Genomic DNA, 60,948 nt, shown 5'->3' with positions numbered 1-60,948 from the left:
ATTTATTCTGTTCTCTACAGACACATGTCGATGACGCTGAATATTTTTCATTCAGAAATGCTGTCTGTGAACATTGGACACCAAGCCCTTTGAATCAAAACAACGGTGTATGTCCTGTTTTTATTCAATGAAATGTGTGCTGTTGTGACAGGTTAAAAAGTCCCCCGAGTACCGGCGTGGAGAGCGCAACACCGTCGGGAGTCCAACAGGCATGTGTTTACAAACTGTCAAACAGTCTTTCGTACATCTTTCTTGCAAACTTTCACAAGTTCCACTTTTAAGAGGTTTACTGCAACATTAAAGTTCCCAGGGAAGATTGATCATTTTACTTTAACACTGAGTGAAGAGTTCAAAACAGGTGAAATGTGTGATAGGGAGTATTGTGGAAGAGGGTGGACTGGGGGGTTCTTGCTGTTTCAAACGTCACAGCTTGAATGTGTCTCATAAGGCACTTTACTTCTGGGAGTGGCAGGACTATTTGCTGAGTCTGTTTTGCGTTTACTGTTATGGCTCCTAGCTCTGGGTGGTTTCCTTTTGTCCACGCCCATGACTCACTAAAATCTTACTGACATTTTTCTCACCTTTCCTGTACGTGCATAAAGTCTGGTTTCATTTCTACTTTTTTTTTTGCTCTCACTCTGCTCTCAGTTCATGCTTGAGGACACTGACCCACAGTTTAGTCAACTTTTTTGTCTCATTCTCTTCTTTCCAAACACTTTTTCGAGATAGCAAGTGGGAGGACAGTCTCCTTCCATTGTCAGGCTTCATTTAATGCACATTCCTGCAGTACTAAGAGAGAAGCCTTAGCTGAGTTAAGGAAAGAGGAGGGGCAGGCAGAGGTCATTCATCTGTGCAGATTTTGAAGAGCTTCCACAGACCGGATACACTAGAAAAACAAGTAGACAAGACAATTGTGTCAAGGCTAGCTACGCACACAATACATATGTACTCTTCCTTTTACAGTAGTGGAGCAATAGTACTTGCACAATGTTGATATAAGGTATAGCTTTGTGTTTAAAGCATAAAGATTTACGAGCCAATGTGAAAAAAATAAACTTGAAAATCCCAAATTAGTCAGAAAAATAAATATTTCTAAGCATTGGGGAAACGACGCCTCCTTCGGGAGAATATTATAATTTGTCAAATTTGGAGGAGTTGCTGAGCTTCCCCTGCTGCAGAGCCTGCTGGGGTAGCTCAGCCTTTGGGTGGGGCGTTCAAGGTGTGTCCGAATTATTGATACACCGCCAGCAGCGAGAGAGAAGTGCAGCCGCAAAAGGTGCCATGGAGGCGTAAGAGAAGCAGCGGGATTGATTTCTTCTTCACGGCTCCCAAAATCACATATCGATCGCTTGTAACAATTTCTATTGTTTTGCGACGTGAGAAAGACTGCTTTCGGCTTAGAACAAAGTCCAAATTTGTGTTAAAAAAGATGGCGAAAGCCGTCGTTTTCAACCTGTGCTTGCTGCTGGTAAGTCCAACACGTGTTGATTTTGTATTTATTGATTGATTAAACAAAGCGGAACATTCGATCCGAATGTGATATTTGATCCTAACTTTGTGTAACTTTAGATCTTGGTCGGAGTCGAGTCTTGCTTTATCCCGAGTCTCCTCTATGTCCCAGTGCCGCAAACTATCCCGGTTGGATACGAGATAACGAGAGGTGTTTTTTTCTTTTTAAAATAGATTAATTGTTATTATTATTGTCATTATTATTCATTTGAGTTAACCGGTTCTGTATTCATTTGGTTAAAATAAACAAAAACATGTCTAACCACTCTTCTTCCGTGTGTTGTAGTTAATGTGGCGAGCTGTGCGAGTGTCACTTGCAACGACCGTGCATTCGCAGTTTGGCCCAATGGCTCGATGACGGCTACAACCGTCGTCGAGTTGTCTTCCAAAGGTAGAATTTTCTCTGTGTGGGCTGAACATAGCTCCGGGTCGCACATGCAGATGGACGTCAACCTCATTGCCAGTGCCCAAATGAGCAGACAGGTACAAAAGCACGACACTTTTCAGATTTGGAAAAGCACATGTGAAAAAACACTGAGGGATATAAGTAGAAGTACTTGTCCAACTATTATACACCAGTAAAACTATACTGATTGCAGTGCACTTAATAGCATAAAGAATAAATACATTCAATTACTGTATGTCCAATACCGGTTTTGACAGCTGCACAATGAAAGAAAATTTCTCAACACAGAATAGTTTCCCTCTTGTATTAAACTATATGATCCTCAAACAGGGAAAAAAAGAACTGGTAACATGTTGACACTCCAGCTTGCACTGGTTCAAATTTTTGCTGTCAAATGACTCACAAAAAGTGCCAAAGTAGCTCAAAATGACGAAACTTCCAATGTTGGCATAAGACTTTACCATATTATATTACAATAAGATGGTAACACAATAGTATAACACGTTATTATGGCTATTACAATTACTTAGTCTGGTAATGGTTCAGTCCCAGAATATCTGGCTTTTCTGAATCTGTTTCTGTCATCAATTCAAACTCATCCACATTCTGCCATATTGCTGGCACTTTTTTCTGTGTTTTTCAATCAATCAAAATCTTACTCATCGTTGCTTTTACTTTTTTTCTGTAAAAAGTAGCCTTTCCAAGTAAGCACTACAAACTATGGATGTCTTTTCCAGAAAAAAAAAATCATACTCAATGTACTGATTCTTAAGTGCAGTAACAATGTATTTATTCTGTATTACTTCTGACCACTGTAATTCATTAAAATATTGATTGACTGTACCCTCAATGTGTGTAGCCCAATGACGTGCTGAAACGGTACAAGAGACGCTGGAGCCCCCCACCTTTCAATATCATTGAGAATGACCCCGGCCCTTATCCAAGAGACATTGAAAGGGTAATGTATTGAAATATACATGACACATCAAATATTTTAGCCCTTATGTTATTCAATGTTTTCTTTTTTCCTATTTCAAGTCATGCTCAGTGTCACTGTCAGGAAGGTTTTATTGTGACATTGACTCCATTGGTGTTGGAACAGTAGTGCATAGCAGCAATTTTCTAATGTTTAGCCATTCTTGTGTCAAGCCAGTATTGTAACTATTGACCGATATGAGTGGTGCAAAGCAATAATTGGAAATGGCTGTCTGTATTTGACACCAATGAGAACAATAACCACATGTTTAATATATACCTCAGACATTGTTGATGAAACGCCAACATTGTTTTCCATCTGTCAAATCTGCTCTTGTTTTTTTGAAATGGAAATTGTCTCGTAAACAAAACAAGTGATTACATTTTTGTAATACAGTCCCATAAAACCATTTGTCATTTCTCATGGCCACTTGGGACAATTATTTTCACAGCAAATGACAACAACTATAAAATGAAAAAAAGATACTCCCAAGTGTCTTCAGATAAAAAAGGAAGAGCTTTCATTTATAAGCTACACACACACACACACACACACACACACACACACACACACACACACGCGCACACACACACACACACACACACACACACACACACACACACACACAACACACTCATGAATCAGAATCAGAATCATCTTTATTGCCAAGTATGTACACAAGGAATTTGTTTCCATTAGAACACGCTGCACTAGTATCATCATAAAAAATTCAAAGAGGTATTATACAGTTCTATTTGGATTACTGTTTAAAGAGTTAGGGAAGTATGTTCTACTCCATTTGTTGTAATAACAACTTGAAAACCCATGAAGGGTTTTCAAGTTAGCACCGGCCTGTCATCAATCAATTTAAACATAGAAATTCTGAAATAGAGAATTTAGCTTGATGGAAACCATATTATTGTGCTTATCTTTGGATTCTGTTGCAGCTTGTGTCCGACACTGAAGCCATGCATCGGGTATACTACACTCTGACGGGGCCCGGTTATGACAAGTACCCAGAGGGAGTGTTTAGGTTTGACAGAGATACTGGAATGTTGACTGTGCTCAAGGCAGTTGATCGCGAGGAGTTCCCGCAGTTTGCTGTGAGTTGGAACTTTTCCTTCTTCAGATTCAGTCAAATGTTATTTATTTCTATGGATTTTGGATACAGTACAGTGACAGCGTTTAAAATATGAACATTTGAGTTACATGTGCTCACGTAGAACATAATTAAAACAAAAAAGTACAATACTCTTTACCATCATGTGTGAAAAATGAAATGTATTATTATTATTATTATTATTATTATTATTATTATTATTATTATTATTATGTCCCAAACCGCTTTACATTGGGTGTATTTTTATTTCCACATAAATATATGCAGCATACGCTTGGTTGGCTGTGTTCTAACAAAGAAAATACATTTTTGTTGCTACTGGAAAAGACAAAAAAGACTTTAAATCATGGCAGTCAAACTCATTTCATATTGTAGGCCACATACGGTGTTGGTAGATGTGAAGGAGGCCGGACCATTAAAATTATCCCATACTCTGGTATAAATAACAAAAATATCAATTGTTTCTTCTGTTTTGTTATAAAAGAATCACAATAACACGAGGAAAATGTTGAAATATAATGTATATTTGACACGCGTGCTTTGAACAATCGCTAAACCTATACTGACACACTTTTGGGGAACAGCCTATATTTTTATGTTTAAATTTAAATTGTAATAATAAATTTCATGACCATCACAGAATGAACACACGATTGTATCAACTCAAACTATTAATCTATCCATTCGATGAACTAATAAATGTTTACTCAACCAAACATGTTTTTTTTTTCTTCAGTTAATAGCCAGGGTTTTCGACAGAACAACACGTCAAGAAACCGATGACCCTTTGGGTGTCTTTGTGAAAGTAGATGATCAGAATGACAATGCGCCTCAGTTCCGCGGCCAAATGCAATTTACTGTGCCAGAGAAAAGCAAAGCAGGTGAGGAACATGACACAAGACTGTGGGCTCTCTGAATACTTTGTGTTGATAACAATGCAGAAAATTCTCACCCCTTTTTCCATCGACAGGAACTATTATGGGCACAGTGAACGCCACCGATAGAGACGAGCCAGGCACCGACCACGTGAAGATCCGCTATTCCCTTCTGACCGAATTGAACAGATTTGCCATTAACCCAACGACAGGTGTCTTTACAACAGCTACCAACACATTAGACAGAGAGGTGAGAACTGGTTGAGCCCGAGTGCAATTTGACTCCACTCAGTTCTACCAGATGTGACATGAATGGAAATATTCTTTCGGCAGGCTCAAGACAAGTATAACGTGATTGTGCAAATCAAAGATATGGATGGCGCAGCCAATGGATTGTTCACCACGGGTACGGCGACCATCACTCTGAGCGATATCAACGACAACCCACCGACCTTCACCAAGAAATTGGTAAAACTTTTTCAAATTACGAATTTGAATATGATTATATCTGGGATGAAAGATAAGAAAGAGGACACCTAGACTCTTGATCCATTTTAGTTTTCCCCTAAAAGTTGTAAGTATGAATAAGTTCTTCCATACCGTTCACAAAATGGGATTGTTCAAGATGTCAGATGAATGAGTTTCCTTATTACAAGTTGTATTCCACTACATGAGTGTTCAAAAGATGTACTCTTAGTTCAGACAAAAAAAGCAAGTTTCAATATTCACGAGGCAATCATTTCGTCTTGTAGTATGAAGCCACGGCAAAGGAGAATGAAATCAACAAACTTATTCTCCGAATGCCTGTTGAAGATAAGGATTTAAAAAACACCCCCAACTGGAAATCGAAATTCATCATCACCAAGGGAAATGAAAATGGAAATTTCCGGATGGAGACCGAACCCACAACAAATGAGGGGCTTCTGTACGTCTCAAAGGTGAGTGATTTTCATATTGGAGCCCCGCCAGGAGTCGTAATCTTGAGTTGAAGAGTCCGCTCGTCTTTTCTAGCCATTAAATTTTGAGAAGTCCCAAAAACTGCGGCTGGAAGTCATGGCCCGCAATGAAGCTGAACTGACCGGCACCACGGCCCAGTGGGAAATCGTCCCTGTGGACCTGACGGTCGGCGATGTTGACGAAGGCCCCGAATTCACAGCGCCGACTATTCGCTTCACAGTCAAAGAGAACACGCCAAACGGCACATTGATTGGAACTTACAAAGCCATTGATCCGGAAACCAAGAGCAGCGATGGCATCAAGTAAGCCGCCCCTTTTGATTACACGAGTGCTAAATAAATAAATAAACGTGAGACTGACGAGGACTTGTTTTGGCCATTTTGCAGGTATTATAAGATCATGGATCCTGCAGCCTGGATCAATGTGGACAGGAACACAGGAGAACTTAGGGTGGCAAACACCATTGACAGAGAGTCCAACTTTGTCAAGAAAGGACTTTACAACATCACCATGAGAGCCGTCGACGCAAGTATGATGCTTTTGATCATAGCAAGAATTTGGATAAACCCCAAAATGCACTACTTTCAACGTTTTAAATGCACGCGAGCGACAGAACTTACAACACTTCTCGAATGAGGCATTGACTGGTAACATTCACAATTCTCTATTAATAAACCAGTACTTTACCAGGAATCTATACGTACTGCTAGACCTTTCTGTGACTGTCTGAATCGATCGCAACTTGGTGATGACGCTGTTGTGAGACTCATAGCACACACTTTCCTTTGAGAACACCCTATTCGCCACTGTTGATCGATTGTGAAGTGTGGTCTTGGTCTTGTGATTTCGAAATGTAAACAGCATGATGTAAAGGGCTTTTTTGTCCCATTAAATTTCTTCTAATTGGGTTTGGCAAATCACGAGTCACTTAGGCAAATACTTCCTGGGAAGGCATCTGCACGTTGTGTCACCACAGACGACGTTGGCCAACTCCCCCTGCCGCTTTCGGCCATGTTGTCGCCACCCAAGGTGATGAGAGCGCGTAATTCCTCAGCAGTTGCCTGTCTGAGCTGCATCCATACTGACTCTGCCCAATCTGATCGACAGTGAATCACAGAAAAGCTCGTGAGAAGTTTCCCCACAATGACGCCGATGTTATGTCATACGTTTCAGCTGCCAAGACTGGTACGGGAACGGTCATAATCCAGGTGGAAGATGTCAACGATAACGTACCCATTATTGTCCCCCCTGGCGAGAGGGTGATATGTGAGAAGGAAGGAGAACTCGGCTCAGTGCTGCTTGTGGCTGAAGATATGGACGAGTCGCCATTTAAAGGCCCCTTCACTTTTAGTCTGCCTGATAACAAAGACGGCAAATGGTCCGTGACCAGGTTCAACGGTAGGTGCTCACTCTCCTTCCTTTTCAAGTCATTCATTCAAGCTTTCATTGTGGCCTGAAAACAGATTGCGTGCTTCCCTGATAGACACGGCAGCTACGTTGCGCCAGGTTCAAGACCTTCCCTTGAAGGTGCACAGAGTTCCCGTCGAGGTTAAGGATCTGCAGGGCAATGGAAAAGTCCAGACAGTTGGGGTCAGGATCTGCCAGTGCAGGAACGGTGCCTGTCAAACCAAGCCCTGGTCGGCCTCCCTTGGCCCGATGGGCTGGCTGGCGTTACTCCTCCCACTGCTCCTCCTCCTGCTGCTACGTCAGTTTCCTCTCTTACATTTTTCACATATGTTATGCACCGGAGCAAAAAATAGCATTTTCACTGTATCATGTATTATAATCTAATTGAATAAGTCTACCAAGCCAGGAAAGAGATGAGGAGAAGACAAAAACAAAAACGAAATGCCATCTGATGCCGATCAATTTGAATGTCATGCCTCGTTATGGAGTCAGAAAATTGGAGTGCAAGAATTAAAATCTTTAAAAAATAGTGTATACACAGTATAAGAAGAATATGTGAGGCTTAGCAGCGGATGAGCTAATTCTTGACAGAATGTCCATTCATTGGAGTTTTAACAGTCTTAAAATAATTGAGCCCACCATATTATAACAGTGAAATTGTTAATTATTTATAATATAAGAATCTATTGTAGGGCGGCCCGGTAGTCGAGTGGTTAGTGGCCGAATTCACAGTGCAGAGGTTGCCAGTTCGTGTCCCGCTCCGGGCTCCATATGTGGAGTTTGCATGTTCTCCACGGGCCCGCATGGATTTTCTCCGGGTCCTCCGGTTTCCTCCCACATTCCAAAAACATGAATGGCAGGCAGATTGAACGCTCCAAATTGTCCCTCGGTGTGAATGTGAGTGCGGATGGTTGTTTGTGTCTGTGTACCCTGCGATTGGCTGGCAACCAATTCAGGGTGTCCCCCGCCTAGTGCCCGAAAACGGCCGGGATAGGATCCGCACCCTCATGAGGAATAAGCGGCACGGAAAATGGATGGGTGGATAATCTCTTGTTCTTATTTATTGCTTTTATTTCTTCACCTCAATAGAACGTTAAACAATTTTACAAGTACATTAATTCTACATTAATTAAAGCTTTTTCTTATTCATTATTTAATTACGTTCTAAGTTATGGTGCTTTTTTACGTTTTGTTTTTCCAATTGTGGAAATCAATTGTGGTCCCTGACTGAGCACGTATTTTTGACCAGCTCTGTTCTAGATTATGGAACATCATCATGATCATAAACAAGATTTGATGGTAATTGAATTCCCCTCGTTATACACTACAGATAAAGAGAAAATCACAAAGTAATTATTTTGTCGAAAGGGCACGAGCAGGCAAAAGTTGGCACCTATGGTGGCTTGTCAGAGGCAATGCCATCATGAATAAGGATTAACATCCTACTTAAGAAAGGTGAACGTTTTTTTAGCAACCCGGATTTATTGATTGCCAAGTTTGGGACGTTGATTCAGCCCCACCATTTAAAATGAGCCATGTTGCTCCTGCAGTCTTGCTGCTTGCCTGTTTCTGCACGACAAAGCCAGACTTGCAGATATTGGAGGATACAACTGACAGTGGCGGAATCCTGATTAAGTCAAACACAGAAGCCCCAGGGGAAGAAGTGGTAAGCAAGTGTTGCTTTGTCAAATACAAGCAATATATAAAAACACTACTTTTCAATCGCTGCTACGCTTTGTTTCCTAACTCATGCTTTTGGTCGACAGGACGCAAGCCTCATCAAGGTACCCATCGCCGGCTCGGAAATCAAGGGTTCGGTGGCGAATCAGGATTGGCAAGTGAAGGGCTCCACCATCGGACGCCAAGACACCACCCTCTACAAGACTGGTTTTGGAAACACTGAAACGGAATTCTTCAGCGGACATTACGACAGCCAGTATGGAGCCCAACAGATGAACTACGACGCAAACTTTCTCAACACCTGGCAAACAAATGCACGCTATTTACACCAGGTAATGTTTCATTAGTACTTTTTTGTCAGTGTTGAGAGGCAGAGCAATGGTTAGTACAGTCGCCTCTCAGCGCAGAGCTTCTTGTCTGGAGTTTGCATTTCTCCTCGTGCCTGTGTGAGTTTTCTCCGTTCACTCTGGTTTCCACCGCAATTGCAGAAACATGCATGGCAGGCTAACGGAAACACTCTACATTGTCCCTTTGTGTGATTGGAAGTGCGGATGGTTGTTCGTCAATGAGTGCCCTGCGATTGGCTGGATTCCAGTTGTCTGCCTAATGCTGGAAAAAAAAAGCTAGGATCGGTTTCAGTGCACCCGCAACACTTGACTGATGAATGGGAGAATTTCTATAGTTGTAAGAGTGAAGTAGTTCGCTTGATTTGAAATGATTTACATTGCAGGTTTTGATTTCAGTCCTTTGTTCTGTTGGAAAAACTAAACAATAATACATACCGGTAATCATTCAGAAAGATGATGTTGTATGGTCTTTAACATGCCTGTGCTGACTCTTCCTCCACTGATTTAAAATCAGACCAATTTCAACACGACACCATTGTCTGTCAGAACCTATTACCGTATTTTCCAGTGTATAACTTGCACCCAAAAGCCTTGATTTTCTTCAAAAGATGACCCTGCACCTTATATAAACAGGTGCGCCAATGTTCCCTCTAATTTTTCATGTGTCTGAGCAGACACACAAGCTCCCTGAGCACACTGAGGACCACTATGAGCAACATCAGATGTGTACGCTGTGCCCACACACCAGTATCACGGCGCGTATAGGCAGGGCACATTCGCGCCGTTCTGCTCCGATTGGCTGCGTAGCGTAGGTGAACTGTACGGCATTAGTGCCTGGACACCTGTCACTCATTGAGTTACATTGCAAAATGGTACAAAATATATAGACAGGATATAATTGGTCTAATTAACTAGATTATATCAGTTCTAAAATTAGATATTGAATAATGCGTTTCTGTTTGATTTTATTTTGTGCGCTGCACAGATGTTCTTGTGCGCTGAGTATGTGCAAGCAGTGCGCGATTGCGCACGCGCGCATCTTCGACCGAATATTGAGGTGCGCCTTATATGCGAAGTAATATTGAGCCACAAACGGTCTCACAACTACTGTCAACAGCCACCGACTCCATTTCCCCCTGTAGAGGGGTAGTGCATAACCCCAGCCTCTACTGTAGCGCCTTATATTGTGGTTTACCTTGTATTTGGAAAACTTTTATACATGATATTTGGAAAAAGTTTGAAAATACACCATTCATTGGGGTTGTACCTTAGACACAGGTGCGCCTTTTCCACCGGAAAATAAGGTTTTTGATATGTCAATGTATTTGCTGTAGTGTAGACAAACAAAAGTTTTTGTGCTTGTCATGAGTAAAATCATTAATAATACAGTATGCGTTTGTGGTTTCAATGTATGCCTTTCAGAAGCTTTCGTATTTTGAAGGTGAGGAGGATGGACGGTACGCCGATGACATCATCCACCAGTATGGCTTTGAGGGTGTGGGATCGGCGGCCGGCTCGGTTGGGTGCTGCAGCGACGATACCGTCAACAACGAAAACCTCGACTTTCTAAATGCGCTGGGACCAAAGTTCAAAAATCTTGCAGCCGTTTGCAAAAAGACATGAACAAGATGATGAAGAATCTCAGTGTTTCGCCTTTATCGGATGCAGCGCGTTTCCTTCCTACCCACGTTGACGCCGAACACGGAGAATGAAAGAAAGTCGAGTCATGTGTTTGTCTCTTTAGTTGGATTATTTTTTTTTAAACCTCTGCTGCCTTGTTTTGAGTCATAGGCACTGGTCACCTCGCTGACACTGTCATTTGTACATACTTGTACTGTAACTGTTGCGTTGCGCTTTATGCCATCTTGGTTTTGCAGGTCTTTGCAGCTGATACATTGATGAGTAGTGACTGGCTTTGGGTATTTTTGTTCTTGTTTGGGTGATCATTTAGTAACAAGTTCAGGTATTTTGGGTTGTACTAATTGTACTTGTTCATCATAAATGACGTGCAAAGTGGGGTTGGTTATTTGTTGAAATGGTTCCCCAGTTTGTTTTCTTTTTATAGAGTTTTGATATTTTTCTATAATATGAACTAATACACAGTTGCCTAAGAGACATTGAACTGTGGACTTTGAAGTAGGGTTGGGCATGAGAAGAATTTGATTTCTGATTAATGACATCTGGGAGAAGCTGGCTCACACCGGTTGGCTGTGATCACGCCCACCGTTCCCGTTTAGAAAGAAGTGTTACAAAATTACAGCCATGAGACTTTGCGCTATAGAAATATCAGTCCAAAACTGTTTTTTTCTCACGCAACCAATTCATGTTCAAAGAATCAAACAATGAATTGAATGATTGAACAAGAAAACTCACTGAAATGCTCGTCCCCACTTTAAATTCATTTTGTGACTCGTCTTGTTCGAAACTATACGAGAGCTGTGCAAACGCATTCCAGCGTCGGTTGTGATCGACAAACGCTGAGCGGGTGTGGCTGCAAGCAGCAGCAGCCGCCGCCGGCGGTTATTGCAACATTCTGCCAAACCTGTGAAAGTCTGCACAAGGGCGTCAACTCGACGACTAACGTATGACTGACACAAGACTGACAACGGCGACGCAGAAGTCGAATGGATGGGAAATGAGGCATTTCCACGTTTTGTATTCGTTCGCTACTGGTCAGGAACATTCTAATCATCTCGTGAAGAATACGCAAATGTAGATTTGGGTTTATTTATTGAACGTTTGACTTCAACAGGTCGAATGACTGTCCACTGTAACATCTGTACTATGTGCGACTAATAAAATAAAACTCTCTTGTATGAGTGTGACTGTTTTTAATGCTGATTTTGCTGGCGGCCGTTGTGAACGATTTACTGGGTGTGGCCGCCTGGGCACGAGTAATTTAAAGCATGTCGTGGGACACCTGCGGCTACAAAAGCGCCCAACCTTGACGCGTTGATGGATCGGGTTACAGTGCATACCGTACAACCCTTTACAACTATGGAAAGCCGTTTGAGCATTACAGGGTAGATTTGGAATTCAAATTCGGGCACACGTAAACCCTGTGCGCTCTATGTCTTCACCAAGAAGTTAAACCCGTACGCGACTGTAGTAGAAATGAATAACTCCACTGTAAACATTGACAGATGTGCACATTAATAGTCTTGACAACTACACGTTACTTTTGAAGCAAAACTGAACAGTACAAGTACAGTAGCTGATATTCTGTTGTCCGGAAAGTCTATCAGAGAATGTATCCGAAGTGTGAGATCCTGATTATCGTCCACATGCTACCTCACAAGTAAAATAATTTAGGGCACGATGTGTACGAACTAAAGTTCACGACTGGGGGGGGGGACCATGTAAGGCGTTTTTAGCCTGAAAAAAAACGTGTATATTCCATAAAAGTAATGTATTTTTAGCTGGAAAATGTAAAGTAAGGCATTTTTAGCTGCTAATGAGAATCTGAAATTGCAGAGAAACTGCATTATTGAAATGTGACAGAACTGTGCTGTTCATTTAATCGTCAGAAGCTTTTTTAAAAGGAGATTTTAATCCCCCCACACAATTTCAAATATTTTCCAAGGTGTCTCTATCAAAATTCCAACACACTTAATATTCACTTTATTGTCTTGTTGAAATAAACTCTTTGAGACAGACCTCGTGCTCCACAGTAAACTGCTGAACCAATGAGGGGAACTGCAATGGTTACCGTGACGACCACGGGTGGAGTCTGATCTTGAGATTTTGGTTATTTGGTCTGCCGCTTGTCATGTTGCCAGCAAGTGTATGCATGACAGCGGGTTGGATCTCACTAATGACGTGAGTTTTTCACAGCCACCAAGACAAGGCCTGTCTGAAAAAAGTCCCCCGATTTAATAGACGGCGTCGTGTTCTAACCTTATCAGCGCTACCTCTGCTAAAATGCAATTAATTTCAAAGCATCAGTGTGAAATTAATTTATTGCTTGTTAACAATATTGCAGCCCGGTGTGAAAACAATCGTTGGAAAGGATGCTTTTCCTCCTTCAACTAAAAAGGGCATGGCCTCATTTGGATTGCTGCCAACCAAATGAGTGTGTACCCCGCCTACTGCCCGATGACAGCTTGGGATAGACTCAATTCATATTTAAGATGAGACGGCACTTACTTTTCTCCATGTATTCTCCCAGATCTGCGGATCCTATCACAAAGCTGTGTTTTGCAAAAGCCGCAAGCAAGAATGATCAGAAAACCATTTACAGTACATTACTGTACATATTCTAAGACAAGACGCAATCTTGGGTATCTTGGTGCGGCATCTGTGTCGGATGTGGCAAAATGAAGCCAATTGTGAATACGCTTCCTCCTTGGAGATATATCATTGAAGAAAAAAGAAAATAAATCACTCAATCAATTAAGAATTATTACATTTGATTGAATGATATACCATAACTCTGGTTCATTTATATAACAGTGTCCACTAAACCTGAATTTCAGTAACATCGTGATTGGCTGTTGCAGATAAGTTTGAGCATCCATCCATCCATCCATCCATCCATCCATCCATCCATCCATCCATCCATCCATCCATCCATCCATCCATCCATCCATCCATCCATCCATCCATCCATCCATTTTCCAGAACTCTTCATCTTCATTAGAGACACGGGTGGTGGTGGAGCGTATCCAGGCCATCTTAGAGCACCCTGAATCGGTTGCCAGCATAGAGACAAACAACCAGTCACTGTCACACCTCGGGACAATTTGAGGTGTTCAATCTGCCTGCCATGTATGTTTTTGGAATGCGGGAGGAAACCAGAGCACAGGGAGAATGCCCACGCAGGCCCGGGGAGAACATGCAACCTCCACAAAGGGAGTTTGTGGACTCATGACCTCTGCACTATGAAGCCGCCTCCTAACCATTCGACGACCAGGCCTCCCATCAATCGAACAAGAAATGAAATTACTTATTCCTTATATTTTTAATGTCAAAGTTACAAACAACAAACAGGACCATAAATAAACAGTTACAATACGAAAACCACAAAAAACTACGTTGAGAAATCCTCGCCATCTGTCTGGTGGGTGGGTACCAAGGGACACAAATCAACCATGCTTTCCTTGATCGCAGTTCAAATGGGAGTGCATCGGAACTTTTTGTTCTTTGCCTGTGCACTAGGTGGCAGTGTTGCTACAAAAAATACTTTTTTGAAATAAAATACCTGTACAATGAGCCTATTAAGAATTTTTTTTTTTGGCTATCCTCTGGCCTTGTTTTGCCACCACATCCTTAACTCGGTTAGGGATGATTAAAAGGACCCATTTCTCTCCGTGTTGAATCTCTCCTTTGCAAAATAATGGACGGACGGACGGAGTGTTCTGTCCCAGGGACGGAATGTCTATCGCTCTCATAAAGAATACAGAAACAAATTTGCTATTTATTATGATGAGGTAATAAATATACGGAATTTAGATTCTAATTCAAATTTAGACACATGCACCAAACAAGAGACACATCTTTTATTCTGATTTTCAATCTTCATTATGTTTGCACTGTTTGAAAAGGATGTCCCGAGTGCTGTGATATTACCATCATGTATACGAGATGGAAGCGTTTCCCTCTCTTCGGAGGAGATGTCGCGCCGCCTCAGGTTTCTCAAAGGAAAACCTGTGAGGGAAGTAACCAGCTGACAGCACTTTAGTTAGGCATTAACTGTCACTTGTATGACAACATCGCAGGTTTTCTCATGGGCACACACCTGCTGGCTCATTAAAAAATGTCACAAGGGATTGTTCTGCGACACTCTGCACACAACCACACACACTTTGAAGTTACTTGGGTGAAGCTGCATTATGCAACCGAAGAAGAGAAAGTTGGAGGAAGTTTCCCACTAATACTAATACGTCTGTGTAAGCTAAGCAGTCGTACAGGAGTGGTCCATCGATGAAAAGGTTTCTTCAGCCGTCATCTGTACTTCTTTCAAGGTGTCGGACGTTTCGCTTCTTATCCAAGAAACTTCGTCAGCAAACTGACTAATACTAATACTTTGTGTGTGCATGTGTGTGTGTGTATTTGTGTGTGTGTATTCAATCAATCATTCATTCACTTTCCGGACCGCTATATACACACTAGGGCAGTGGTTCTTAATCTTGTTGGAGGCACCGAACCCCAGCAGTTTCATATTCTCATTCAACGAACCCTTCTTCCAATGACTGTGCCGACTGATTGCAGTCTAGACTGAGGGATGGACCTCTGTGGCGGAGGATCCACCGAACCCCTGAGACCGACTCACTGAACCCCTAGGATTCGATCGAACCCAGGTTCAGAACCACTGCACGAGGGTGTCCGCGGGTCACGGAGCCTATCCCAGCAGTCTTCAAGCGATAGACGGAGGCTTGACCCTGAACTGGTTGCCAGCCAATCGCAGGGCACACATAGACAAACAACCATTTGCTCTCACACTCACACCTTGGGACAATTTGGAGTGTTCAATCATTCTATCATACAATTATTTTGTAATGTGGGAGGAAACTGTAGGACCCGGAGAACATGCAAAGTCCATACAGACCTCTGCACTGTGAAGTCACTGTGCAAATCACTTTTCCACCGGGCTGCCTTGTGTGTGTACTGTCTGTCCGTTCGGATTTAAATATAAATGAACTAATTAAATTAAATTAGTAAAAGAACCCACCAAACATTTGGACATATAAATTACATACTTGATAATGAACATACCAACCACATCATGTTCCAAATTATGTCATTTTTTTCTACTCCTGCTTTTATAAATAGACTCTGCAAATGGCACCCAGCATGATCAATTGTTCGGGAATAAATATGTTTTTAAACAAACCTCAGAATGAATAACAGGGTATTTTTGTTTTTGCTTTTGTAAAACACACTTTTAATTATTTTGTAACATTTGATGACTTAATAATTATGTAGCCTGTCATTCAGTAGCAGTGCTAAACTTTTATCCTTGAGATGCAATGGGGTGCCTGCCTCAGAGGCTATGCAAAACAAGAATTTGGAAGCACAAAGTCAACAACATTAATTTTGAATCTTAACAAAATGATGCACACATGCAAAATACCTGAAACATTGGCATCACGAGTTACAGATTTTCAGACATTTTCCAATATCTATAACAGGTGTCGGAAACCTATGGCTTGCGAGCCATACAAGGCTCTTTTGATGATTGCATCTGGCTCACCGATAAAACAAAATACATATTCTAGCTTTTTCGCTGTTCATTTCCTGTTTGGGCGGCAGTTGTCGGAAAGCGCAATTTTGATTGGATGATACTAACCTATGGTCCTTGATGTTGAAACAGATAAACGCCCCCTTTAAATAAGCCTGACGAGTAAAAAAATGGAGGATTCGCCTTTGTGGACAGAAAAAGTTCTGCCGTGATTCTAATTTGCAATGAAACAATACCATGAATGAAACAGTTGAATATCAGTGGCACTTTGACAAGCCCCATGCTAACGTAAGCATCAATATACTTCTGTGAGAGACAGCAAAAAGCAAACGTGCAAGCTAATGAGCAGTGTGCAGGCTGGCGAGCAGTAACTTCATGTATGGACCCGGCAAGTTGACTTTCATTCCGATGGTTTGGCTAGATTTTTTTTTACCAATGATGAGGAACGGAAAACTATTCATATTAATGGTGAGTATTATCACAAAATTATTTTAAATAATATATTCTCACATTTTGTTGAAATCACGTGCATGCGTGTTTGCGTGTGTGTTTGCCTTTGTGTGTGTGTGTGTGTGTGTGTGTGTGCGCGCGCGCGCGTGTGTGTGCGCGCGTGTTAGTGACGTGCAGTCAGGGGACGCAGTCATCATGACATCACCTGTCATCATGGAAAGCTGTCATGGAAATATCAAATGAAAAAATAAATTAAACAGTTATATGTATTTATTGTTTTATACTTTAAAGTTCTTGTCCATATAACTTCACCGTTTTAGGATTTTTTTCAAAATCGCTGAATTTTCACATTTACCGTTCAAATACTAAGTAGAGACGAGCAGTGAGGCACCAGCCGGCTGATCCTCACCATGGATTGCGCAATCACTATGCTTACTGTGCTGGCTTGCTCTGCAGTGAGACCGCATTGCGGTCCTTCTGCATATCGCTATTAAAGTGTTCAAACACGTTTAGTATATGAACTAAATTTCTACAGTGTAGCTGGTGTATATAATGTAGAGTCATTGTACATTATAAACACTGTACTACAGTGTTTATTTTGTTTTATTTTTATCAAAACGCTGTGCGTAGGTGAGGCAAACAGTTCTCCCGCCTCATGACAGGGGGCGCTTGTGATTCCAGAGATACTTCCGACTCCACGTCTGCAGAATAATAGAATTAGAGACAGAAAGCTACAGTAAACAGTTAGCAAGTAAAGTGCAACCCTGCAGTCATTTTTTCGTGTTGCTTGGCCTCACTTTCAGAATGGAGGATTACATATCTAAATTGAAATAATTTTCTAAACTGGACTTTCAATCGAAGCAGGAGGTAATAATTAAAGGAAGACCAACACTGGAGCTAAAAGGTTTGCTTCAGACAACGGGACACAATGCTCGCTCTTTTCAGGCGGACTGGTACACACGAATAGGCTGGCTGTGTGGATGTCCAGCAAGAAACCGCCTTTTCTGCTTTTCCTGCCTTCTGTTCTCAACTTGTGACAATGTCTGGACTCAAATGGGATATTGCGACCTGAAAAATTTACAACGGAGCCTCATCAAAAAATGAGCGAAGACTCAACATCAGCATCCACAATGCTAAGGTAAAGGAGAACCGGGAGATTTTAAAAGATCTCATCAATGCCACCTGCTTCCTTGCCAAACAACAGCTGGCATTTCGTGGAAATGATGAAAGTAAAGGCTCTGCTAATCGTGGCAACTGTGTAGAACTATTACATGCTTTCGCTGAGAAAGATGACAGGCTAGCAAGTCATTTTGGGACATCCACTGTATTTTCTGTGAAACAGAATACAGAACGATTTAATTGAAGCAGTTGGTGATGTCATTAGAAATGACATTAAAAAGGAGATAGGTGCAGCCCCATTTGTTGCTCTAGAAGTAGACGAGATTGTCATTCTCAGCACTGAAAACATACAGTCGGAACAGGACTGATCAAGGACGAATTTCTTCACTGGCAGTGATCTCCGTTAAGACAGAGAGACTTTTAAAACTGAAGAAAAATAAGGAAGGCTTCTACAAAGAAGTTATCGATGCCTATCGATGCGCATGGACTTCATTTACAAGTAAAGGTAACACGATAAAAACGTTTTTTTAATTATTTTTTTCTATGCTACAGTTTGTATATATAAAGAATGCTGACATGAAATTTTAAACTGTTGCCAATCAAATGGTGAATAAACTACTCTGTAGAGTTCATATGTTTGTAAATCTGACTATGATGACGTCAGTGCCTCACCAGCCATGAACTTCACCGCACGCCACTGGCGTGTGTGTGTGTGTGTGTGTGTGTGTGGCTCTCACTGAAAAATATTTCTAAATACAGTAAAGTCTCGTTATATCGATATTCAAGGGAGTCCGAAAAATATCGATATAACCGGGACTATCGATATATCAGACCCTGTTTGCATATAATTTTCTCCGTGCGTGCATAGAAATAGTATCGATATAACTGGGACTATCGCTATATCCCATATCGATATAACGAGACTTTACTGTATTTTATTTCTATGGCTCTCTTAGTAAAAAAGGTTCACGACCCCTGATCTATAATGTAAATAATAGTGTAAATAATAATACAGTAAAGTCTCGTTATATCGATATCGGATATATCGATAGTCCCGGTTATATCGATACTATTTCTATGCACGCACTGAGAAAATTACATGCAAACAGGGTCGGATATATCGATAGTCCCGGTTATATCGATATTTTTTCGGGCTCCCTTGAATATCGATATAACGAGACTTTACTGTATTAATAATAATAATAATAATAATAATAATAATAATAATAATAATAATAATAATGCATTAAAGGACAACCGACGTCTCCGGACAAGTTGTGTCCATAATTTGTAAAATCACTTCAAATGACTTCTACTGAGCATATTTTACAAAGATTCCACCGCATATAGCTATATTTTACGTTTTAAGACTCGCACTGAATATTCCAGAAGTCTTGTTTTTGAATTGGTGACTAGTCCTCACCCTACGTCACTGAAGGAACGCCCCTCACCGAGAAAGGACATACCTTGCATCACCTCAATGCATTTTGCGGTACAGTGAGACCTCAGTTTACGAACACCTTATCTTACGAACTTTTCGTCTTACGAATGTCAAATTTATGAAAATTAAACATTGAAATACACACTACTTTTCGCGATACACACCCACCACGGCTGGCAGAGTAATCTTTGGCAGAAGAACACTAAAGCACACGACCTTCGGATCTGGCGGAGTGATCTTTGGCGGAAGCACACGACCGAACAGCGCTCCAGCCGGCGCTACTTTCCACACCCCCTCTCATTGAATGCACACGTCGATCGCCTCCTTGGAGCTTTTTGTTTATAATTTTACTATTATGGGACCGAAAAAAACCCACCACAGGCTCGTGTTCAGCCAAAGAAGACACAAAATAAAATCACAGTCGCTGAGAAGAAGGAGATAATTGAAAAACACGAACGAGGTGTGCGTTTGTGTGATTTAGTGGCCGAGCACAGCTATGCTAAGTCAACCATTGCTACCATTCTCCAGAACAGAGAAGCCATCAAAGGTGCGTCTGTTGCAAAAGATGTTTCTGTGCTCTCAAAGCCTCGGTCTCGGGCAATCGGAGAAGTTGAAAAACTTCTGAAAACTGAAAAGGAGCTATCCGGCGACAGCGTGAGTAAAGCTATATTTATGCAAGAAAGCACGGCTAATTCACGCCGATATCGCCACGTGGCAACCTGGAAGTTCGGCGCGTATTTAGGATTTTAAAGCCAGCAACGGATGGTTCGAGAACATCGGAGTGCAAGGAGGAGCAGATGGCTGCAGCATCAAGTGAGCTCATCAAGGCAATGTTGGCAAAGTGGAATGATGTGCAGGCTTTTATCGAACAGTTCCATCCAGAAAAGACTGTGCCTATGAGAATCATCAACATGATGAACGATACTGTGATGCCTCAGTTTCATAAGACCTTACAAGACAGAAAGCAACAGGTGTCAATTAAGAGATTTTTAATCAGCAAAAATGATGAGGAGTCTCCAAAGAAGCAAAGAGAAGCCACACCAGAGGTTAAGTTACCAACAGTCCTTATGGAAGGTGACTCTCCTTCCATAAGCCATCAACGACCATCACAAAGGTAAATAAAACTTTATTTTACAGCACAGTTTATTTCTTTAATTACAGTGCTCACGTAATGTGCCTCTCTTTCCAAACAGCAATTCCCTCTGACCTTCGACCTCCAACACCATTCCATCAAGCCATCAATGACCATCATAAAGGTAAATAAAACGACTTTATTTTATAGCACAGTTTATTTCTTTAATTACAGTCCTTATGGAATATGACTCTCTTTCCAAACAGCAATTCCCTTTGACCTCGGACCTCCAACGCCATTCCATCAAGCCATCAATGACCATCACAAATGTAAATAAAGTGACTTTATTATTAAGTACAGTGTATTTCTTTCATTACAATACAATAGCACCTTTATTATACATAGAATAAGGTATGTTGTGTCTAGTTTTAAGGCTTATTTAGTTGAAAAGTATATTTTATGGAAACCTGGGAACGGATTATGCCCATTTTAATGGTTTCCAATTGGATTTTTTTTGTGATACACACTTTTTGGCTTATACACTCCAATTAAGTTCGTAAGCTGAGGTCTCACTGTACTTTGTTTGGTCTGAAAACTTCGTGTTGATCCGTGTTGATGGCGAAATTAGAAGGAAAACATAAATAAAGCGATGGTGAATCGTGTGTTGCGTCAAGACTTCTACAGTGTATTTGATGTTCACCTACAAAACGTCCCAGGAGACAATTTACACGGAGATTTGTCGCCCTCTTCTGCCTTTTTTTGGGTACTGTGAGTACTAAAGAGTTTGTCACTACATTTCCCTCCAGATGCATCAAAATGACCGGAATAAATTATTTAATTGATTGCAAACAGGGCGGCCCGGTAGTCGAGTGGTTAGCACACCGGCTTCACAGTGCAGAGGTCGCCGGTTCGCGTCCCGGTGCGGCCTCCCTGTGTGGAGTTTGCATGTTCTCCCCGGACCCCGCGTGGGTTTTCTCCGGGTCCTCCGGTTTCCTCCCACACTCCAAAAACATGGCAGGCAGATTGACCACTCCAAATTGTCCCTAGGTGTGAGTGTGAGAGTGACTGTTGTATGTCTTTGTGTGCCCTGCGATTGGCTGGCAACCAATTCAGGATGTCCCCCGCCTCGTGCCCGAAGACAACTGAGATAGGCACCAGCAACCCCCGCGACCCTAATGAGGAATAAGCGGTACGGAAAATGAGATGAGAGATGAGAATTGATTGCAAACATGTTTGCTTTCCTCTTCAGAACTATTTGAATCATATTCATAACTGGATGAGTAACAAGAAAGCATTTTTTTCCGAATCTGAAGCCATTGTTTTGATTCTCCAGCAAGGCAAGATGTCTTGGGGTGACACCACGAACACGGGGGCGTGACCTTCTGAAACTGGCCACTTCCGGGTTCAATTTAAAGTAGTTTTTGGACACTTTAAGTCATTTTATTGGTGTTTTGCATTTGACTAAAATACCATACTGCGTGTTTTGGGTATTTTAGATGCTATAAAACGTTTTTCTGATGTCAGTTAGGAAACAACAAACTGATGTCGGTTGTCCTTTAAGGCATTTCTCTAAAGAAACCCGCCATATATCTTGCCCCCACCCAATTTTTCATGCACCTTATGAAAAAAGCTCAACCATTCCTGCCATTTGCTTCAAGGAGATATACAAATCTGAGAAAATTATCACTTTTGGAAATGGTTGTATTGCACTGCAAAAAACAGAACGCGTTGAATGAAGTGGTGGGCCGTGGTGCCTCTGGCTTTGGGAGAAATTTAGAAGCCTTAAACCATTTTGTCTCAATTATAAAAAACACTAAGACTAATTCGTTTATTGATTGGACATTTGAAAGTTTTGGTTTCGAGTATGTTCGGTGAGTGGACGAGCCTGTACTGCGTGCTCTTCATTTTGAGAAACAGCCACAGTCCAGATAACTTCACGTTTAATTTCATATTTTCAGTTCCAACCCGTGGCTGTGATCAAACTAATTAATCAAGAAGCAGAACACTTCGACCCAAGTTTGGCTTAACCCTTTCTTGGTTTGATATGAAAGCGCGAGATCCTTTTCATTCCTTCTATACTACTTTTGAAAATATACCAAACTCGTTCCAACCCATAAGTTATCCATTAAAAAATCACCAAAGAAAGAGGAATGGACTGCAATGTAAGAGAAAGTGAACCAAACAAAAGATATGATTTATTTTATGATATTGATCCGTTTTCTCTCTACGCATCAAATGACAAAATAAAGGCATACAACAGAACAAAAACAAAGTTTGCGATGAAAACAAAACTTTCATCGGTTTTCTCCTAATGAAGATCTAACGCGGATCAAACCACACTATCCATCAAACACGTCTCACCATGGAGTGCACACCACATTAAATGTCGCACATTCATTACGATTAGGAGTAAAGGTCTGTGGTCCTCTGGCTATTCATCTCTACGGTCACACCAAAACCTGTGGTTTTCACCGTTTATTCCGATAAACCATGATGAGCGCAATGGGGTGCACTTCCCGTTCATTACTGTACACCCTGGAGCTGGAACACTTTAGATGGCACGGCTTGGAGCAATGTTCTGAGAGACGTGATTTACGTCCAGCGCAGCATGATTGGAACCTTGGCTGTTTTAACGGGAGAAAAAATGACACGTGAGGCACCAACCGCTGAGGTGGGCGACATCCTTGGAAGCCTGCACTACACTCACCCCTTATTTCGCAGGGCTTTCTTGGAATTGCTTTTTCCTAGAGAAGAGTATGAGGGTGGTCTTTTATCTTTGTATGGTATGGAGGTGGGTTTGTCAAACAGCCATGTAACATGATTTTGATCTTAACTTGTTCTCTGCCAGACGATGTGCAAAATATGTCAACTGCAGTGTTTTGCACGAAGGTAATGGTGGAGGCATGAAGTGCTGCGGGCTGAAGCAAAATCATTCCATATTACTCAAAATTAAAACAGTAAAGTCTCGTTATATCGATATTCAAGGGAGTCCGAAAAAATATCGATATAACCCGGACTATCGATATATCCGACCCTGTTTGCATGTAATTTTCTCCGTGCGTGCATAGAAATAGTATCGATATAACCGGGACTATCGATATATCTGATATCGATATAAGGAGACTTTACTGTACATTAAAATCCCAGCCTAATTTTAACTCATTCACATCCAGACGTGCAAAAATGTGTCCACTCCACTGCCAGGTTTTTGACATTGTCACTCAAATTGCAGGACCCACAGAATATTGAGTTTAAGGACTACGTAACCATTCAGTGCAGCGTAAGAAACCTTAGACTCTCTTCTTTCATCAAAAAGAAAGTGGTAATTGCTAAATTATATGGGTCTGGTGTTATATGAGCTTGAAATAAGGGCGACTGTCCAAAATGCAATGCAATTCCAATTTATATAGAACTTCAACAACAGCTGAAGCTGTAACAAAGTGCTAACATGAAAAAAAAAAGGAAATGCTGCCCCCTCGTAAAAGAGAAAAACATTGACACATGTGTTACCAGCGTTTTATCAGCATCACCACAAGAAAAAACTGAACCCGAACAAATTTGGGAATGGCGCTCCACGTCATATTTTCAATTCCCGAATAAATTCGGGGATGGAGTGAATGGATTATGAATCAAAGTAAACCATTACATGTGCTGTCTAGTGCATTACCAACAGACGCTAACACAGTGGTTCTTCACCTGGGTTCAATTGAACCCTAGGGGTACGGTGAATCTATCCCAGAGGTTTGATGAAGTCTCTGCCTTGGGGGATAAGACACACTTGACTTCAGATGTCAATTAGTTATGACACAGCCGTTTGGCGGTACTTTTTTAAAAGTCAAATGTGTTTTTTTCCCCTTGAACTTATAAAAAAAAACACATTTCTATTTTACACTAATGAAGGCTTTTGTGAATGTGAATATGAAGTATTTGGGTTCGGTCCATCGAACAAGGGAAATAATTGAAGAACTAACAATTGTGAAGTGCAGTCTCCATCTGGTTGGAAAACTTTCTGATCAACCACAGCAGTAAGTGAGCCTTTGTGCGTCATGTGAATATACATTGTTAAACCACGTGCCCCAAAAAGTCAAGTGAGGGTCACCAAACTAAACTGAGGAACCAACCAGCAGAGAAAAACAAGATTGGTTATATTTACATCACACAATTTTGCAACAGCTTCTTGCTCGGTCGAATTTAATCTTTTGTCAGCTATCGTCCAATGAGATTGTTTGAGCGGGAAGCTATGAGCTCAAAAGGCCATAATGCTGGGGAAAACATAAATAAATCTATTAATGATCTCACCCCGTATATGCGTGAAGGCAAATATGAAACATATATTGTCGTTGAATCACCCAACTTCAACTGTTATTAAAGTTTGTTGCATTGCAATTTGTTACATTGACAAAACATTTTTGTGCAAACTGAGCACAATGTTACATGCTTTACAACAATACGTTTTAGAATACCTACAATGATGATGTATTTTAATATGGGCCTTTGAGAGATACTTTTTTGTTAGAGGTGGTACGCTGTGTCAATAGTTTGAAAAGCAGTACACTAAGGATTTCACATTACTTCAAAAAGATCACTGGAATAATTCAAAGAAACTTCAAACCAAAGAGCGCAGCTGACAAAAAGATTAGAGGCAATAACAGACATGACAGTAGGGCGGTGAGAAGACTCACCGTGTGTCTTGACAGAATCAAAAGAGCAGATACAATATTTTCCTTTCAATGAAAGGTTTGTTGTACCTGCTTGAACAAGGAAGAAGAAAACTGGTGTGTGGGCTTTTGTGCTGAATGTGGGGCGAGCTCATGTCAGGTTTTTAGTCAGCCCGACCTCAGCATGTCACCCCTGCCGTGAGGAGCTATAGACCTCCTTCTGTGTGACTTGCTGCTCTGCCTTTTCTGACATCAGTTCGAGGCTGAGAGACGACTACCTGTCGGCTTGCACAAGGCTTGCGGCCGGATAACTGCACACAGCGTGTGAGGTTTAATTGGCCGGTTGCACATTTGAATTTCAAAATTTCTCTCCACTTAGTTGGGGCTGAAATAAGGGATGATGCTACATGTATAAGCAGTGATCCAGATCTTGTCACTGACTGGCACGACAAAATATGCATACAATTGTGGACAAAACGCCCACGACTCACTAACATGACACACCAGATGGTTGATTTCAGAGTGCATGGCTGTTTTACATATATATTACACCTGGGAAATTGATGATGAAAATGGAAACAACAAAGGATAGGTGCTCAAAATAACTCTAAAGATTGATTGGGTGAACAATATCATACACCACAGGTAAACAAGACTAATAAGTAGAATAGGAAACAACATAGCCAAAAAGCCTTCTGTGATGTAAGCATGGGCGTCAACGGCGTATTGAAGGTTGGAGGGAGGCTCTCCCACGTCCATCTCAGTTTCTCAAAAAACCCGATCCACCCACTCCCACAATGCCAAAAATGCTGGAATTAGTACACCTCCATTGAGCGTTTCAATCAAACCTGCTACTGAAGTTCAATCATACATGACAGAAATAAAATTAATGCTGTTGTATATATCAGGGTGTGGGATGCTGGCAGGGAAAGCCTACATGGAGCACCAGAACCAGGTGACTGGCATAGTCAACCAACATCTGTTCTGAGTATGGACTGCAAACCTCAGGGTCAAAATGGGAAACACCTCCAAAGGTGTTCGAGAACGACCGGGCAAAGATCATGTGATACTTCCAGATACACACCGACAAGATGGTAATGGCTAACCAACTAGATATTGTCATCATAAATAAAGGGCAGAGGAAAGCCATTGTAGTGGGTGTAGCGGTACCAAGTGATGGAAACATTAGAAAGAAGGAACACGAGAAACAAGAGAAATACCAAGGGCTCAAAGAGGACTTGGAGAGAGCCTGTAAGGTAAAGGTGACAGTCGTGCCTGTGGTGGTCGGTGCACTCGGGGTAGTGACCTCCAAACAACCGAGTGCACCGACCACCAAACAAGACAAGTGGTTGCAACAGATCCCGGGAACAACATCGGATATCTCGGTCCAGAAAAGCACAATGCTGGGAGCAGTACGGATACTTCCCTATTCACGCATAGTCGTAAAAACTGAGCTTGGAGAAAACTGACCAGGGAAAATATTGAAAACGACATGTCCAATGTGTGTTGCAAATGAGACGGCCAGGTGGATGACTGGTTGGTTCGTCAAGGTGCAGGGTTCGATTCTGGCTCCGGCCTTCTGGTGTGGAGTTTGCATGCTCTGCACATACCTGTGTGGGTTTTATTTGGGTACTCCGGTTTCCTCACACCTTTCAGAAACATGTGCAGCAGGTTAATGGAACACAGGTTAATGGAATTTCCCGAGGTGTGAGTGTGAATGGTTGTTGATGTCTGCCCTGCAATAGGCTGGCAATCAAATCAGACTGATGATGTTTCATGACCCAGTCGCCACAGGCCCATTTCCATCTTTCTTGAATGACAGATAAATGATTGATGGAAAGAAGGGAAATCAATGCATGCACATTCCACAGTGTTTCCTCTCCTCTGACATTCAATCCTCACCTCAGAGAGCATTATATATATTATAGTAATATATATTGCATTCGTCTGTGTAAGCTCTCAGTCGTACAGGAGTGGTCCATCGATGAGAAGGTTTCTTCAGCCGTCATCTGTACAAAAGTGAAGGTTTCGGACGTTTCGCCTCCTATCCAAGAGGCTTCGTCAGCGAACTAAAGTGTGACTGGTCGTATCGGCCCCATATATATAACCCTAATGTCCAGACCTGGTGGCGCCGGACACAGCTATGATAGGTCCCTACTCTCAGGTTGGGGGGGGCGCGGGACCCCCCCCCCTGTGGCCCCACTGATTGTTCCTACATTCCTGACTAACGATTGGCCTATTACCCCCACTACCCCCGGTATCACCTCATCAGCATAACGACCCTCATCAGCATTGCGAAAGTTGCCTAACCTGTTTTGCCTGAGCAGGCTATTGTATGAACGATCCAAATTGAACCTCACACCACCAGACCGGTTTAATGAAGGATTTTGTTGTTTTATAAGAATCGCCTCTTTTACCCCCCTTTCAAACCATCTATGTTCTTTCGCTAAGATTTTAACCTCATTGTCGTCAAATGAGTGGTTGCTAGCTTTTAGGTGCAAATGTACTGCCGATTGAGGCCCACTAGTATTATCCCTGCGATGTTGATAAAGTCTTTTTTTGAGAATTTGTTGAGTCTCCCCAATGTACTGCTCTTTACAATTTTCATTCTTACAATGTATGGAATAAACTACATTACTTTGTTTTTCATTTGGTAGCCTATCTTTTGGATGCACTAATTTTTGCCTTAACGTGTTTATCGGTTTGAAATAAGTAGGAATTTTATGTTGCCAAAGGACTCTTTGTAATTTTTCAGAAACTCCTGCAATGTACGGTACTGCTACTCCTCTCCTTTTAGAATCTTGAGAATTATTGGTTTCGTTCGCTATTCTTTCTTTCTGACATTTGTTGAATGACCACTGAGGGTACCCACAGTTAGTGAGTGCTCTCCTGATATGTTTTGACTCCTTTTCTCTACCTTCAGTGCTAGTTGGTATTAGTTTAGCCCTATGCTGGAGGGTTCTGATAACTCCTAGTTTATGTTGTAAAGGGTGGTTAGAGTCAAAAAGTAAGTATTGGTCAGTGTGCGTAGCCTTCCTAAAGACTTCTGTTTTTAGCGCTCTGTCCTCTTTTATAATTACTTTACAATCCAAGAAGGCTAGTTGGTTCTCTTGAATGTCCTCACGAGTAAATTTAATGTTGAAGTCTACAGAGTTGAGATGATCTGTGAAGGATTGAATTTCTTGTTTCTTAATTATGACAAAAGTATCGTCCACATATCTAAACCAGTGTCTAGGTTTTGTCCCTGGGAAGGATGTGAGGGCCTGTTTCTCCATCTCTTCCATGTAAAGATTAGCCACTATGGGTGAAACTGGTGAGCCCATAGCACAACCATGGATTTGTTTATAAAATTTTTGCCGAAATTGAAAATACGTAGTATTAAGGCAGATTTCTAATAATTGGCAGATGTGATCCGGTTTCAGTTTGGTTCTTTCATGCAGAGAAACGTCCGCCAACAGCCTCGTCCTCACCACTGAGACTGCTGCTGGGGTTGGGACAGATGTAAAGAGAGAAGTCACATCGTATGATGCCAAAGTTTCCTCAGGTTCCAATATGAGGTCTTTGATCCTCTCTACAAACCCTGTGGTGTTCTCTACGTGGTATTCTGTGTTACCAACCAACGGAGCTAAAATAGTTTTTAAATATTTGGCTACATTGTATGTAGAGGAGTCAATGCTACACACAATGGGTCTGAGGGGGAACCCTTCTTTATGTATTTTTGGCAGGCCATAGATACATGGCGTGGCCTCTCCCGGGTATAATCTAAAATACATCTGTTTGTCTATATGTTTTCCTTTCTCTAACTTTTGGAGACAGTCAATCATTTCTTTCTTGTATCTATTGGAAGGGTCCCTTTTTAGTTGCTCATACGTGTTAGAATCACTGATTAACCTATTTATTTTGTCTTCATAATCCAATGTGTTGAGAAGCACTGTGCATCTGCCCTTGTCTGCTGGCAAAATAGTAATATTTTTGTCTTTTTGTAGAGTAGTTAACGCCTTTCTCTCTTCTAATGTTATGTTGGACGGAGGAAGTTTGGCACTACTGAGAAGAGCTGATATTTTAATGCGTAGATCATCTGCCTCTGCATACGAAAGTTTGTTATTTTTAATAGCCGATTCAGTAGCTGTGATATAATCTATTGTAGGTATAGTTTTAGGAGTCACTGAGAAATTTAAACCTTTGGTAAGTACCGCCTTTTCTGTCTCTGAGAGATCTCTGTCTGACAAATTTTTGATCCAATTCTCCCTTGCAAACAGTTCATTCCTAATTTTTCGCGTGTTTACCAGTAAACAACAAAATCCTTCATTAAACCGGTCTGGTGGTGTGAGGTTCAATTTGGATCGTTCATACAATAGCCTGCTCAGGCAAAACAGGTTAGGCAACTTTCGCAATGCTGATGAGGGTCGTTATGCTGATGAGGTGATACCGGGGGGAGTGGGGGTAATAGGCCAATCGTTAGTCAGGAATGTAGGAACAATCAGTGGGGCCACAGGGGGGGGTCCCGCGCCCCCCCCAACCTGAGAGTAGGGACCTATCATAGCTGTGTCCGGCGCCACCAGGTCTGGACATTAGGGTTATATATATGGGGCCGATACGACCAGTCAGACTTTAGTTCGCTGACGAAGCCTCTTGGATAGGAGGCGAAACGTCCGAAACCTTCACTTTTGTACAGATGACGGCTGAAGAAACCTTCTCATCGATATATATTGCATTATATTTTGGGCAGCCACCCTCATTTCAAGGTCATATAACTCCAGACCCATATCATTTAGATTAACTCTTTTTTCTGATGACAGAAGAGAGTCTACAGTTTCTTACGCTGCATTGAATGTTTATGAAGTCCTAAAACTCAATATTATGTGGGTCCTGGAATTTCACTGACAATGACCAAAACCCTGGCACTACAGTGGAAACATTTTTGCACCTCTGGATGTGAATGAGTTAAAATTGGGCTGGGAGTTTAATGTATTAATTTTGAGTAATATGGAATGATTTTGCTTCAGCCCGCTGCACTTCATGCCTCCACTATTACCTTCGTGCAAAACACTGCAGCGAACACTAACAGCAAGTGAGTTGATCTCCGTAAGTGCCTGACTGGGGAGACAAATAGGGTTGGTCAATGGGTTATTATCACTTATGTATAATAAACTGCCTTTGAAAAGTAATCAGACAGCTCTCGACCGGACAGCGAGCTGCTAGGGATCAACACTGGCAACAGGCTAGATCAGGGGTGGGCAAAGTTTTTGACTAGCGGGCCGCATTGGGTCTAAAATTTGACAGAGGGGTCGGGCCAGGAGCATTTGGAGGGACTATTTGGGTCAGAAATACTAAACCTAAAGCATTTCTACATTGCAACATTTCTACACGGCTGTCATCGAATCCATCCTGTGTTCTTCCATCACCGTTTGGTTCGGGGCCGCCACAAAAATGGACAAAATCCGACTTCAACGGACAGTTAGGACGGCGGAAAAAATCATTGGCACCGCTCTACCCACTCTCGAGGACTTGCACACTGCAAGAATCCGAACAAGGGCGCGGAAAATCCTACTGGACTCTCCGCACCCTGCCCACCACCTTTTCCAGCTACTCCCCTCAGGCAGGCGCTACCGATCCATGCGCACCAAATCCAGCAGACATTTAAACAGCTTCTTCCCCCAAGCCATTAACTCTTTGAACTCTTCAACAGTAGCCAAAATGGAGCTGCCACTTAGCAGTTTTTTTGACGACGATACTAGTGCAGCGTGTTCTACCGGAAACAAATTCCTTGTGTGTTCTACATACTTGGCAATAAAGATGATTCTGATTCTGATTCTGATTAAAGGACAACCGACGCCTCCGGACAAGTTATGTCCATAATTTATATAATCACTTCAAATGACTTTGACTGAGTGTATTTTACAAAGATTCCACAGCATATAGCTATAGTTTACGTTCTAAGACTTGCGCTGAATATTCACGAAGTCTTGTTTTTGAGTTGATGACGATCCCCATGTGACATCACGTTTGGACCGCCCAATCGCAAAATCATAGATGGTTTGTCCTGACCGCCCGCTCAACAAACTCCTCACTGACGCCCTCGCCCTCACGCGCAAACAATACACGTGCCGAGCACACAGACAGAGGCTACCTGCAGTGAAATTTGCATACTCGGCACGGCAGCCAATCAGAAGCCTGCTGCTTTCTTCCGGACTTTCGTCGTGCAATTGCATATCATTTTCCAAAATAGATGCACAGGACCTCAGCCCAGAAGAAAGATTCAAAAGAAGCTAACAACATATGTGACGCTACAAAAAAATTTACATTAAACCGTGACTGTAAAGTGTACGTGAGACTTATGAAAGGGGCTTCGTGGCTCGTAGGAAGCAATGCAAACGTTGCATTGTGCACCACAATGACAATCGACTACTGCAGCAAAATCTAGCCATGCACACTTTATACTTTGTGACAATGTTTTTTAATGTGGTTAGTTTTCTCATTGTACTTCAAGTTGTGAAAAACGGGGCAGGCAACTTTTCAGTTATCTGCCCTTTTGTCCGCTAACTTTTTGGCATGAGTTTCAGACACTGTTTTTACTATAATTTGGGCAGGTTTGGCGGGCCGGATTAAAAAGCCTGCCTAACGTATGTGGCCCGCGGGGGCCGTAGTTTGCCCATACCTGGGCTAGATGGAATACAGTGCGAGTATAATTAAAATTTCTTTGGGTGTCCTGATGTGCTGTTAACGTCAGTAGAAAGTAGTCAGTAGAAAGTATCGATGGCAGTGGGCACACACAAGAAGCTGGAAAACCAGTCAAGTCGGCGGCTGCAATGTGACCACTGGAAACAACTTCAAAATAAATGCTTCCCTAGTAATACATGGACATCAACATGTATTACTTGGTTGGCTAAGGTGTATTTTGGCGGTGTGAAGCATAACACGACATTTATAGTTGCAGTGCCTAAGTATGGCCTTGAACAAGGGTGTCAAAATCATTTTTTTTGCCACGAACCACATTGTATTTACGGTTTCCTAGAGAGGGCCGTTCTGAATTTAGGGAAGCCATTGTAATGTTTCATTCCCTTCACATATTACACACGGAGCACACAACAAATTGATGAATGACTTATTTTCAAATCAGAAATCAAGAATACTGACTCTTATTGTGGTTTTTATACGGCAATTTGAAATTTTGGTTGGGACTTTAGCCAGCATCATGGAAGTTTATATGCGTGATTTGCTTTCACGGGCCAAATAAAATGATGTGGTGGGCCAGATCTGGCCCCCAGGCCTTGATTTTGACACCTGTGCTCGAGGCACTGGAAACATCTAAACCAGGTGATCATTTTTTGTGCAACATTAACACCTCTCCTTTTTTTTGGGGGGGGGGGGGGGGAGCAAACTGCCTTTTTTCATTGAATGAAAAACAGGTTGTCAAGCCCAATGTTTTTATTTGAATAAATGTTATAATTAAACAACAGCTCGAATGGCTTTTAATGAAGTCCCATCACTATTTTAACGATTGTGGCAGAAATTGGTCGAATATATGCATAGTGATGAACTGATATTGACATCCTACAAACTCAGGTCCCCAAAAGTTAAATCCGCTTTAGGAATTTGACCTTTGGAGGCTCTAAGGCAGGGGTCGGGAACCTTTTTGACTAAGAGAGCCATAAAAGTAAAATATATAGAAATGTTTTTCAGTGAGAGCCACACACACGCGAGCGCGCGCGCACACACACACACACACACACACACACACACACACACACACACACACACACACACACACACACACACACACACACACACACACACACACACACACACACACACACACACACACACACACACACACACACACACACACACACACACACACACACACACACACACACACACATACACACCCGCGCGCACGCAAACACGCACGCACGCGCGGCCACTTTTCAACAAAATGTCAGAATGTATTATTTAAAATAACTTTGTGATAGTACTCACCGTTAACATGAATGGTTTTCCGTTCCTCGTGATTGGTAAAAATCCAGGCAAACGATCGGAATGAAAGTCAACTTGCCGGGTCCATAGGCAAAGTTACTGCTAGCTCGCCTGCACACGGCTCATTAGCTTCCACACTTGCTATCTGCAATATACTTTTCGCAGAAGTATATTGATGCTAAACATTAACACGGGGCTTGTTATAATATCACTGACATTCGACTGTTTCATCGATGGTATTGTTTCATTGCAAATTAGAATCGCAAATCCTCCGATGCATTCAAGCTGGAGCGTACTCGTCTTTTTTTTTTTTTTTTTTTACAGTCGGGCGGATTTAAAGGGGCGTTTACCTGTTTCAACTGACGGCCAGTATCATCCAATCAAACCTGCGCTTTCCGCCAACCTAAGTCAGTGTCATCCAATCAAAAATGCGCTTTCCGCCAACTGCAGCCCCAACAGGAAATGAATGGCAAAAAAGCGAGAATATGTTTTTAGTTTTATCAGCGAGCCATATGCAATCATCAAAAGAGCCATATATGGCTCGCGAGCCATAGGTTCCCGACCCCTGCTCTAAGGTGATGAATCCCTTTTAGGTGGAATGAATGTATAAATCTCTGCTGGTGATTAATTGCGAACAGCAAATGGCTGCCATTGGTGACAGCTTGTCTGATAACATTTCTTATCAGTGACCTCCATCGGCAGACCTTGCCATAACTCATACATTCCAGATTTAGAGCCACAGTTAATTCATGATTGATTCATTGATTCAAGAAAAATAAGAAATTAATAAAGACGGCGATTTCACCTTCACATTACTTACATCTTTAATTGCTGCCAATATGACAGATCATGACCATGTCAAGCATAGGTCACAAACAGAATTTAGTAAAGCCACAGTGCCGGTATAGAGATTTTCTATATATGTCGTATTTGTGCAAACTCTTCTCATTTGTAAACAACATTATTAATTTTGAATAACACAGCCATGAGTAGGTCCAGGCAGGAGTTGTGGAAGAAAAACAAACAAACAAACAAACAAACAAACAAACAAACAAATAAATAAATAAATACAGTAAAGTCTCGTTATATCAATATTGTCGGGAGGCCGAAACATATCGATATAACAGGGACTATCGATATATCCGACCCTGCGCGCATGTAATTTTCTCCTTGCGTTCATAGAAATAGTATCGTAATAAGCGGTACTATCGATATAACCGATATCGATATAACGAGACTTTACTGTAAATACAAAACCGGAAATGAACTAATACAAGTGGAAAGAAAAAAATGGTTAGCAGGATTCCTCAGTGCCCAGGACCCTTGTGAGGAATTTAGAAAGACCAAAGATAGAAAGCACATTTCAAAATCATTGTGGAAGATACACAATGATTTAAAAAAATTGAGGCAGGGCTTAAAAGAAATGTTTGGACTCAATAAGAATATTTCAGTCATAAAAGCATTCTTGCAAATAATCTGAATACTAAAGAGGAAGGTTATTGGTAAGTGTAAGTAAAACCCTGAGCAGACAATCTGCTTTCAGATTCTGAAGAACATAGAGTGCTTTAAAATGGTTGTTTGCACCTCAATCGCAATCTTCAGATTCACCGAGAGCATGTAGCGGGTATGTAGAAAGAGCCAGTGAATAGAAGATTTCACTTGAAATTGTTGCTCATCTAAAATACACAAGGAAACGTTCATGATTCATGCGAATAATTATTTTATAACGTTCCATTATCAAACTAAGTCACAAGGGCCCTAATGGGACCCACATACACATAAACGCTGGAAAATACACTTTCGGCTTACAAATACTGTATGTTTATTAATATTAATGATGTTTATTTCCCGGTCGCATTCAGTGTCTTTCACCATCAGCAGCAATTTGCCTTCACAATAAAGAACAGGGCAGATGAAAGTTGCATGTAATTACATTTGCCCACTGGCTTCATTAGATCACCTTCAAGGCATTGTTGTGTGACAGGATGTGCACATGAACATATAGTATGCCATTCAGGGGGGAGGGGGCATTTTTATCTATATCACTGCCATGCCTGAATTTATTAAGGAATTGTAAAGCATGATGTGGAGCGCTATTTCCGAATTTGTTCTGTTTTTTTTTCTTGCAGTGGGTGTGCATTTGAAGCTTCGGTCAGACCTGTGGCAATGTTTTTCCCTCCCACGAGGGGGCAGCATTTACCTTTTGTATAGCCGCCCCACTTTCAATGCAGATAACTCTACATCCAAGTAAGCTTGAAATTAGGGTTTTTGTTCCGATGAAAGAAGAGAGTCTAAGGTTTCCTACGCTGCATTGAATGTTTATGTAGTCCTAAAAGTCAATATTCAGAGGGTTCTGCCAATTGAGTGAAATTGACAAAAATCCTGGTACTGGACTGGACACATTTTTGCACATCTAGCAATGAATTAATTAATAGAACACTTTTACAGCCGGTTTGATTTGCGTTCAGTGGATTGATTTAAGTTTTTATGACTTTGACAGGCATGCTTCAGACTCCTTAACATGCTGTTTACGCAAACTGTCTGTTTTCTCAACAGATGAGCACGGAGTCATGACAGCTGACAAAACACCTCACAGTTGTGTATTGTTGCTAATAATGGAGCCTGAGTGTATTCATCTTTCATCATGATCATCATCACAGCTTGCCTTTTTCCTGCTTAGCGCATGAGTGTGTGCTGGTGTAACAAGCAAGGCCTTCAATTTGGCAGATATTCCTCATTTGTTTTCCATAGGATAGAAAGACATTTGTCTCAATCCCAAAATTTTGAGGTTGCCAAACTGATGTGAGCCAAATTACTTCATAACCACACCCCATGGAGACCATACTGAGTTTCTCAGTATGGTCTATATATACAGTAAAGTCTCTTTATATCGATATCGGTTATGTCGATAGTACTGCGTATTACGATACTATTTCTATGATCGCAAGGAGAAAATTTACATGCCGCAGGATCGGATATATCGATAGTCCGGTTATATCGATATGTTTTCCGACTCCCGAGAATATCAATATAACGAGACTTTATTATATATATATATATATATATATATATATATATATATATATATATATATATATATATATATATATATATATATATATATATATATATATATATATATATATATCTCCCGAGAATATCGATATAACGAGACTTTACTATGTATATATATATACAGTAAAGTCTCGTTATATCGATATTCAAGGGAGTCCGAAAAAATATCGATATAACAGGGACTATCGATATATCCGATCCTGTGCCGAACTGCATTAAACAAAAGCCGCCAAAAGAGGGCAGCCAAGCGCCATATAAGAAACGGAGCTGGCCATTAGCTCCCTTTTTTTGGGTCAGAGATGTTCCCCCAATGTTGCCTCAAAATGGCACATATAATTCTTTAATGATTGTAAACATGTATGCTTTAATCTTCAGAACTACAGTGTATTTGAAACATATTCATAACTGGATGTGTAACAAGAAAGCATATTATCCGAATCTGAAGCCATTGTTTGGATTCACAAGCAATGCAAGACGTCTTGGCGTGAAGTCATTTTTATTTGCATTTGAATAAAAAGTGACATCGGCTGTCCTTTAATACACAGTATGGAATGTTAATAATTTTCAAAATCATCGCGCTTCAGCAGACAAAACAAGAAACATTGTTGCAAAAAACGATTGCATTCATATACAGTACAGTGGGCATGTACATAACACAACAGGGAAACTGCAACGCTTACATCTTACTGTATTATGTATACAATTTAAAAAAGTCATCAATCTTCTTCTGCTTCCCATTTTTACCTTTTAACACAAACACTTCAATCTCGTCTGCTACACACGAGCTAGCGTCTGAAAATGAAAATGGCTCTGCTACACGGGTGCTGGGCACGTAACCAAGTCACCTGACCAAGTCGACCAATGGCGCGACTGATGGCGTGACACGTAACCAAGACACGTGACCAAGTTGACCAATGGCGCGACCGATGGTGTGTCACGTGACAAAGTCACACGGCCAAGTCGACCAATAGCGCGACCGATGGCGGCTCATGTGACCAAGTCGACCAATGGCGCGACCGATGGCGGCTCACGTAACAAGACACGTGACCAAGTTGACCAATGGCGCGACGGATATATCGATATAAACAACAAAAATGGCCGGCGGGGGATGAAAAGGAGCACCGTAATAACCGTATTATCATAATAACCGGGTATCGTACTAAACGGTACTAATTATACATAAAAAGACTAGAAATGTGCAAGGGAAATGAAAATAGTATCGTAATAAGCGGTACTATTGATATAACCGATATCGATATAACGAGACTTTACTGTATATAGTGACGTCCGGTTAGGTTCATGGCTGGTGAGGCACTGACGTCATTACAGTCAGATTTACAAACATATGAACTCCAGAGTAGCTTATTCACCATTTGATTGGTCATGTCAGCATTCTTAATGTACTGTATACAAACTGTAGCATAGAAAAAAAAGAATTAAAAAAACATTATTATCATGTTACCTTTACTTATAAATGAAGTCCAAGTCTCTCTGTCTCAATGGAGATCACTGCCAGTGAAGAAAGTCGTCCTTGATCAGTCCTGTTCCGACTGTATGTTTTCACTCTTTTGTGAGTGTGAATGACCGCTCCACTGATGCTGTAGTAGGTGGAACAGTGAGCACGAGCTGGAGCAACTTTGTCGCTTCAGGAATAGTTTCAATGAGATCCTTCTTGGCCAAAAAGCTTTGAAGGTGTCCAGGAGATTTACATTCATCCCTCACCGTTTGTGATCTATATAGTCCGGTGTTGGTCTTCCTTTAATTATTATCTCCTGCTTCGATTGAAAGTCCAGTTTAGACAATTCTTTCCATTTAGAGATGTAATCCACCATTCTGAAAATAAGGCCAAGTAACACGAAAAAATGATTGGATGTTTGCACTTAACTTGCTAAATGTTTACTCTAGCTTGCTGTCACTAATTCTATTATTCTGCAGCCGAGGAGTCGCAAGAAGAATCTCTAATCACCAGCGCCTCCTGTAATGAACTGTGTGCCTCATCTATGCACTAAGTTTTGATAAAAATAAAATAAAATAAACACTGTAGTACAGTGTTTATAATGTACAGTGACTGTTCATTATATACACCAGCTAAACTGGAGAAATTTAGTTAATATACTAAAAGCTTTTGAACACTTTAATAGCGATATGCAGAGGGACAGCAATGCAGTCTCACTGCAGAGCAAGCCAGCACAGTAAGCATAGTCATTGCACAATCCATGGTGAGTCTCAGCCGGCTGGTGCCTCACCGCTCGTCTCTACTTAGTATTTGAATGTTAAATGTGAAAATTCATCGATTTTGAAAAAAAAAAAAAAAAAAAAATGGTGAAGCTAAATGGAAAAGAACGTTACAGTACAAATAACTAAATAAATATAACTGTTTCATTTATTTTGACATTTGATATTTCCATGATGACATGGAATGATGACCTGCCACCCCTGAGTGCACGTCACTGTATATATATATATATATATATATATATATATATTTACATGTATTTTACAGTATTTTACAGTACAGTACAAGGAGCAAAGCAAATTGTTCTGGACAATTGTATCCGTTTGAAGAGTTGAATGGAATTAAAATGAATAATGAAAGCGATTGTGAAGCATTCCCACTTATTCAGGTAGCAAATCCTAATTCTTCAAACATACATGATCAAACTATCTTGGTTTATCGGCCATCGGGCGACAGTGATATCGCTGAGGCATGTAAAGGATTAGGTAATGTTGAAAATGCGGAAAGTTGGACTGAGAATTTTGAGGAATTGTGTGCTTCTTACCAGTTGAATGGACAAGAAACACTTAAGGTTCTCAGGAGATGCTTGGGACACCATTGGAACCGGGTGAAAGGTGACTTTACTGGGAAAACATTGATGGGAACAAACATGACGTATGAGGAAGCGACAGCCCAACGGAGATTGATTTGTGAAAACATCCGAACATTATGGAAAAAAACACCAAACTTTGGCATGATTCAGAATTGTAGACAGTTACGTGGGGAAGATATTAACATTTTTCGAGGACGTTTGGAAAATGTTTTTCGAAACCATTGCTGTATTCCTGAATCTGCTGATGAGAATTCCATATATGTCAACCAATTCAAGCAAACATTTCTCCAGAATTTGACGCCAGAGATTGGAGATTTCATTCGGAAACATTATGTCCAACACCGGACTGGAAGGTTGGTTGATCTCATGGAGTGGGCTATACACGCCCAAGAAGTGGTGAGAAAAAAGTGGGGAAATGGTGCAAATTCGCCGATGGAACATGTGATGGCATCTACCATGGGTAACATAATGGAGAACGTGTTATACCAGGATCGGGTGAAGAGACGGATGCCGCACAATGATCGATGCTACAGTTGTGGCAATGTAGGGCATATTGCTCGCCACTGCAAAAAGAAACCTATACCGAAAAGGAAACATGGGAAATCTTACAGACCTCCACCATATAATACGCGATATGGTGAAGGACAAAAAACAAAACATTCAGATTGACGCGCGGAACCCCATTTCAACACTGATGACAACAAGCACAACAGTGGGAAATGGGAATCGATAAAACCAGTTGAAATCTTGGATTTGACTAATGTATTTGCCTTGACCTAACCGGAAAACGAAAAACCTTATTATTGGCTAAAAATTGGGAAAAAGGATGTCAAATTTCTTTGCGATAGTGGTGCATGCAGATCAGTGTTAAGAGACACCATTCCAGGTGTCACCCCGAGTCGACAACAAATTTCTGTGGTATCTGCAGATGGGAAAGTGACATTGTTACCGATTTCCAAACCAATAAAAATTTTAGATGAGGGACTAACTCCATACAAGGTCACTATGGTCTTGAGTGGAGATTGTCCTATAAATTTGTTGGGGAGAGACCTGTTACAACAATTACAAATAGCTTTAATACCAACAGAAGAAGGGTACAAACCCAGAAAAGTGAACTTTCTGGAGTCCTTCGTAGTTGACGCTATGGGGGACCCAGTAAAGGTCGATTCATTAGAATTATGACTAATGGCCACTTTAGGGGCGGAGGACTTTCCAGACGTCCCTGCCACCCTTTGGTCATCGGGAAAAACTGATGTGGGCTTACTTAAAACAGCAAAACCAGTTGAAGTATTGCCTAAAACGACTTATCGACCAAGACTTAAACAATATCCATTAAAACAGGATGCTATTATTGGCATCACTCCTGTAATACGGGATATGGTGAAAGCTGGTATTTTGATTAAAGACCCAACTTGTGAATGTAATACACCGATATTTCCTGTCAAAAAAGTGGAATCTGGAGTTTGAAGAAAGGTGCATGATTTACGACAGATAAATAAATCTATACAATCACGTGCTCCGTGTGTGCCAGACCAACACACATTATTGAACAGTTTAAAACCTGACAAAAAATGGTTTACAGTAATTGATTTGAGCAATGCCTTTTCCTCCATTCCGTTACACAAAAATTCACATCATTGGTTCGGATTTACATTTAATGGGGAAAAATATACATATACAAGATTGCCACAAGGGTTTACAGATAGTCCTACAATTTTTTTCACAGGAAATGTCTTAGTGTATTGCTGATTTTAAACATCCTGAATCTTCTCAGATTCTTTTGTATGTTGACGACATCTTAATTGCTTCACCGACTGAAGATGAGAACAAGACTGCATCAATAGCTTTGTTCCAATATTTGGCGAATACAGGTAACAAAGCTTCTTTGGATAAATTGCAGTTTTGCCAAGAAGTTGTTTTCTTAGGACATCTTTTGTCAAGAAAGGGAAGAGAGTTGACAACTAAAAGAAAACAGACAAATTTGCAGGTTCCTCGACCTAAGACGAAAAAACAGATGATGACATTTTTGGGACTGTGCAATTATTGCAGAACTTGGATTCCGCATTATGCACAAGTGACCCAACCATTATTGACACTTATATACCAAGACGAAATGGCACTGAAAGACTCTATTCAGTGGACTGAAGAGGGCAGTAAAGCATTTACAGAATTAAAAAAATTGATAGCAAACACTAGCGTCTTAGCCTTACCTGACTATGACAAACCTTTTGTTCAAACAGTTGACTGCAAAGACAAATACATGACTTCAGTCCTGTTACAAAAGCATGGACAAAAGCTGAGACCAGTTGCATTTTATTCTAAAAGACTGGATCCAGTAGCTGCAGCTCTTCCAGCATGTGTTAGAGCAGTGTGTGCCGCAGCGTTGGCAGTTCAGTCGTCAGCTGAACTAGTACTTTTTCATCCCACAACGCTGATGGTACCACACTCGGTTCACTTATTAATTACAGGCACGAAAATGACCTTCTTGTCACCAGCACGACATTCGTCTATCATGACAACCTTGCTGGAACAACCACATATAACTGTTGAGAGGTGCAATAGCATTAACCCAGCAACACTTATACCTCTACCTGTTGACGGAGAACCACATTCATGCGTTGACAGAATAAATGAGAACTGCAAACCACGACCAGACTTAAAAGACACACCTTTACCTGACAGCATCTACCTGTACGTTGACGGCTCTGCGTCTAGGTCAGATGCAGGGGCTAACAGGGTAGGCTATGCTGTTGTGACCGATGTTGAAATTGTTGCTGATGGCTCATTACCAAACACGTATTCAGCACAAGCAGCAGAAATTGTTGCATTGACTGAAGCGTGTAAATGGGCGGAAGGGAAAACAGTGACGATTTTTACGGACAGTCAATATGCGTTTTCCACACTTCACTGCTTTGCAGCTCAGTGGAACCGCAGAGGAATGACTACATCGAACGGATAATCTGTCGAACATGCAGATTTATTGAGAGGCTTATTGAAAGCTATCCTCCTTCCAAAAGGTGTAGCTGTATGCAAATGTGCAGAGCACACGAGTGCTAAAGACAGAAATAGCACAGGTAATGCTAGAGCAGATGCAGCCGCCAAGAACGCTGCTCAGACTACTTTCAATTTGGTAAATCAAGAAATGTGTGAATTAGTGCCTACACAAGTTTTGAAGGACATGCAAGCGTTAGCTACAAAATCCGAAAAAGATTTGTGGCTTGCCGATGGTGCTAAGCTCGTTGATGAGCTGTATAAAATAGACAACAAACCATGTTTACCGAGAAACATGTTCCCTATGGTGGCTCGATTGAGCCATGGTAGTTCACATATATCAACAGCGGGCATGGTGTTTATAGCAGGGAAAGTATTCCATTTAAGCAGAGGTTTCAACTCGTATGCAAAAAACTTTTGTCGGAGTTGTTTGATTTGCTGTAAACACAATCCACAAGGTAACATGCGACCAAAAAGAGGAACATTTCCACAAGGGTCACACCCCTTTGAAGTGGTCCACATGGATTTCATTGAACTAAGCACAAGTAATTCTTATAAATACTGTTTGGTGTTAATTGATTCATTCACCAAATGGGTGGAAATTGTGCCTTCAAAGAAATCCGATGCATTATCCGTTGCAAAAGCATTATGCAAACATATTATTCCAGAACATGGCATACCAAGAATAATTTGGAGTGATAATGGACCACATTTTGTTAAAGACGTAATCACCAAAATCTCTGAACATTTGGGTATTAAATTAAAGAACCACTGTGCATATCATCCACAGAGTGCAGGATTGGTTGAAAGAACGAATGGCACAATAAAAAATCGACTCAGAAAAACCATGGAGGCAACAGGCAAACCATGGCCTGAATGTCTGTTTTTGGTTAAATTATATATGAGAATAACACCCACTAAAAACGGCTTAACGCCTTTTGAGATCTTACATGGCAGACCTTTCATCCTCCCACTATGGGAAGGTGTGCCCTGGCAAGAAAATGAATCAGATCCAGGCGCTTTGTTGGCAAAATGGTTGTTTGAAATGTTTACAACAAAAGAGGTCCAGTCAGCCTGTGTACTGCCGCAGTCTGTCCTGTTGTCTCCACAGGAGCAGAGACTGCTTCGGCCCGGAGACCAAGTGCTGATCAAAGCGATTAAGAGGAAGTCCTGGTCGGCACCAAAGTGGGAGGGGCCATTCACCGTGCTGATAACCACGCCAACTGCCATCAAGATCGCCGAGAGATCTACCTGGGTGCATCAAAGCCACTGCAAAATCGTTCACCAACCAGATCCCGAGCAGGTGGAAGAGAGACGGAGCCAAACTACTCAATAGCCATGGGTTTGGTCCACATCATCTTGCTGTATGAATTAGTGGAGGCAATCCAGATGACGCACGTAAAGCCTCCCATTCCATCACCCTGCCAAACTCCACCCTTGCAACCAACGATGGCAGAAAAGTGCCCAAGCTTGACACATCCTGTAACCTGCTTTCCACTCGAAGCTGCAGGAATTGTGTCATTTCCTCTTAGCATCCTCGTGAATGAAGAACGACAAGATGGTAGCAATTATCCCCAAGAGTTTTGGTACGCTCGTATCAAGTCAGGGAAGGCTTGGACCACTGGTTGGGATTCCGTTGTGGTCCGTTCTAAGCCTAACACAGAATGGGTTCGAAATAGCTGTGCCCAAGAAGCAAAACGAATCGTCGTCAAGATAGCTCGAGGGAACTGGTTAGGAACAGGAACTGGAACTGGTACAATGACTGATATCCAACTTGCTATTATAACTCATGATGTTGCAGGATGCCTGGACTTGAGACTCTGTCCTGATTCTCGTGAACATCACACTGGTTTTCCCGTAACTATATGCATCTTGTCATCTTTGACAACACCAGTCGTGACATCGCCGTTCAAAAATAAACCGCACATCAGACTGACAGCCTATGTTAAAATACGTGCCAAAAAAGCCCAAAATTCAGGTGTCATGGACGCATTATATCAACCGTTTGCAGGAGAAAAACATGACTGGAATCCATTATTATCAAACACGTGGTATCGTTATGCTACACTAATTGCTAAACAAAATAGGAAAAGTAATTGCTTCGTTTGTTCTTTTATGCCACATTCTGTAACGCAACAAAGAGTACATTCAAAGGTATTTGGAGATAAAATGGCTCGAGCTGCGTATATGTTAATATCTTCGCATAAACCTGATCAACATTTTCCAGTTCTTCGCAATGCTTCGAGAGGAGAGATTGTTCCAAGTTTAGACACCATTTTGGAAACTAAAAATCAGGTTATGACCGAGAGCGGATTGAGATTACCAGTATGCGTTGCAATGTACGATACAGGTCAAAATTTAGGTTTTATAGATGAGAATAGATGTTTATATGTGCTACCGTTAAACACCAATGTCACCATTTTACCTGTATCTTCACATCTTTGGTGGTTATGTGGTTGGAAAGTATATTCTTTTATTCCTCCGAGAGCCTACGGTATGTGCGCACCTGTTACTGTTACTGACAATACTTTCATCGTTACCAGTCGTCCAGCACACCATCATGTGAAAAGAAGAGTGTCGTTTAAGCCCCATGATTCGATCTGGGGAACTGATGTTCCAGAACAATTCAAACACCATAGCACGGGAAGTAAGGTAATGTTACCTCTTTTTCCACAAATTGGAGTGGCTAAAAACATGCTACGAATTGAAACAATTGACTACAGGTTTCAAGTGTTTGTAAATACCAGTTTGGAAGTAGATGAAATGCAAAACACTGAAATTGCAGCAATTAGACAAATGGTGCTGCAAAATAGAATGGTTTTGGACCTTTTGACAGCCCCACAAGGGGGCGTCTGTGCTATGGTGGGTGACACTTGTTGTACGTACATACCCGAAGAAGCGAATTCCATAAACATGACTGATGCTTTGTCTGTTGTCAGGGATCTCAGAGATGCCATGGCCAAAGATCACCGGCCTGATCAACCGTGGATCTTTGACGGGCTCTTTGGGGGCTCTTGGTATCGGTCTTTGCTCAGAATGTTTATCCCATTCGCAATTGTGATTGTACTTATTTTCTTAGTCATTGGTTGTATTATTCCATGCTTAAGAGCAATGCTAATGAATATGATAACTAATTCTCAGGTGAATTACGCAAAGGTTTTGTATTAACAAATGCGTGAAGGGGACCCTGTGTTGTAGCTATGAATAGTACACCATGGCCAGAGTGTGGTTGCTCCAACGAACAAAAGCAAAAAGAGAAATGGAGAGCCGAGAAGGAGTTTTCCTCATTAAAATTTAAAAACCCTCAAAAAATAGAGAGGTTATATATCACAGCAGCAAAATTGTGATAGAGGTTTTTCGCCTTCTCCATGGTTAGTTAAATAATATAAGACGTTGGATAGATTAGATTAGTATGGTTCCCTGTGCAATTAGTATGACGTGCATGCATGAAAACTTTTGGAAATGTATGAACTGATGTTTAAATGTACAACAGGAGGGAATGATAGAGTGTTTATGCACATTAGTAAACATATTACGTTATTTCATGTTTAGATTAGTAAACATATGTTAGTACACATTATGATTATTGCACGTCTAATTTAGTTAAATAAAATTATCAAGTTTATTAGTTCAATAGTTGTCGCAACAGCAAATACAGTCTAAGACCCTCCCAACACAGAGTTGTTCGTAACCGATTGGACGGGAAGATCGACTTGTCCGCAACTGATTGGACAACAGATCGCCACTCTGTATGTTCAAAAACTTGTCAGAGCGGGAGCTCGTTCTCTTTGTCTCTTTGTTTTCTATCTTTGTCCGTGTGCTCATGTCTTTGTCCCACCGAGACGCGAAGTGCCTTTTCTGTCTCATTAGAATAAAGTAGTTTTTTGTTCACCATCTATCGTCGTTACTGATATTTTTATCACTGAACTTCTGACAAAACCGAATCAGGAAAGACGAACAAGAATTTAATTCGAACATTTGCGATGCCCCTTATCAAGGATTTTTGTGAGCACAGGGCTTCAAAGAGGGGTTTAACACCCAGAGGCCCCCACCACATTCCACGGTGTTGACCTCTGACAGTTCAATTGGAAAAAGTAAATAAAATAGTCAGTATATTAGGCTAAATGACAGGAATATTTATCTTGAATTGGATGGAAATTGGCAAGGGAAATGTAACTAAATTCGCTGGTGATTAATTACTTAAAAGAGATTCACCAGTTGGTATCATTGGACTTTTCACAAGAAGTTATTAGATTTATTGAAATAATAATTGTGACATGATCATTACACATGTTTTTGACCTGACAATTGTCATTCCCCTGAAGTCAAAGAACAGATGATTTGATTCATATATGTAACGAATTGAATTTGATCGGATTCACCTTTATTAGTTTCTAAGCGAAGAAATTAATTTGAAGAGGTCAAGATTGATTTGCAATATATGATGACTAAACTTTTTTCAATATGCTTTTATGCAGATGATGTAGTGAACCGCAACAATTCGCAAACAGAGCTGGGAGATGGTGGTTGAGAAATTGTTCCATTTGCAGGACGAATTGATGAACTGTGGGATGCACAAGCCACTTCCACCCATCCTGTGATTTTCTAGTGGCAGATGCTGCTGAATCACAGTATCATCCGAACTGTATTTTGATATTTGGTGTCTTTGGAAACAAAATTTAATCGCTGCTTCAATTGTCACAGGAGATCCAACAAAGGAGAGGCCGCAACGGCTGGTGGGATGCACCTGCAAAACTAGAGTTGGCACACCCAACTGATGATTTGGGATCGATGACAAAGCCCCTATTGATAATAATTTTGATTTCCAAAAGTATAGTGTTTGGCATTTATTCAAATGCATGACAATTTTTATTTTGCACATATTGGAGGAGCTGACGCCAGATGGAGTGTTGAGCTGCAATGTCCTCCAGCTGGGTCGGTCAGGTTCAGGCCGCATTTTTTCATGGCAGTCTTCACCTGGTCTTTATAGCATTTTTTGGGGCGTCCTGCCAGGCCGAGATGGAGCTGGCCATAAAGCACCTTACATGGCAAGCGCTCTTCTGGCATCCTGATCACATGGCCTAGCCAGCAAAGTTGGTGCTGCTTGACTGTAGCTTCCACACTGGTGCAGTTGGTTTTGCAGAGTATTTCAGTGTGGGGGACTCTGTCTCTCGAGGATAGCCCAAGGATGGATTGTAGGCACTTGATGTGTACATCCTCAAGCATCCAGAGGTGGCGACTGTACAGGGTCCATGCTTCACAGCTATAGAGGAGGGTTGACACAACAACAGCCCGGTAAACTGCAGTCTTGGTGTGGAGTTTGAGATCTTTGTTTTGAAAGACTCTCCTCCTGCCAAATGTCTGCCAAAAGTCTGCCAAATGATGCGGATGCCTGTTCAATCCGGTTTTGTATCTCTCTGTCGATGCTGCAGTCGTCAGAGAGAAAGCTGCCCAGGTATTTGAAAGAGTCCACTATTGGTAGTGGCTTATTGGAGATGGTGAATGTTAGTGGATTAACTGGAGGAATGGATGCTCACTGAAAGATTACCTCAGTCTTTTCCACATTGACAGAGAGGCCCAGGCATCTGTAGCAGCTGAGAGACTAGCTTGTAGTGCTTCTGGTGTGTGGGACACAACTGCACAGTCATCTGCATATTGGAGTTCGATGACTTTCTCTGATCTTACTTTCGTGCCTGGAGCCTCCTGATGTTGAATAGATTTCCATCAAGCCAGAAATCTATGGTAACCCCACTGTTCTTCCCGATCCTCTCATGGAGCAACAGTGTCACACACAGGAGGAAGATGTTGAACAGGTCTGGTGCGAGGACACATCCCTGGCGTACACCAGTCTGCCACATTAGGGTCGCATACACTCACACAGTTTTTTGGTCTGGAATGCCCCTGTGGGGACACTTTAAGAAATGTCATGAAACGTCTTTAAAACATGGTTTGAAGTCTCTCAGAGCAATTTGCCCGCGGGGACCTCATTTTGAAGTCTCTCAGAGCAATTTGCCCGTGGGACCTCATTTTAGGTACACGGGTACATGAGTCCCCACCGGGCTGCATGCAGTCAGGTTGATGTCCCCACCGGGGCACGCAAACGAGAACAAACGCGCGTGCGCACACACACACACACACACACGCACACACACGCACACACACACACACACACACACACACACACACACACACACACACACACACATACACACACACTCATCAACTCCGTGCCATTTATATGCAAGAGGATTAGGGCTAGCAAAAAAATAAAGTTGGCACAATTCTCAGTTTTATCTCATCAATCTGACTTCTCAGAATCTTTACTTCTTAAAATTGAATAAAGTGAGCATTCTCACTTTAAAGTCTGAATTCTGAGATAAAAGTGAGAATCCTGCCATCTTTATTTTATTTTCTTCGTTGGCCGTAATCCTCTTCCGTACATTTTGACCCAATTACATTCATGGTAGAATTTTAATCACTCTCTCTCTCATGACCTTTATTTTCCACATGATGGCGCAATAGAAAAAAATGAAGCCTCATGATGCATTAGCCAAAAAGCAAACCATTTGGATGGAAAGCCTCACTGCATCATGATGCCTCATTTTGCCATCACTTCGTTACGTTTAGTGTTATATTAGCATATTTTATTATTTACTGTATGTTAACTCTTGTGTAAAACACTTTAATTCAGCTGCAGCTGTTGTGAAGGTACTGTATCAATAAATATGTACTGTAACTATACCCTTTGAGGAAAAGGGCAGGGTTGTGTCACTGAAACCATCAGATCTGCTTGTCTGTTTGAAACCACTTCTGCATAGCGATACAAACTGTGGGTCCAACTTTAATTCCAAATTGTCACGCATGGATCCATGATCAAGAGGTGGAAGGCCCACATTACAACGGCAAACTATGCCCGATAGACTTGCACTTGCCATGAAATTTGAACCCCGTATGCTGAGTCTCAACAAACTGTAGGCTCAACAAAACAAAAACAGCAAGAGAAGCATGCAGAGAACTGTCAGGAACGGAGACTAACAAAGGAATGAATAAAACACACATTCTTGTTAAGGATACATTGTCTAAAAAGTTTGAGAACATCTATGATACTGTGTGCAGTAAGACTTTTAACATACCTTGTGTCACGGTTAGAAAGGTGGTGATGGCAGATGTGGATACCAAAAAGCAGGCAGGAGGGAGCAGCAGGTTGTGTTTGAGAAATTGTATTAAAATAAAGTCAACAGGAACAAAATCTAAAACATCAAAGTCATTCAAACAGAAAAAAATACAAAGTATCAAATAAAGACCAAGAGTAAAAGTCTGCCAAGATTAAACAAACACATGCACAGCATACAATGCATACACATTGCATACAACAAACAATGACCCGACACCGGATGGTCGTGCCGGGAGTCCTTTTAAGTGGACGACCAGCACCTGTGCAGGTGCAGCCGGGCCCGACAGCGCCACCCGTTGGTCGCCAACCAGATCATGACAGTACCCCCGTTCAAGGGACTGCTTCCAGAAGTCCCAACAGTCCCAAAAGGTCCACTCGCCAAGGAACAATGGTGGAGACGGCAACCGCTGCCTCTTCAGCATACGATGGCGGCCCAATGGGAGCGAGACTCGACCTGACGTAGATGTTGGCGCGGCACGGATCGTCGTGGGCGTGACTGCGATCCCTCTCGCACGTTTTGTGGACGCGGACGTCAAACTGCCAGGCGCAGAGTGGCACCCCGGACGGCCGTATGGGACCAGGTGAGTGGGGCCCACGTCCAGCCACGCTGTCGTCATGCATGTTGAATTGAGTCGCATCCACGACGAGGCATGCAACGTCCGCGTCAACGTCAGTCTGAGACCCCATTCACCGCTGGATCCCGGAGCGGCTCAGGACTGGTCTCGTTTCCCCGGTGCTGGGCAGTTCATGCCCACGTCGGCGCCCAGCCGAGACCTGCTCCCATACGCCTGGCAGTGCAACGTCCACGCCGTGCCATGCGTTGTCGCGACGAGCCGTGCTGCGTCTTCGTCCACCCCAGGCTGAGTCCCGTTCCCCTGAGGCCGCCTCCCATCATATGTTCGAGAGGCAACGGTTGCCGTCTCCACCATTGTTTCCGGGCGAGTTGGAACTTTCGGGAGACTGTTGGGACTTCTGGAAGCAGTCCCTTGAAGGGGGGTACTGTCATGATCTGGTTATCGACCAACAGGGGGCGCTGTCGGCCCCGCCTGCACCTGCACAGGTGCTGGTCGTTTCCAATCAGTGACACTCAAAAGGACCCCCGGCACGACCATTCGGTGTCGGGTAATTGTTGAATGTCATTGTTGTTTGATGCACTGTTGTATGATGTTGAACGCATTGTATGCTGTTGTATGCAATTGTATGCATTGTGTGCGGTGCATGTGTTTGTTTAACCGTGGCGGACTTTTAATCTTGGTTTTCTTTTGATACTTTGTATTTTTTCCGTTCAGATGATTTTGATGTTTTAGATTTTGTTCCTGCTGACTTTATTTTAATACAATTTGTCAAACACAACCTCCTGCTCCCTCCTGCCTGCTTTTTTGGATCCGCACCCGTCATCACCACCTTGCAAAACGTGACACCTTGGTCCTGCTGTTTTAGTTCGCAACAGAGCCTAATGGGTTCTGCAGTTCAGTCTTTCATTTCTATATCACCGGTTGTATGAATTTAGGTAATTACCAGCCAGTGTAACCCTCCCCCACACACACTCGAAAAAAGTTGAAAAAAAAAACGGTCAAAATGGCTTCTAATTGAGACATATCTATCAGAGTAGTGAATTCCCATCCAGCGTGCTGTGTGATTTTACTCTTAATCAGAAGGAACATTATTTGTCACAAATAATGCATTTTTGTTCAATTACAATATCGACGCAAGCAACACGAAAACACACGCAGAATAATGAAATGTTCTTCCACAAGCTGACAGAAGGTAGATAATCAACCCATGACACAAATTCATTTTAATAACAATTTATAAGGGCTCACAAAACCTTTGTATATGCACTGCGTTACAGGATAAACATAAAGGTTGTAGCTGAGGGCTTTTACTTAGAGCAGCATTAAAAAAAGGAAAGTTGACATTTTCAACTTCCTCTGCAAGCAAACATAAGCGTGGCCTGTGAGGCCATTAGTTTTAGCCTCTTCAAGCGCACTCTACAGCTCTTGGCAACTCTCCTCCCATGGGCCCTGCTTCTATTTATTTTTAACTTGAGCGGCTGGTCCTTGTCCTTTCTTTCTCTTTTGTCTTTGGGCAAATTTGACAGTTAAGCCAAATGTAGGACGCAAACATTGTACACGACAAGCAACTGAAGTCTTTTCATTAATGAAAAGACTTCAGTTGCTCAGGTGGAATAATTCTGAAAAGCAGCTGTCACGTTTAAAAAAAAGAAATATTATTAAACACTTAGCACAGGCGGATTGGTAGCACATGCACACCACAACAGTGTTGCAATATGTTAGAAACTTGTTGAAATTTGAGCGCCATGTTAATGTAAATGCAAACTCCAGTCGGACGGCCTCAACTAGCTCGCAGGCTTTTCTTAAAAGAACTTGTATGCAACTACTGATTGCCTCTTACACAGCAGGGAGCGAGGCTTACTCGGTGCAGACTGTTGCACACTCCAAGCAAACACATCTGCATGACCACTTTTGAAGATCAAGGCTTGATTTTATTTTATATTTCAAGCTTGAGCATCAAAAAGCATCTGTCATACGGCATAAGTCCAAGATGATCATTTTAAGTGAGAGGAGAGTGCTCTGAGGCACTCATAAAGAGACTAAGAATGCTTGACAGACAAAGTTCTCTCCAAGGGTTTGTTCATTCCACACTATTTTAGTAAAAACTGGATATTTTCATCTTTTTTTAGTTTGTGAAAGACTGCCATTTCTGTCTGTGTCTCATGTGTTGTACTGTATTGTATATTGTTTATTTTCTTAATGTGCCGTGAGATTGGCTGCCTTTACAGCTCTCCTATATGTTTTGTTCTACTTTCTTCCTTTTCATGGCTTTGCTGCTGTAAATAGTTAATTTCTCCATTGTGAGATGAATAATTGTTAATTATTCTTATATGTATGCCATCGCAGTAGATCACATTGAAAAGAGGCACGACAGTTTGTCCTCTCGTATGGATTTATTCCGTTTTTTTTTAACACGTCACACTTTGTTGGAGAATTCCAGCCATTCAATTTATATTCTGTTTATCATTTTCAGGATTGCTAATCACAAATGATTTAAGACTACAGCCTGGATTGCTTAGTAGCTAATTACATGGCACAAAATGAGACACATTGACATTTAAGGTCTTTTCACATTGCACTTAATGTGTCCTCCCCAATGTTGAATGATGTGCTATGAAGGCCACATTAAAATCCGGCCGGATCAACCCCAAACTGTGCACTAAGTAGTAAGTATCAGACTCTGCTCAGTAAAAATGTGCCTTTGACACAATGGAAGTGCATACAAATTTGGGTGACAAAGCCTTGGTATGAAAAGGTACTCTCTCAAATGTTGAAGAAGAACTTCACACAATTTTTTGAGTAGCCATGATGCATACCAGGTTACAATTTGTGTGGCCCCATACTGGAGATAAACCTCAAGATTTTAGCACTTTTATTTTATCCTTCTGCATCACATTTGCTGTTTGGTGGTCTGATTGAAGGCCGTTCTTTTTTGTCATTGGAACATTGGACTGGACACAATATAAAGTAAAGCATTTTAGAAGTAGCCAAAGCTCATGCCACAACAGTATCTTTTACAAATGGAGTTTACGTCACAAAATGAAAAGGTCCCTGTTGTCAAATGCCACGCAGGAAGCGAAATATCTCTCGCTCTTAAATATTATAAAGTGGACTATTGTTATGAGATTTTAACTACCACTTTATATTGACAATTGACAATTACATCGCTTACAATAACATACGTGATCGAGCTCACAAATATTCAATATATAATTTGAAGTAATGTAAATAAAAACAAACATGCATGCAGAAACGATGATCTTTATGTTCAGTATGAATAAAGCACAGGGCCCCTTTGAATCATATCTCCTAATAGCCATGTTGATTGAAGGTGGTCGATCTGGTATTCAAATTGTGCGGTGACGTGTCATGGTCCGAAAAAGATGCCAAGAAAATGCAATAAATAATCCAATTAGTCCCTCACCGTTGTGGGTGCATATGAATGATAACTGATCAGCGACGCGATAAGAAAAAGGAGAAAATGATTCAAATACTTTGTTTATTTCCTGTAAAATTGACCACCACCATTCTCAGATGATTAAACTGGGTCCGGGCCATGAATATTCTAATTTGCACACAGCATAATTGAAAGATTGAATTAACTTGGAAAAATTTGCCCCCTGAATCTTTGGCACTCAAGACTTGAATGCCGCCCAAAAACAAAAAAAATAATACATTGAAGAGAAAAAATCAAATCCGTGTGTTGAGAAATGTTGGATTTTTAATGATGGCGCCACAGAATTACTCTCACAGGGTCACTGTCATCACATTTGCTGTCAGATTTGTCTATATTTCTGTATTTGTTTGTTTGTTTGATTGTCTGTATGCATATTTTTATGTTATCAGTTTTTGATTGGCAATATCACATAAAATTCACAATATCTGTGTCATGATCTGGTTGGCGACCAACGGGGGGCGCTGTCGGCCCCGCCTGCACCTGCACAGGTGCTGGTCGTCCCGATCAGATTGGCGACCAGCGGGTAGCGACGTCAGCCCTGCCTGCAGCCTCGCAGGTGCTGGTTGTTTAATCACTGACACTTAAAAGGATACCCGGCACGACCATCCGGTGTCGGTTCATTGTTTGCTGCTTGTTTGCTGCATGCATTGTGTATGTGTTTGTTTAACCTTGGCGGGCTTTTACTTTTGGTCTTCTTTTGCTAATTTGTATTTTTTTCCATTCAGATGATTTTGATGTTTTACATTTTGTTCCTGCTGACTTTATTTTAATACAATTTGTCAAACAACCTCCTGCCCCCTCCTGCCTGCTTTTTTGGATCTGCACCCGCCATCACCACCTCGCAAACCGTGACAATCTGCTGATCCAATGCAGCCAAACAGATCAGAGTTGAAGACAATCAATTAAAATGTTAAGTGTCAAGGATACTTTGACTTTGGATACATTGAACTGTTTGGCTAAATAAGGGAATGACAACTTTGGGGAAATGAGAAAACTGGTTAGCAGATTGAGCATAGCCCATATTTGGTCAAGCAATTTTTGTACCACCAATAAAATATAATCTTTCATCTTATTATACTTCTGGATATTGTTTGTCATTTTAACTATATTTATCATCTTTAATCTTATCTTGCTTTCGAATACAGACAAAAAGAAATACTGTGGCCATATTAAACTCCCTGTAAAAGATTTGTGTACATACATTATTATTATTATTTTTTGTGAGCTCATAGTGACATTAGAAATTTCTTCACGCCTTGCAGGGCTTATTTAAAAATATATATTTTATTTATTTATTTTACACTTACAGAGGCCTCAAAACGATGCCTGCTTCAACATTGTAGCTGCAGTGGCCGAAGGTTTTACTGTTCAGACCACTTGCATCGATAACGGATTAGTTCTTGTTAGAGAGAAAGCGTTACTGATTTAACGGTTGTTCCATCCTTACGGTTAAAGTTTATTCACTTTTGATGTCACATTCCTTACTCCCGCCCCAAAAGGACAGTCCAGTGGAGCTAAAAAATATTACAACAGGCACCCCACAGTCCCTAGAAAAGCCAGAGGCCGTTCAGAAAGGTGCAAAAGAAAGCTTAGTACACTCCATTATGAGTGTGTGTGGGTAAAATTAAAATTATGGGTTAATGTCGAGAGTGAGTAAGAGCGAGTGTGCGAGACAGAGTGTCATTTCTTCAATTTACACCACTCATTCCACACATTCCATTCGAGATGTAATTTCTGCTCATCAGTCATCAGAATTTGTGCCCCAATAGTGTTTTTTTTATTTAAAGTAATTAGCTGAGACAAACAGAACTGTGAAAGCATGCCGACATGTATGCAAGTGAACGGATATAAAAAAAATAGAAAAAAAGGAGGTGGGGAAGAACTCACAGTCTTGTTACTTTGTGAAGGGAACTTAAAGGAATGACTTCTTTGAATTAAGTCACATTATTTTTTAGCCTTTAATTACAAACAGTCTCAAAGGGCTTCACACATGCCCAAAGTTGACAAGTATTCATTCATTCTCTGACCTTAAAGGACAACCGTCGTCACTTTTTTGTTTCTTAACTGACATCAGAAAAACGATTTATAGCATCTAAAATACCCAAAACACACAGTATGATATTTTTATTCAAATGCAAAACACCAATAAAAATGACTTAAAGTGCCCAAAATCTGCAAAAAATTGAACTGCGAATTGGGCATTTTCAGAAAGTCCCGCCCCCAGTTCGTGACATCACTGCAATACTTCTTGCATAACTGGAGAATCAAATATGATAAATTCCTTATATGGAGCTTGGAAGCCCTTTTCTGGCGGCTTTTGTGCTCCTGCCTGACCCAGTAAGGGTGGTTATCTGACATCACAAAGCTGGGTGACAAAAGGAGGTGCTCAGAAATAAAAGATAGACACGTTTTTTTTTTTGCTCTTCAATAAACAACAATGTGAAACCTTAAATGATGGTACCCCATCACTGCAACCATGCAGCGTACATGCTACCAGGAAAAAAAGTTGGCATATTTAAGTATTTTACGCATGAAACTGCCAGTTGTTATGACAATTGAGTTGAATTTTATGCTCAAAGTAAAGTTCTGTAATTTGTAGGAGAACAGGGGAACGGGACATCTTCTGTCCAGGATGCATCCACCTCACCAAGGGCAGAGTTATGTGATGCCCCCCCCCCCCTAATGCCTCTGTGACACTCCGGCAAAGCCTTATCTGCATATTTACAAGACAGATTTTATCGATGCATAACTGGAATTTGCCCAGAATTGCTGCTGCTACCCAAATTCTTCTCCATTCTCAAGAATGGAGAAGAATTAATCATGTCAGCCAAATTATGCATTATGCAAATTATGCAATCAGAATAAACCAAGACAGTGAGACGAACCACTAGCTCGTTGACAACCATCTTATTCTCAAAGCTTAGAGAAGTACAGTACGAATCTAGCGTTGCCAATGTTGGTGGCTTGATATTTTGCCGCTCCGCAGAGGGTTTCCTTTACAAGTCTTCTTAAGCAGCTCATTGGAAGACGAGTGTCGAAAAACATTTTATTGGCACATTTGAAGCATTTAGCAATGTGGAGTAGTTGTTAACTAGTCTTACTTATAGACACTTTTCTACCTTTATCTGTTCGAGGACCATAATGTTGTGGAGACATGGCTTAACGTTGAAAAAAGAAAGGACAAAGGAGCAGATTCCTTTGCAGGAACATTTAGAGAAATTTGAAATCTTTGAAAGGAAATGTGAGGGAAGGTTTTGCATTCCATTGTTGTACCTGAACAATGTGAGCGCCACCCTGCTCCTCTTCTGCACATCCCATTTCTCATAAAACACGAGCATGTAAGCAGAACATTCATTCATACACGTAATACAATGAGCGCCATTCACATCATTCAGAAGGCAACCAGCAACACGACTCATAAGATTTTTTCCCCTATTATGCCTGCCAAGGTCAAAGAAAAAGAATAGCGGAGAAAATAGTAAAAGAAGCTTACAATGAAGTATGAATGGCTTTTTTTCTTGGTAAGGACGATTAATTGAGCAGAAACATCCATGCTGACGTGTACAGATCACTCTAACAATACGGCTGAAAATCAGGCGAAGTTCGTTGACAGAAACCGTCAATGTTTCAAACTTGGACCGATGTTTTAGAAACATTTTATCCCCTGTCATGACTAGCTTTTCAAAAACAGCTACAAGTAAGTTTGATCTGTGCTAGGAAAGCGACATAAGCACATCATTTTCATATTGTTTTCCGTTTGACGAGAAAGGAGCCTGGTGGAAGGCTAACAGAGTCAATCATGTTGAACATTGCATGTCAAACTTACGAAAATTGAAAAAATTATTGCCATGGTAGCAGTTTTATTTTCCATCCATCCATTTTCTGTACCACTTTATCCTCAGGGATGCTGGAGCCTATCCCAGCCGTCTTTGGGCACTAGGCAGGGGACACCCTGAATTGGGTGCCAGCCAATTGCAGGACACACAGAGACAAACAATCATCTGCGCTCACACTCACACCTAGAGACAATTTAGAGTTTTCCTACAGTCTCACATGCATGTGTTTGTAATGTGGGTAGAAACCACAGGACCAGCAGAAAAGCCACGCGGGCCAAGTGAGAACATGCAAACTCCACAGAGGGAGGCCGGAACAGGTCTTGAACTCATGACCTCTGCACTATGAAGCCTGCATGCTAACCACTCCTCTACCAGGCCACCAAGTTTTATTTCGTATTTTTTAATTGTTATTTTTTAAAACGATGTGCTTTAGCATGCCATTCCAAGCCACAAATACTTTGCATGGTTTCCTGACCTCACCAGCACAGATCTTTCATGAGGGAATAACCCCTCCAAAAATTTGGGAATTTTGGAACACTAAGGAAACGATATGATTAAGTGTTAGTCAACAGTTATTTATCTTCCCAATGTGGCAGTTGGACTTGATGTTCTAACCTGGTTTCAGTTGAGCACGACCTAGCCTCAATTTAAATGCTAACGAGCATGCTTAACCGTGAATAAGTGTCTTTTTGGTCAGTCTTGTCACAGGGCAACTGCTTTCTGGGTGATTCAAGTACAGTTTTGAAAAGTGTTTCAGATCACTCAAATGTTCTTAGGATGTTCTTTGACGCTGTTCCTTACTTTCTCAAAATCGTCCTCATTCTTGGACACTGGAAGGATGATAGCATCATGGCGCCAATGGCAGTTACATCTCACCAACCTCCTTTTTCTGATGGTTCATTCCTATAGTCCTTACGGTCCTGGAGGTCTACAATTTGGACTGGATGTTTTTGGACAGCTGTGTGGTCTGACTAGGGATGGTTTCAATAACTCAGTGCTAAGAATTTGGGTCCACTGAACAGGTGTGATTTACTCACATGACCAGTTGGGATTCGTAAAATTTGGTAATTGGATGATAGCTGTGCGTTAAATGACCACCAGCCAATCAGTGGGAAGCAAATTGATGGCTGAATGGTCGGGGAAACAACTTCACATAATGGTGTAAAGCTCATGGCCTGGGGCCAGATTTGGCCCATCGCACAGATTCATGTAGTCTTCAAAAGCGAATTGATGGTGTCCATTTAATCTTTGTTGCTCGTTTCAAGTCTGTATGAAAGTGGAAATCTAGTTTTTAAAAGCATTTTTTTAAATCAAATCGCTTCTCCACATGAATTGAATGACAGTTTTAGACTTACGTATGTCAGAGCACCAATTTTCATGGCTCCCAAATTTAATTTCAAACTGTTTTGAATAACAGACAATTACTGGGCCACCACATTGTAACTGTAATGTGAGACAGTTGAACATCATTAAAAAATTATATTGCTACATTACCTTTGAACGTAAATGACAAAACGTATTAAATGGACCGATAATGAACAGCATGAGTTTTGAAAAATGATTCTCGAAAATCTAAAAAAGATCTTCATCATAGGTATTGGGGAGGGAGGCCTTATTCAATTTTTGTGCAGCATAACAGCTAAATGCTGATGCGCAATGTTTGCTCTGACCTCTGTGCTCCATGAACACATCTGACCTGAATATTGAACCACAAATTTTTACATGGCTACTATGTTGCAATTTACTTTTCAGAACAAAAGTTTTCGTCAAAAGTAAAAAAAAACATACAGTACAAATAATGCATCACCAAGTACATTCTAAAAGGAGTTTCACCAAGGCTGATGGTGACTAGACCCCCTCCACCACACACGAGCTCTCTTTTTTCATCTGCCAGTGGGGGAAGCTAGTCGGGCATAAAACATAAGAGCTTTATGCTATCTCCCCCGTTTCCACTTCCCGCTGTGCAGGCACCTGGACCGAGTGCACCGAGCGATAAGAACATTCATCACGCGCGCTCTCGCGCACCAACCCCAGCTAGCGCTCTCAAAGAGCGCTAGCTGGGGTTGGTGCACCGTTAAAATTACCCCCCCCACACACACCTCGATATCTCCCCCAAAAGAGGTGTCTGGCTGGAGCGCTGCACTCCCATGTTGCAGGATGGTCAGCCAAGGAGGCAATGTGGTCCAATAACACAGGCTGTCAGCTCGGTCCACCATGATTAAGCTCGTCACCGGCTTGTGACACAAGGACTCGAGGTAGCAGAAGGGCTTAGCTCAGTGCAAGTTTTCCACTACTGCCTTATGCCATGACTTTTCATCACAGGAACGTGCTTCTGTGAGAAACGGCAGAGCAGATACAGGCGGCGAGAGGTCCTACTGTGCTCCTGATTGATTTCTGGTTTATTTTCCATGTAGCCGCAGTGGAAGAAGACACTGAAAAATTGTCTTCCTCTCACTTCCGTCTTGCAGTTCTCCCTGCGGAACCTTACATGGGCCTGACCCACATTTGGCATTTCATATATATTTACATCACATAATAAGACTAATCTGCAGAGAAACTTGTTGGGTTCTTTTTTTCAAATGGTAATTATTGCAGTGTTTTGCAAAAGCTCTCAGGAGAAAAAAATATTCATTTACATAAGCAGTGTTACCTGAAAGAATTGCGTCTCCATCCTCAAACAATTAGCTGTTTATTGTTTTATTATTTTGTTGGCATACACACAGTATAGTGTATGACAGGGGTGGGTAAACTTTCTGACTCGCGGGCCACAATGGGTTATAAAATTTGACAGAGGGGCCGGGCCAGGAGCATTTGGAGGGAGTGTTTGGGCCGGATATACTAAAGCATTAAATGTAGTGTGTGCAAACCTCATAGCACAGTAAGAACACTACAACCCAATTTATTAAATCTTTCAAATGTGAAAAATAGCCCTTATAAGTTAATAAATTTGTCTCAAGGAATATGCAAGATATGGCATTTACATACTATTTTGCATATACTGGGAGGAGGAAATGTAAATAGATTAAAATAACATACGCACTGTGATTTATCAAGATTGCGTCTGTTTTTAATACGTTTCAATCAAAGATGCAAAGTTAAAGAAATCAACATTTATTGAAAATTTAAATCATTTTCAACATTCAAAACATATTGTTACACAATGAAATACTCAAGCTCAATAACATCTACTTGCGTTAAACTCAGCAAAATCATTGATGGATTGTCCTGACCTCACGCTCTACAAACACGGATGCCCTCGCCTTCACGCGCAAACAGTACACGTGTATCGATGCCAAGCACACAGACATAGGCTGTATTAAATATCCTACCAGCAGCTGAAATTTGCATACTCGGCACGGCAGCCAATCAGAAGCCTGCTTTGTGCTTCCGGACTTTCCCGAGCATTATGAGGTCGTGCATTTGCATATCATTTTCCAAAGTAGATGCAGAGATCCTCAGCCCCAGAAGAAAGATTCAATAGAAGCTAACAAAATTTATGATGCTACAAAATGTAAACATACATTATCCCGTGACTGTAAAGTGTCCTTGAGAGTTTACAAATGGGCTTGTAGCAAAAGCAACGCAAACATTGCACTGTGCACCATGACGAACAGTGTATGGACAAATGACAACTGGAGCTAAATCTTCAGCAAGGGATATTTAGCATAAATTAAGCAAGGGAGCGTTTGTGGTAGGTACATCCTTAATATAAAAAAAATTATTTATACTTTGCAACGTTTTTTTGTGATTGGTCGTCTTATTGTGTTGTCAACTTTATGGCCGGGCAGGCAACTTTTCAGAGTTGTCTGCCCTGGTGTCCGCTAACTTTTTGTCATGA

The 60,948-nt window shown here is 41.4% G+C and overlaps 1 protein-coding gene and 1 long non-coding RNA gene across 2 annotated transcripts; both read left to right on the top strand.

The window, feature by feature from the left end:
- The first annotated feature begins 1,228 nt into the window (after positions 1-1,228).
- On the top strand, positions 1,229-12,093 carry dsc2l (desmocollin 2 like). Its single transcript, XM_089008442.1, has 16 exons — positions 1,229-1,468; positions 1,570-1,660; positions 1,796-1,992; positions 2,775-2,873; positions 3,839-3,994; positions 4,748-4,892; positions 4,982-5,136; positions 5,220-5,354; positions 5,639-5,824; positions 5,898-6,145; positions 6,230-6,372; positions 7,017-7,241; positions 7,327-7,548; positions 8,801-8,916; positions 9,017-9,262; positions 10,700-12,093. Exons 1-16 carry the CDS (start codon positions 1,430-1,432, stop codon positions 10,898-10,900), a joined length of 2,604 nt encoding a protein of 867 aa, XP_088864568.1. The 5' UTR covers positions 1,229-1,429; the 3' UTR covers positions 10,901-12,093.
- An 8,360-nt stretch (positions 12,094-20,453) lies between these two features.
- Positions 20,454-20,825, top strand: LOC148891818 (uncharacterized). Its single transcript, XR_016116441.1, has 3 exons — positions 20,454-20,581; positions 20,661-20,723; positions 20,806-20,825. It is a non-coding gene; the product is annotated as an uncharacterized LOC148891818 (long non-coding RNA).
- The last annotated feature ends 40,123 nt before the right edge of the window (positions 20,826-60,948 follow it).

This window comes from Hippocampus bargibanti, linkage group LG11 (assembly GCF_051943395.1).
Source record: "Hippocampus bargibanti isolate YZ-2025 linkage group LG11, ASM5194339v1, whole genome shotgun sequence".
NCBI lineage: Eukaryota > Metazoa > Chordata > Actinopteri > Syngnathiformes > Syngnathidae > Hippocampus > Hippocampus bargibanti.
The sequence above is the reverse complement of the archived record's forward strand: the minus strand, read 5'-3'. Positions and strand labels throughout refer to the sequence as shown.

Bases quoted from the DNA above. Each gene is read 5' to 3' on its own strand.
- dsc2l (XM_089008442.1), top strand. From the start codon at position 1,430: ATGGCGAAAGCCGTCGTTTTCAACCTGTGCTTGCTGCTG. The intron at 1,469-1,569 runs GTAAGTCCAACA...GTGTAACTTTAG, and splicing joins TCAACCTGTGCTTGCTGCTG to ATCTTGGTCGGAGTCGAGTC. The intron at 2,874-3,838 runs GTAATGTATTGA...ATTCTGTTGCAG, and splicing joins ATCCAAGAGACATTGAAAGG to CTTGTGTCCGACACTGAAGC.